The following is a 72,089-nucleotide window of genomic DNA, read 5'->3' on the forward strand; positions in this document are numbered from 1 at the left end:
ATCGTCCACCCTAGCCCCATGTGCTTGCTTGCAATGAGAGGCATGAATCCAACTTTATATTTTGGGTCCATATTTGTTTCTATTCTTATCAATCTCCTATGGTTTATCAATTCGTTCCAAGATACCGCAACCAAAGGTTTTAACCAAAGCTCTACCAAACTATTTCCAATGTGAACAAAAATGCCAGTGAAACAATGATTCGAGGAATTAACTTCAAGGGGTCAATAAATTTATTCTATAACCAGATCTAATTTTCCCATCCAATAGTTTGCCTTGCCACATGTCATATTATAACACCTTAATAAACCTTCGAAAAAATGTTTCCCATCTCAACAAATTTCCTTTTTTACAAATAGCCATGTGTAACTTACGTATTTAACTACAATTTCCTCTCAATTTGTTTGGCCTAACTGGCCGCAAAAGTGGCTGCCAGCATGCAGTACCGTTTTTTATCTACCAAGGAAGTGTTCCACACAAGACCTCTACCAAAATGTTGTTTGTAAAAACAAATCTGGGATTTCTGATTACATGGATGCACACTCTCAGGACATTTTCAGGCTGCTGTTAACAATCCACTACGATGACTTAATTCCTTTACCCACAATCAAATAATTAGTACAAATTGAGGATATTATCCCTATCACATTCTTTTATAGATTCATTATGTTGGATCTAATTTTTCCCAATAATTTTCCACTGCTGTAAGGCGGAACAATAGCTCTCATAAGTCTTAGTAATATCGTACTTAATTTGCCCAGCAGAGAATAATTTATTTACTATCCTTTCTCATCTGTTAACCAGTGACTTTGTTTAAACTCCAGAACTGAAAACCCACAATAGTTCAAACCAGCAAAATTTTCTTTACTCTTTTCCCATATCATCTATGCCTAAAACACATCCATACATACAGCACAATTTATATGCTGATAAAATTCAAGTTTATATATATAAAATCCATGAGCAGAGTATTCTGGGAAGTCAGTGTAAGACCTCTCCCAAATTTGGATGATTTTGTACTTCCTCATTTCCTTTTATGAAGCTCATATCCATAAATAGATGTTATTCTCATATACATTCTATCAAAAATGGAATCCCAAAATTACTCACAATTTTACTATTAATTAATGGCTGCTCATAACCCAGCACATCAAATTTTTATATTCCATTTCCCTTGACAAAAGAGATAATGTTCATAATCAAATTATATTTCTATTTTATTTTACGGATTCTCTGGATATTCAATCCCATCCACATATCCCAATCCCATCCACATATAACTATCCATTTCCAGACAGGCACACTGTCGGTGTCAACAATCTTGTAAGATTGATACACAAAAACACACACACACATGCATTATGCATATTTGTTTGCGTTGGAACCATTATTTACAGATCAGATGGGTGTCAATTTTATTTCAATTTCATAAAATTTGTCAATCAAATTAAAAATGCTTATAGACAAATAAACCAAAAGTCCATTCTTAGAAAGCCCTTATGATGTCACATTGAAATTACCCTTTCTGCCTTCACAATAATCTATCCAAATTTTGACTACACACCCATTTGCATGTCAGTCGACCATTGACCTATCAATCGTGCGGAACAATAGTCCGAAATTCCCACCTGATCATCATGTGACTCTTGTTACTTGGTTTGCCAAAAATTGCAACGCAATTGTTCCAAACTTTGTAAATTTAAAATTGCTGTGCCCAAAATAGAAGATCCAATTTTGGCATTTGATCAATTAATTATTAATTTGTTAACAAGCAAAAAGAAAAAATGAATCATTCTTGCTCTGAAAACTTTTCAGACACAAGAATCATCGACAGTTATTCATGTTTGTCCAGTAATCGAATCTGTTGAGGCCAATCATCATTTGGGATTTGCAGCAATGAAGGCCTAATCATTGTCTGAGGTACCGGTAAGCACTGGTACCCTTGATCTTGGTTTGCCCCATGACCTTGTCTTCCTGTTGACATACGGACATCTTCTTCTCCAATGTCCCATCTTTCCACACTCGAAACACCGGTTTCTGTCGTTGTCTGATCTGTGCACCTGTGCACTTGTATTGCTGGGCTGCATCTCTACATCCCTGAGTTGCCACTGCAATCTCTCGTTATCTCCTGAAACACGAAAAAATTCTCTGTACCGTCCTTTTTGGGGAGACAACTGGAAATCAGATGGGACAACTGTGACTTTCATTCCTAATTTCGAGGGCAGTTGTGCATTTGTCTCCTCCACTGTATCCTGTATCCTTTTTATTTTAAGTTCTAGTTCCGTTATCCGTTCTTGCTGTTCCCGTTGTCTGGATTCACCATCCCAAAGATGGAATGCAAGCCAGTCTACCGTTAGATTCTGTCTCTTCCTGGCTTTCAATCTTTGTTCCAATCTTTCCAATCGACTTCGCTCAAATGTACCATCTCTTGGAAACTCCTCATCATGTCCCTTTGTCCACAAATACCAATTCTCGACCTGCCTTATAGCTTCTGCACCATAACGGTCGTACATATGATGTGTACAAGTACCTTTTTTTGGAATCTCTGGTTGTCCTTGTGTATTCTTGCAGGCTCCATTTCCCATTCTGCCTTTTATCAAAGTAGCGTTGGATGTGTTGTAGCTTGTTCCTCTAAAGCTTCACTCGTACCTCCAGGAAGGGTCTCTCCACCTGTTCGCACGGTGATTTCCAGAGAATCTCCCTCAGCCGTGGCTTTTGCACAATCCAATCTCACAGATCAGTATTTGCAGATGAGCCGGAGGGTCAGTATGAAATGGGTGAATCCTCAGGTGTCCGCTCTGTTGACGGGGAAATCACACAATGGTAACCGCACATATATATCTGTATATAAACTCACCACCTTGCTCAATATTCCCAGGTTGTCTCCACATTGTTAATATCACGCAAAGATATCAAAGCTTCTTTCTTGAGACCGCATTTTCATCAATCAAACAATCAATATATTCAATTCAATTTATTCAGTTCAATTTATGCAATTAAATTCAATCAATTAGATTCAATCAATTAACAATTCAATCAATTATTCAATTTCAATTAATTCATCAATATTCATCAATAAATCAAATTAATCATTTTGAATGACTCCTTGCATAAGCCCTTTCCCCAATGATGTCAGGACAGGTCCATCCATTGACTGAGATCGACTCATCGGTCGTCACCTCTGGTTCGTACCTCATGTCAATTGATGAATCACCGTCCTGTCCTAGGGTCATATCTGACATATTTCCCCATTTTGCCTGGTCTCCACAAATTTTCTTTGCAACCACTAAAGGCAACTCATCCTTCATTCGTGAGACAGCCAAAATGGATGGCAGATATTAAAGTTTATTGGGAAAAATATCTCATCATTTTTCTTTTAATAGTATCCAAAATCTCTTGGCAATATAAATTTCGTAAAACTCCTGAAATAAGACTGTAAAATTTCTTCAATCATGCTAAATTTTGAAACTCCATCGCTTGTAATACCCAATTTATCCCATAGGGCTTGAAAGTTCTTTCCCAAGTTCATGCAGCATTCTGCATTTGAACCCTATGATATCATTCATAATAATCATCATGATTTTATAGTCATGGTCCTATCATAATCATCTATTTAAAACGAACATTTCCTTTATCACCACAGCTATGTGGTATAATCAACAATAGAATAAAACTGTACATAGCAACAGGCTACCTCATGGCCACTTAGTATACCTATTGACAATAAGTCATAACAATATCGAATAATCACTGAACAATTCAAAAATCGCTTCCCCTGCTCCAGCCGCAGCATCCGTGATATTTGTTTGCTCATTCACTATTCCTGATTCGTCATCAAGGATCTCCATCATCACACAGCGTACTTAATTCCGCATTCTAATGAGAATTCAACAGGATTTTACGACTCAAAGGAAAAGAACGAGCAGACCTTTTGCAGGATGATCGTTACAAAAATCGTTACATATATTAAAGTATTTATGATGTCGACAAATCATATCTTAATTCTTACAAGATTTTGGTTCTTTGAATAAATCACAGCACCGGGAGAACCAGCTCCAAAAATGGATCTTTGTGTTTATTCAGCACCCTAGTAATTGGTTCTTTGTGTACTAATTACACAGCACCCAGGCCCCGCTCATATGGATCTTTGTGCAGCGCTACACAGCACCTGAGCAAAAGGGGTTTCATCTACATTTTCCCTATCTGGTGTACCATCCGTGATATTTGTCTGCTCATTCACTATTCCTGATTCGTCATCAAGGATCTCCATCATCACACAGCGTACTTAATTCCGCTTTTTAATGAGAATTCAACAGGAATTTACGACTCAAAGGAAAAGAACGAGCAGACCTTTTGCAGGACGATAACTGGAATTAGTCGTGAAAATATATCCAAATACACAAAAATACACACCCACACAAATAAACAACATTTATTCCGTTTAACAGAACAAACATTTCCTCTATCATGACATGCATGTCTTCAAAATTATATGCCCAAGAGAAAAAGTAAAATTAATTAAAACTGCGGGCAGTGATGATCCGGGGACCATACCGCTCCATCCTGATTGGACGAGTGCGTGCTAGAGTCGTTAACAACGACAGTCCAGATCCGATTGTTCAAAATTTCAACTCAATCGATCGAAAAATGAACGCAGGGATGCATTTTAAAGGTGCAGTGGCACTAACTGAGTTGCCACGAATATGGCCACGAAATTGCCAATATGGCCATCGCAAAATATTTTCCTTAATCAATTGGCTCATAGCATAACCAATCTGCAAGTATTTCATCTGAAGATGTATCTCTGAGGAATTTTAATTAAATAAGTCATTTATAAATCAACGAGTTAATTTATTAAATGATTAATCAATAAATCAATATTTTCCTTGACAGCCACATCACTTGGTCAGTGTCATGTCCAAATATCAGCTTCCTTACTCAAAAGGTGCCTGAGTTAATGTAATGTAATTACTGTAATAAGATTACTGCAATTACTGTAATGATTACTGTAATTACTGTAATTACCGGAACTGTAATTACTGTAATTACCTCAGGTAATTACTGTAATGTAATTACTGTAATGTAATAAGAAATGTAATTAATTAAATAAGTACTTCATTAATCGTTAATAATGAAATAATTCCTGATTTCTCATTCGATTCACTTGACATTCGAATGTCCCCAAAACGTTGGAGCAAAACGTTGCAACAACGAAAGTGAAACGTTGTAGCGACGTTGTGGAAACGTCGGCAAAACACAACATTTGAATGTTCCCAAAACGTTGGAGCAAAACGTTGCAACAACGAAAGTGAAACGTTGTAGCGACGTTGTGGAAACGTTAGCACAACCCAACCTTTGAATGGTCCCAAACGTTTCAACAACAAATGGTCACAAGTCATTATCACATTGCAATGACCTCTAAACATTCCTAAACCAATATCCCATTAAAAAATCCCATTAAAATCCCATATTTTATCACCCTTTGCATTGTTGAAAGCAATTAATTCCATAACTTAATATTACCTCAATTTATATATACTAGGGCGTGCCCGCACGTACGTGCTCGCCCGTACGTGCTTGCAAAAAACATGCGTGCAAACAACAACACAAAACTTTGAAACCACGTGGCAGTAACGACCACAGAACCCCCCCTTCTATTTACATGCAATGGTTTGGTCCATTCGCAAAGCCAAAGCGAACGACCACAGAACCCCCCTTCTATTTACATGCAATGGTTTGGTCCATTCGCAAAGCCAAAGCGAACGACCACAGAACCCCCCTTCTATTTACATGCAATGGTTCGGTCCATCCGCAGAGCCAAAGCGAACGGCTTGCGAGTACGGTGACCATACCTTGGGACCCCCTTGTCCGATTAATTTCAAACCTTGACAAATTTTCCATTCCTTCCCTTCCTGATCTTTCGATGTAGGGCTGGGTTCTTTTTTTAGGATCATGTTGCATCGAGCATTATTTTCCAAAACAGTGTGAACATTAACCCACACCAAAACCTCTGACATCCCACCATTAACACCTATTGTAAGCGTGCCGAATCAGTAAGCATCACCCCTTCTATGAGCCTCGACCAGAGGGTGGTTGTCACCCACAAACACTCGTCGCGAGCTGTTCCATTGTCTGTTGATTCCCATTCTGCTGTTTTTGTCTCATAATCAAGATAAATTTGGAACAGCCCTTAAACTAACACCAAGCAGATCAATTTTTTATATTTAAATATAAAATCATTTCCTCATTAATTCATAATCATAAAATCATTTAATCCGTGTCACCCATGCTATTTATCTAGCAAATTTCGTCAAAAAAAACAACAGCACTGGTTCCGTGTCACCCATGCTATTTATCTAGCAAATTTCGTCAAAAAAAAACAACAGCACTGGTTCCGTGTCACCCATGCTATTTATCTAGCAAATTTCGTCAAAAAAAAACAACAGCACTGGTTCCGTGGAAGCGTCCTGCAAAACGCTTTGCTTCTCGCAAAACGTCCGCCAACGGGAAGTAAAGGGAGGGAAAAAGAGCGGGAGGAAGAGACAGGGTGCCAGAATGGACATGAGGGACAATGAGGGACAGTGAGGGAGTGTTGGTATGCAATTTTTTTCCCAATCGCCATCTTTCACAGTAATTCTGGACCGGCATGAGGTGGGATTGTCTGTCATGAATTTATTTGTTGATCGAACGAGTTTTAGTTATGGCGGGAAAACTGAAAAAAAATTCTCTATTTAAAACGGGTGTACACGATTGTACACGTGTACGGACCTTACCGAACCGGCAAACAAGTCGCTTCATGCACATCAGTGGTGCGTTTCTTCGTGGCGCGTGTCAGAAGAATTACACAGCGCAGGAAAAATACGTATTTACAGAAATCGTAAAAAAAAAAAACTCGGATATCGCTAAAATCGTTGTGGCCGGTGTACCATATTGGAAATATATATATATATATATATAATTCCGTTTCCCGGTTCCCTGTCGCTCGCCGAGCGCCGAGCAAGTCAAGTGCTTCGAACAAGTGCAAAAAAAAAGTAGTACTTTATACGTGTGCGGATGGGTAAACGAGTGTACCGGCCTTACACGTCCTGGAAGCAAGCGGTCGCAAGGTGCACACTTGCTCCGTTTGCTTCCAGGTCACAGTAAGGCCCTTTAATAACCAGCGCAAAAATACGTATTTACAGAAATCATTTAGAAAAAAAACGAATAAATTGCTACAGTCGTTTATCGAAATCCCATTCGTGATGGCTCACGCCACCTATATCGCGGCATCGGTGCGCAAAGAAGCCCCAGACCACCTGCTCCCCCATGTATGTACACATAACTTCCAAGTTCGTAAATCATATTGGACTAAACAAGACACACTCACCTTTTACTTGCTTGTACAATTGATTTCAGCGGTGCCTCCATATTGTGGTGGAATTTGTAGTGGGGGACTCACAGGACTCCAATGACCGGACACAGGTTACAAAAGGTCTAGTTTATTAACTGTATTCACTTCATCCAATTACTAAAATGATACCGCATAATATAATGGATCAGGTTAACTCTTTTCGCTGGTCCTTCTCGTTCATCCGACACTCCCGTTCGGTCAGCGCTTCACGTAGCAAGTCCTCTCGACTCCACGTTTGCTCTAGTTTATATGGACGAACTGGACTTAATCCTCTGTCCGCTGAAACGTTAATCCTTCTTCCGCTGATGCCCCGAGGTCATGTATTGCACCAAGCCCTGGCATCAACTCGCTCCCCTCCTGCTGTGATTTCCATTTACACAGTAGGAGGGTGCTCCAGCCTGGGGCTGTGACCAGGTGGACAAGAGATTACCATGTTCGGGCACATTCCTGACACTCATTTACGAACTCGGCTTTCACAGAGGTTGCAGGTAAAATGTATCTGCTTCGTTACCAGTCTTAATCAATAAGTTACCAGTGCCAATCAATAAGTTACACTGAATTACACTTCCACAATTCCCTCATCTTTTTGTTTTTGTTTATATTAACCATTAATCTAAACATCAATATAAGTAAACAATCAATCACTACAAGTAAACATCATTACAAGTATAAGTAAATAATCAATCACTGCAAGTAAACATCATTACAAGTATAAGTAAATAATCAATCACTGCAAGTAAACATCATTACAAGTATAAGTAAATAATCATAACTTTGGTAATCAAATTCCCTTAGGCATACACCGTCATCCTGCAAGAATCACAAAACATTTCGTTGGTCATTGACTCCTTCCATATTGTTCAATCTATTGCATTTGCATCACAAATATATTTTCAAAACAACACTTCACCATCACCAAGATACAACAATTTCACTTCATTTTCAAGTTTTGTAAAGCATCTGCACCATCTGGCAAAAACGTTTGCCTCTACACAAATGTTGACTTTGTTTGAAAGGAAGGGCTGATCACTTGTGTTTGAATCCAGGTATGAAACATTTTCTCCTAATGTCTTCATAGCTCCTGCACTACTTCGTGTAGGATTTCGCTGTTGTGGTAACATTGCGGAGTCATAGACTGACCCTGCTCTCCTTGTAGCATTCTTGCCACTTTTTGCTGTAAACCATAGTAATTCCTGAACAAGGCCTTCACCCAGTTGTAGTCGACTTGCCTCCTCCCTCATTGTGAGTGGGCAGCAAGTATTGGTGTGACGTTGATTGGCCAGCAAGATGTGGAACAGGGATGCCGGATGCATCCACAATGATGTTGGGACCATGGTGTTCAGGTCATTCATGGTCCTTACCAGGAGCAACCAGCAGAATCGTGCACAGCTGTTGTGACAAGGGCACAGCCGTTTTTTTGCAGCTCCATGCTGGTTCCCCGGACGTTGGTGAAGTAATAACATATGTCCCCGCATTTCACAGAGGTTGCAGGTAAAATGTCGTTGTCCTGCAACTTCTGATGTGGTGAATGTTCGAAGCCTTCGAACAAGAGTAAGTGATCGCCTTTCTTTCATATGTTGCAGTGTGATCCAGGCAAATGGTCACATAAATTTCCTTGGTGAAGGTAAGCATTCATCTCCAAGTTACACGGGAGAATGTCTTCATCATTCTTTGAGAAAGAGGGTGTATGCCACGATTAACTTCATTTTTTAGCCACAAATTTTCTTTCTCGAACTTCTTCCCAATTCCGTTAGCACTCCCTTCAAAATGTGATCTCGTCTTATCCTTATGCTCAGTCACATCTGAATCTGCTTTCCACACACACTGAATCAGATAGGGTGCATCTTACCATGAAATCAGCATAATCATGTATATCTTCCGACAGTTTCACATTCAACAATTTGTTGTTTTTCCTTAACACAAAAAGTTATATTCATTTATATGCGTCACACAAATAATATTCAATCAGGTATGTATTTTATTACTAAACTAAGAATAGCATCCACAATTGCTTTCAGGTTAATATAGTTCAAAAATTAACTCATGCAGGTATTTTAGCACTACTCTAAGAAAATAAATTGTATATGATTACAATCACAAACAGGAATACCTAATTCCCAACAACAATTTTCTCAAACCAACAAATTAAGCATAATGTATTATTACCATAATTCCTCTCCACTTTTTCTTTTCCCTCTTTTTTTTTTTCCTAACAGTGTGTCACTCGTGGTGATATGAGTTCACTGATATTGTAATTGACACAACTCATAACATTGTCGTTATGCCATTATCTTAATTCTACTGTATTCATTTGCAACATCACTAGATTTAATCTTTTAATCTCAGTATTTATGTCGCCATAAAAGTCTTCCTTTTCTGGTTCCACATTTCTTTCCTCATTTGTCACTTCATGCGTTATCATCGTGTTGTTGGTTACCTTATTCAAACACACCGTCACTAAGGCTTTCAAGCAAGCCACCACTAAAACAATTGCCAATATAACTACTAAACCAACAAACAAGTTTGCTACTCCTTGTATATATTCATACCTATGACATAATTATATGTCGATGACATTCAACATTATATACCAAACTAACAAGCTTCCTAAAAGGTAAATAAAGAAAATCCCTTAATATGTAACATAAATCAGATTATTTGTCTTACCCTTATCCCCCTATCTCCCGGGGTTGAACTCAATCCCCTGATCATGAGTGTAGTTGTGATACATTTTTCACTCATGTTGTATTAATATCAGCAGGTAATTGTATGTCATGTAGGCAAATAAATGTCACTATCCCAAGTAGGAATATCACATGTTGAAAATGTAATGTTTATCAATGCAAGGGGTGTTAAAATGTAATTCAAATGACTGTAAATCACGACTATCATTTATCTGCCACTGAATGTTCTGCTGGGCTGCTAGGTGCAGCCTCATTTTCTGTGGGATCGTCCACCCTAGCCCCATGTGCTTGCTTGCAATGAGAGGCATGAATCCAACTTTATATTTTGGGTCCATATTTGTTTCTATTCTTATCAATCTCCTATGGTTTATCAATTCGTTCCAAGATACCGCAACCAAAGGTTTTAACCAAAGCTCTACCAAACTATTTCCAATGTGAACAAAAATGCCAGTGAAACAATGATTCGAGGAATTAACTTCAAGGGGTCAATAAATTTATTCTATAACCAGATCTAATTTTCCCATCCAATAGTTTGCCTTGCCACATGTCATATTATAACACCTTAATAAACCTTCGAAAAAATGTTTCCCATCTCAACAAATTTCCTTTTTTACAAATAGCCATGTGTAACTTACGTATTTAACTACAATTTCCTCTCAATTTGTTTGGCCTAACTGGCCGCAAAAGTGGCTGCCAGCATGCAGTACCGTTTTTTATCTACCAAGGAAGTGTTCCACACAAGACCTCTACCAAAATGTTGTTTGTAAAAACAAATCTGGGATTTCTGATTACATGGATGCACACTCTCAGGACATTTTCAGGCTGCTGTTAACAATCCACTACGATGACTTAATTCCTTTACCCACAATCAAATAATTAGTACAAATTGAGGATATTATCCCTATCACATTCTTTTATAGATTCATTATGTTGGATCTAATTTTTCCCAATAATTTTCCACTGCTGTAAGGCGGAACAATAGCTCTCATAAGTCTTAGTAATATCGTACTTAATTTGCCCAGCAGAGAATAATTTATTTACTATCCTTTCTCATCTGTTAACCAGTGACTGTTTAAACTCCAGAACTGAAAACCCACAATAGTTCAAACCAGCAAAATTTTCTTTACTCTTTTCCCATATCATCTATGCCTAAAACACATCCATACATACAGCACAATTTATATGCTGATAAAATTCAAGTTTATATATATAAAATCCATGAGCAGAGTATTCTGGGAAGTCAGTGTAAGACCTCTCCCAAATTTGGATGATTTTGTACTTCCTCATTTCCTTTTATGAAGCTCATATCCATAAATAGATGTTATTCTCATATACATTCTATCAAAAATGGAATCCCAAAATTACTCACAATTTTACTATTAATTAATGGCTGCTCATAACCCAGCACATCAAATTTTTATATTCCATTTCCCTTGACAAAAGAGATAATGTTCATAAATAATCAAATTATATTTCTATTTTATTTTACGGATTCTCTGGATATTCAATCCCATCCACATATCCCAATCCCATCCACATATAACTATCCATTTCCAGACAGGCACACTGTCGGTGTCAACAATCTTGTAAGATTGATACACAAAAACACACACGCACATGCATTATGCATATTTGTTTGCGTTGGAACCATTATTTACAGATCAGATGGGTGTCAATTTTATTTCAATTTCATAAAATTTGTCAATCAAATTAAAAATGCTTATAGACAAATAAACCAAAAGTCCATTCTTAGAAAGCCCTTATGATGTCACATTGAAATTACCCTTTCTGCCTTCACAATAATCTATCCAAATTTTGACTACACACCCATTTGCATGTCAGTCGACCATTGACCTATCAATCGTGCGGAACAATAGTCCGAAATTCCCACCTGATCATCATGTGACTCTTGTTACTTGGTTTGCCAAAAATTGCAACGCAATTGTTCCAAACTTTGTAAATTTAAAATTGCTGTGCCCAAAATAGAAGATCCAATTTTGGCATTTGATCAATTAATTATTAATTTGTTAACAAGCAAAAAGAAAAAATGAATCATTCTTGCTCTGAAAACTTTTCAGACACAAGAATCATCGACAGTTATTCATGTTTGTCCAGTAATCGAATCTGTTGAGGCCAATCATCATTTGGGATTTGCAGCAATGAAGGCCTAATCATTGTCTGAGGTACCGGTAAGCACTGGTACCCTTGATCTTGGTTTGCCCCATGACCTTGTCTTCCTGTTGACATACGGACATCTTCTTCTCCAATGTCCCATCTTTCCACACTCGAAACACCGGTTTCTGTCGTTGTCTGATCTGTGCACCTGTGCACTTGTATTGCTGGGCTGCATCTCTACATCCCTGAGTTGCCACTGCAATCTCTCGTTATCTCCTGAAACACGAAAAAATTCTCTGTACCGTCCTTTTTGGGGAGACAACTGGAAATCAGATGGGACAACTGTGACTTTCATTCCTAATTTCGAGGGCAGTTGTGCATTTGTCTCCTCCACTGTATCCTGTATCCTTTTTATTTTAAGTTCTAGTTCCGTTATCCGTTCTTGCTGTTCCCGTTGTCTGGATTCACCATCCCAAAGATGGAATGCAAGCCAGTCTACCGTTAGATTCTGTCTCTTCCTGGCTTTCAATCTTTGTTCCAATCTTTCCAATCGACTTCGCTCAAATGTACCATCTCTTGGAAACTCCTCATCATGTCCCTTTGTCCACAAATACCAATTCTCGACCTGCCTTATAGCTTCTGCACCATAACGGTCGTACATATGATGTGTACAAGTACCTTTTTTTGGAATCTCTGGTTGTCCTTGTGTATTCTTGCAGGCTCCATTTCCCATTCTGCCTTTTATCAAAGTAGCGTTGGATGTGTTGTAGCTTGTTCCTCTAAAGCTTCACTCGTACCTCCAGGAAGGGTCTCTCCACCTGTTCGCACGGTGATTTCCAGAGAATCTCCCTCAGCCGTGGCTTTTGCACAATCCAATCTCACAGATCAGTATTTGCAGATGAGCCGGAGGGTCAGTATGAAATGGGTGAATCCTCAGGTGTCCGCTCTGTTGACGGGGAAATCACACAATGGTAACCGCACATATATATCTGTATATAAACTCACCACCTTGCTCAATATTCCCAGGTTGTCTCCACATTGTTAATATCACGCAAAGATATCAAAGCTTCTTTCTTGAGACCGCATTTTCATCAATCAAACAATCAATATATTCAATTCAATTTATTCAGTTCAATTTATGCAATTAAATTCAATCAATTAGATTCAATCAATTAACAATTCAATCAATTATTCAATTTCAATTAATTCATCAATATTCATCAATAAATCAAATTAATCATTTTGAATGACTCCTTGCATAAGCCCTTTCCCCAATGATGTCAGGACAGGTCCATCCATTGACTGAGATCGACTCATCGGTCGTCACCTCTGGTTCGTACCTCATGTCAATTGATGAATCACCGTCCTGTCCTAGGGTCATATCTGACATATTTCCCCATTTTGCCTGGTCTCCACAAATTTTCTTTGCAACCACTAAAGGCAACTCATCCTTCATTCGTGAGACAGCCAAAATGGATGGCAGATATTAAAGTTCATTGGGAAAAATATCTCATCATTTTTCTTTTAATAGTATCCAAAATCTCTTGGCAATATAAATTTCGTAAAACTCCTGAAATAAGACTGTAAAATTTCTTCAATCATGCTAAATTTTGAAACTCCATCGCTTGTAATACCCAATTTATCCCATAGGGCTTGAAAGTTCTTTCCCAAGTTCATGCAGCATTCTGCATTTGAACCCTATGATATCATTCATAATAATCATCATGATTTTATAGTCATGGTCCTATCATAATCATCTATTTAAAACGAACATTTCCTTTATCACCACAGCTATGTGGTATAATCAACAATAGAATAAAACTGTACATAGCAACAGGCTACCTCATGGCCACTTAGTATACCTATTGACAATAAGTCATAACAATATCGAATAATCACTGAACAATTCAAAAATCGCTTCCCCTGCTCCAGCCGCAGCATCCGTGATATTTGTTTGCTCATTCACTATTCCTGATTCGTCATCAAGGATCTCCATCATCACACAGCGTACTTAATTCCGCATTCTAATGAGAATTCAACAGGATTTTACGACTCAAAGGAAAAGAACGAGCAGACCTTTTGCAGGATGATCATTACAAAAATCGTTACATATATTAAAGTATTTATGATGTCGACAAATCATATCTTAATTCTTACAAGATTTTGGTTCTTTGAATAAATCACAGCACCGGGAGAACCAGCTCCAAAAATGGATCTTTGTGTTTATTCAGCACCCTAGTAATTGGTTCTTTGTGTACTAATTACACAGCACCCAGGCCCCGCTCATATGGATCTTTGTGCAGCGCTACACAGCACCTGAGCAAAAGGGGTTTCATCTACATTTTCCCTATCTGGTGTACCATCCGTGATATTTGTCTGCTCATTCACTATTCCTGATTCGTCATCAAGGATCTCCATCATCACACAGCGTACTTAATTCCGCTTTTTAATGAGAATTCAACAGGAATTTACGACTCAAAGGAAAAGAACGAGCAGACCTTTTGCAGGACGATAACTGGAATTAGTCGTGAAAATATATCCAAATACACAAAAATACACACCCACACAAATAAACAACATTTATTCCGTTTAACAGAACAAACATTTCCTCTATCATGACATGCATGTCTTCAAAATTATATGCCCAAGAGAAAAAGTAAAATTAATTAAAACTGCGGGCAGTGATGATCCGGGGACCATACCGCTCCATCCTGATTGGACGAGTGCGTGCTAGAGTCGTTAACAACGACAGTCCAGATCCGATTGTTCAAAATTTCAACTCAATCGATCGAAAAATGAACGCAGGGATGCATTTTAAAGGTGCAGTGGCACTAACTGAGTTGCCACGAATATGGCCACGAAATTGCCAATATGGCCATCGCAAAATATTTTCCTTAATCAATTGGCTCATAGCATAACCAATCTGCAAGTATTTCATCCGAAGATGTATCTCTGAGGAATTTTAATTAAATAAGTCATTTATAAATCAACGAGTTAATTTATTAAATGATTAATCAATAAATCAATATTTTCCTTGACAGCCACATCACTTGGTCAGTGTCATGTCCAAATATCAGCTTCCTTACTCAAAAGGTGCCTGAGTTAATGTAATGTAATTACTGTAATAAGATTACTGCAATTACTGTAATGATTACTGTAATTACTGTAATTACCGGAACTGTAATTACTGTAATTACCTCAGGTAATTACTGTAATGTAATTACTGTAATGTAATAAGAAATGTAATTAATTAAATAAGTACTTCATTAATCGTTAATAATGAAATAATTCCTGATTTCTCATTCGATTCACTTGACATTCGAATGTCCCCAAAACGTTGGAGCAAAACGTTGCAACAACGAAAGTGAAACGTTGTAGCGACGTTGTGGAAACGTCGGCAAAACACAACATTTGAATGTTCCCAAAACGTTGGAGCAAAACGTTGCAACAACGAAAGTGAAACGTTGTAGCGACGTTGTGGAAACGTTAGCACAACCCAACCTTTGAATGGTCCCAAACGTTTCAACAACAAATGGTCACAAGTCATTATCACATTGCAATGACCTCTAAACATTCCTAAACCAATATCCCATTAAAAAATCCCATTAAAATCCCATATTTTATCACCCTTTGCATTGTTGAAAGCAATTAATTCCATAACTTAATATTACCTCAATTTATATATACTAGGGCGTGCCCGCACGTACGTGCTCGCCCGTACGTGCTTGCAAAAAACATGCGTGCAAACAACAACAACAAAACTTTGAAACCACGTGGCAGTAACGACCACAGAACCCCCCCTTCTATTTACATGCAATGGTTTGGTCCATTCGCAAAGCCAAAGCGAACGACCACAGAACCCCCCTTCTATTTACATGCAATGGTTTGGTCCATTCGCAAAGCCAAAGCGAACGACCACAGAACCCCCCTTCTATTTACATGCAATGGTTCGGTCCATCCGCAGAGCCAAAGCGAACGGCTTGCGAGTACGGTGACCATACCTTGGGACCCCCTTGTCCGATTAATTTCAAACCTTGACAAATTTTCCATTCCTTCCCTTCCTGATCTTTCGATGTAGGGCTGGGTTCTTTTTTTAGGATCATGTTGCATCGAGCATTATTTTCCAAAACAGTGTGAACATTAACCCACACCAAAACCTCTGACATCCCACCATTAACACCTATTGTAAGCGTGCCGAATCAGTAAGCATCACCCCTTCTATGAGCCTCGACCAGAGGGTGGTTGTCACCCACAAACACTCGTCGCGAGCTGTTCCATTGTCTGTTGATTCCCATTCTGCTGTTTTTGTCTCATAATCAAGATAAATTTGGAACAGCCCTTAAACTAACACCAAGCAGATCAATTTTTTATATTTAAATATAAAATCATTTCCTCATTAATTCATAATCATAAAATCATTTAATCCGTGTCACCCATGCTATTTATCTAGCAAATTTCGTCAAAAAAAACAACAGCACTGGTTCCGTGTCACCCATGCTATTTATCTAGCAAATTTCGTCAAAAAAAAACAACAGCACTGGTTCCGTGTCACCCATGCTATTTATCTAGCAAATTTCGTCAAAAAAAAAAACAGCACTGGTTCCGTGGAAGCGTCCTGCAAAACGCTTTGCTTCTCGCAAAACGTCCGCCAACGGGAAGTAAAGGGAGGGAAAAAGAGCGGGAGGAAGAGACAGGGTGCCGGAATGGACATGAGGGACAATGAGGGACAGTGAGGGAGTGTTGGTATGCAATTTATTTTCCCAATCGCCATCTTTCACAGTAATTCTGGACCGGCATGAGGTGGGATTGTCTGTCATGAATTTATTTGTTGATCGAACGAGTTTTAGTTATGGCGGGAAAACTGAAAAAAAATTCTCTATTTAAAACGGGTGTACACGATTGTACACGTGTACGGACCTTACCGAACCGGCAAACAAGTCGCTTCATGCACATCAGTGGTGCGTTTCTTCATGGCGCGTGTCAGAAGAATTACACAGCGCAGGAAAAATACGTATTTACAGAAATCGTTAAAAAAAAAAACTCGGATAATCGCTAAAATCGTTGTGGCCGGTGTACCATATTGGAAATATATATATATATATAAATATAATTCCGTTTCCCGGTTCCCTGTCGCTCGCCGAGCGCCGAGCAAGTCAAGTGCTTCGAACAAGTGCAAAAAGAAAGTAGTACTTTATACGTGTGCGGATGGGTAAACGAGTGTACCGGCCTTACACGTCCTGGAAGCAAGCGGTCGCAAGGTGCACACTTGCTCCGTTTGCTTCCAGGTCACAGTAAGGCCCTTTAATAACCAGCGCAAAAATACGTATTTACAGAAATCATTTAGAAAAAAAACGAATAAATTGCTACAGTCGTTTATCGAAATCCCATTCGTGATGGCTCACGCCACCTATATCGCGGCATCGGTGCGCAAAGAAGCCCCAGACCACCTGCTCCCCCATGTATGTACACATAACTTCCAAGTTCGTAAATCATATTGGACTAAACAAGACACACTCACCTTTTACTTGCTTGTACAATTGATTTCAGCGGTGCCTCCATATTGTGGTGGAATTTGTAGTGGGGGACTCACAGGACTCCAATGACCGGACACAGGTTACAAAAGGTCTAGTTTATTAACTGTATTCACTTCATCCAATTACTAAAATGATACCGCATAATATAATGGATCAGGTTAACTCTTTTCGCTGGTCCTTCTCGTTCATCCGACACTCCCGTTCGGTCAGCGCTTCACGTAGCAAGTCCTCTCGACTCCACGTTTGCTCTAGTTTATATGGACGAACTGGACTTAATCCTCTGTCCGCTGAAACGTTAATCCTTCTTCCGCTGATGCCCCGAGGTCATGTATTGCACCAAGCCCTGGCATCAACTCGCTCCCCTCCTGCTGTGATTTCCATTTACACAGTAGGAGGGTGCTCCAGCCTGGGGCTGTGACCAGGTGGACAAGAGATTACCATGTTCGGGCACATTCCTGACACTCATTTACGAACTCGGCTTTCACAGAGGTTGCAGGTAAAATGTATCTGCTTCGTTACCAGTCTTAATCAATAAGTTACCAGTGCCAATCAATAAGTTACACTGAATTACACTTCCACAATTCCCTCATCTTTTTGTTTTTGTTTATATTAACCATTAATCTAAACATCAATATAAGTAAACAATCAATCACTACAAGTAAACATCATTACAAGTATAAGTAAATAATCAATCACTGCAAGTAAACATCATTACAAGTATAAGTAAATAATCAATCACTGCAAGTAAACATCATTACAAGTATAAGTAAATAATCATAACTTTGGTAATCAAATTCCCTTAGGCATACACCGTCATCCTGCAAGAATCACAAAACATTTCGTTGGTCATTGACTCCTTCCATATTGTTCAATCTATTGCATTTGCATCACAAATATATTTTCAAAACAACACTTCACCATCACCAAGATACAACAATTTCACTTCATTTTCAAGTTTTGTAAAGCATCTGCACCATCTGGCAAAAACGTTTGCCTCTACACAAATGTTGACTTTGTTTGAAAGGAAGGGCTGATCACTTGTGTTTGAATCCAGGTATGAAACATTTTCTCCTAATGTCTTCATAGCTCCTGCACTACTTCGTGTAGGATTTCGCTGTTGTGGTAACATTGCGGAGTCATAGACTGACCCTGCTCTCCTTGTAGCATTCTTGCCACTTTTTGCTGTAAACCATAGTAATTCCTGAACAAGGCCTTCACCCAGTTGTAGTCGACTTGCCTCCTCCCTCATTGTGAGTGGGCAGCAAGTATTGGTGTGACGTTGATTGGCCAGCAAGATGTGGAACAGGGATGCCGGATGCATCCACAATGATGTTGGGACCATGGTGTTCAGGTCATTCATGGTCCTTACCAGGAGCAACCAGCAGAATCGTGCACAGCTGTTGTGACAAGGGCACAGCCGTTTTTTTGCAGCTCCATGCTGGTTCCCCGGACGTTGGTGAAGTAATAACATATGTCCCCGCATTTCACAGAGGTTGCAGGTAAAATGTCGTTGTCCTGCAACTTCTGATGTGGTGAATGTTCGAAGCCTTCGAACAAGAGTAAGTGATCGCCTTTCTTTCATATGTTGCAGTGTGATCCAGGCAAATGGTCACATAAATTTCCTTGGTGAAGGTAAGCATTCATCTCCAAGTTACACGGGAGAATGTCTTCATCATTCTTTGAGAAAGAGGGTGTATGCCACGATTAACTTCATTTTTTAGCCACAAATTTTCTTTCTCGAACTTCTTCCCAATTCCGTTAGCACTCCCTTCAAAATGTGATCTCGTCTTATCCTTATGCTCAGTCACATCTGAATCTGCTTTCCACACACACTGAATCAGATAGGGTGCATCTTACCATGAAATCAGCATAATCATGTATATCTTCCGACAGTTTCACATTCAACAATTTGTTGTTTTTCCTTAACACAAAAAGTTATATTCATTTATATGCGTCACACAAATAATATTCAATCAGGTATGTATTTTATTACTAAACTAAGAATAGCATCCACAATTGCTTTCAGGTTAATATAGTTCAAAAATTAACTCATGCAGGTATTTTAGCACTACTCTAAGAAAATAAATTGTATATGATTACAATCACAAACAGGAATACCTAATTCCCAACAACAATTTTCTCAAACCAACAAATTAAGCATAATGTATTATTACCATAATTCCTCTCCACTTTTTCTTTTCCCTCTTTTTTTTTTTCCTAACAGTGTGTCACTCGTGGTGATATGAGTTCACTGATATTGTAATTGACACAACTCATAACATTGTCGTTATGCCATTATCTTAATTCTACTGTATTCATTTGCAACATCACTAGATTTAATCTTTTAATCTCAGTATTTATGTCGCCATAAAAGTCTTCCTTTTCTGGTTCCACATTTCTTTCCTCATTTGTCACTTCATGCGTTATCATCGTGTTGTTGGTTACCTTATTCAAACACACCGTCACTAAGGCTTTCAAGCAAGCCACCACTAAAACAATTGCCAATATAACTACTAAACCAACAAACAAGTTTGCTACTCCTTGTATATATTCATACCTATGACATAATTATATGTCGATGACATTCAACATTATATACCAAACTAACAAGCTTCCTAAAAGGTAAATAAAGAAAATCCCTTAATATGTAACATAAATCAGATTATTTGTCTTACCCTTATCCCCCTATCTCCCGGGGTTGAACTCAATCCCCTGATCATGAGTGTAGTTGTGATACATTTTTCACTCATGTTGTATTAATATCAGCAGGTAATTGTATGTCATGTAGGCAAATAAATGTCACTATCCCAAGTAGGAATATCACATGTTGAAAATGTAATGTTTATCAATGCAAGGGGTGTTAAAATGTAATTCAAATGACTGTAAATCACGACTATCATTTATCTGCCACTGAATGTTCTGCTGGGCTGCTAGGTGCAGCCTCATTTTCTGTGGGATCGTCCACCCTAGCCCCATGTGCTTGCTTGCAATGAGAGGCATGAATCCAACTTTATATTTTGGGTCCATATTTGTTTCTATTCTTATCAATCTCCTATGGTTTATCAATTCGTTCCAAGATACCGCAACCAAAGGTTTTAACCAAAGCTCTACCAAACTATTTCCAATGTGAACAAAAATGCCAGTGAAACAATGATTCGAGGAATTAACTTCAAGGGGTCAATAAATTTATTCTATAACCAGATCTAATTTTCCCATCCAATAGTTTGCCTTGCCACATGTCATATTATAACACCTTAATAAACCTTCGAAAAAATGTTTCCCATCTCAACAAATTTCCTTTTTTACAAATAGCCATGTGTAACTTACGTATTTAACTACAATTTCCTCTCAATTTGTTTGGCCTAACTGGCCGCAAAAGTGGCTGCCAGCATGCAGTACCGTTTTTTATCTACCAAGGAAGTGTTCCACACAAGACCTCTACCAAAATGTTGTTTGTAAAAACAAATCTGGGATTTCTGATTACATGGATGCACACTCTCAGGACATTTTCAGGCTGCTGTTAACAATCCACTACGATGACTTAATTCCTTTACCCACAATCAAATAATTAGTACAAATTGAGGATATTATCCCTATCACATTCTTTTATAGATTCATTATGTTGGATCTAATTTTTCCCAATAATTTTCCACTGCTGTAAGGCGGAACAATAGCTCTCATAAGTCTTAGTAATATCGTACTTAATTTGCCCAGCAGAGAATAATTTATTTACTATCCTTTCTCATCTGTTAACCAGTGACTTTGTTTAAACTCCAGAACTGAAAACCCACAATAGTTCAAACCAGCAAAATTTTCTTTACTCTTTTCCCATATCATCTATGCCTAAAACACATCCATACATACAGCACAATTTATATGCTGATAAAATTCAAGTTTATATATATAAAATCCATGAGCAGAGTATTCTGGGAAGTCAGTGTAAGACCTCTCCCAAATTTGGATGATTTTGTACTTCCTCATTTCCTTTTATGAAGCTCATATCCATAAATAGATGTTATTCTCATATACATTCTATCAAAAATGGAATCCCAAAATTACTCACAATTTTACTATTAATTAATGGCTGCTCATAACCCAGCACATCAAATTTTTATATTCCATTTCCCTTGACAAAAGAGATAATGTTCATAATCAAATTATATTTCTATTTTATTTTACGGATTCTCTGGATATTCAATCCCATCCACATATCCCAATCCCATCCACATATAACTATCCATTTCCAGACAGGCACACTGTCGGTGTCAACAATCTTGTAAGATTGATACACAAAAACACACACACACATGCATTATGCATATTTGTTTGCGTTGGAACCATTATTTACAGATCAGATGGGTGTCAATTTTATTTCAATTTCATAAAATTTGTCAATCAAATTAAAAATGCTTATAGACAAATAAACCAAAAGTCCATTCTTAGAAAGCCCTTATGATGTCACATTGAAATTACCCTTTCTGCCTTCACAATAATCTATCCAAATTTTGACTACACACCCATTTGCATGTCAGTCGACCATTGACCTATCAATCGTGCGGAACAATAGTCCGAAATTCCCACCTGATCATCATGTGACTCTTGTTACTTGGTTTGCCAAAAATTGCAACGCAATTGTTCCAAACTTTGTAAATTTAAAATTGCTGTGCCCAAAATAGAAGATCCAATTTTGGCATTTGATCAATTAATTATTAATTTGTTAACAAGCAAAAAGAAAAAATGAATCATTCTTGCTCTGAAAACTTTTCAGACACAAGAATCATCGACAGTTATTCATGTTTGTCCAGTAATCGAATCTGTTGAGGCCAATCATCATTTGGGATTTGCAGCAATGAAGGCCTAATCATTGTCTGAGGTACCGGTAAGCACTGGTACCCTTGATCTTGGTTTGCCCCATGACCTTGTCTTCCTGTTGACATACGGACATCTTCTTCTCCAATGTCCCATCTTTCCACACTCGAAACACCGGTTTCTGTCGTTGTCTGATCTGTGCACCTGTGCACTTGTATTGCTGGGCTGCATCTCTACATCCCTGAGTTGCCACTGCAATCTCTCGTTATCTCCTGAAACACGAAAAAATTCTCTGTACCGTCCTTTTTGGGGAGACAACTGGAAATCAGATGGGACAACTGTGACTTTCATTCCTAATTTCGAGGGCAGTTGTGCATTTGTCTCCTCCACTGTATCCTGTATCCTTTTTATTTTAAGTTCTAGTTCCGTTATCCGTTCTTGCTGTTCCCGTTGTCTGGATTCACCATCCCAAAGATGGAATGCAAGCCAGTCTACCGTTAGATTCTGTCTCTTCCTGGCTTTCAATCTTTGTTCCAATCTTTCCAATCGACTTCGCTCAAATGTACCATCTCTTGGAAACTCCTCATCATGTCCCTTTGTCCACAAATACCAATTCTCGACCTGCCTTATAGCTTCTGCACCATAACGGTCGTACATATGATGTGTACAAGTACCTTTTTTTGGAATCTCTGGTTGTCCTTGTGTATTCTTGCAGGCTCCATTTCCCATTCTGCCTTTTATCAAAGTAGCGTTGGATGTGTTGTAGCTTGTTCCTCTAAAGCTTCACTCGTACCTCCAGGAAGGGTCTCTCCACCTGTTCGCACGGTGATTTCCAGAGAATCTCCCTCAGCCGTGGCTTTTGCACAATCCAATCTCACAGATCAGTATTTGCAGATGAGCCGGAGGGTCAGTATGAAATGGGTGAATCCTCAGGTGTCCGCTCTGTTGACGGGGAAATCACACAATGGTAACCGCACATATATATCTGTATATAAACTCACCACCTTGCTCAATATTCCCAGGTTGTCTCCACATTGTTAATATCACGCAAAGATATCAAAGCTTCTTTCTTGAGACCGCATTTTCATCAATCAAACAATCAATATATTCAATTCAATTTATTCAGTTCAATTTATGCAATTAAATTCAATCAATTAGATTCAATCAATTAACAATTCAATCAATTATTCAATTTCAATTAATTCATCAATATTCATCAATAAATCAAATTAATCATTTTGAATGACTCCTTGCATAAGCCCTTTCCCCAATGATGTCAGGACAGGTCCATCCATTGACTGAGATCGACTCATCGGTCGTCACCTCTGGTTCGTACCTCATGTCAATTGATGAATCACCGTCCTGTCCTAGGGTCATATCTGACATATTTCCCCATTTTGCCTGGTCTCCACAAATTTTCTTTGCAACCACTAAAGGCAACTCATCCTTCATTTGTGAGACAGCCAAAATGGATGGCAGATATTAAAGTTCATTGGGAAAAATATCTCATCATTTTTCTTTTAATAGTGTTACAGACACGACTTTGATGTTAAGGTGGGCCGAGCGGAATGGCCGTCGTGTCCGCACAAATTACCCGATTGTACTCGAACGTTGACGAAGCCGCGCCACGCTGGCTCAATAAGGAAAAAGAAGACACACGGCTGAATTATAATGACAGACACCAGGGATACGGTTCTCAAGACCTCCGGAGGAGATTATATTCGTGCGGAAGGTCAGATTACAGGGACGAGAGGTACAACATAGAAAGACAAGCACTTAGACACAATCTTATATTATTCCCCAACAGACGACAGGCAAACGGGACAAGGCTGACTCACACGGGGGTTGATGGCAGGAAAGCGGTTGTCGATGGCTCCAGGTTCTCCTGGGCTCAGGGCAGGATCGACCCGGTCCGGTCCAGAGATGCGGAAGGTTGCACAGCGCTCGAAGTGGCGTCTTTTCGTCTCAAGCTGGGGGCGCATCTGACGTCACATCCGGCGCGTGGCCGCGTATATCCGGCGGGGAGTGACACGCCCTCGGCTCGTTAGCTCCGCCTCGTGGAATCGGCACGTTGCTTCTCATTGGGTGCGTGCGGGGGGTTTACCAGGCTCCGCCCTTGACGAGGAGCTGACAAGGAGCCCCTTCGTGGTAACCCCGTGGAGCGCATGGTCTGGAGCGCATCGTCTGGAGCGCATTGTCGATGGCGGCGAACCGAGCCGGTGGGAGGACGCACACTCCCCCCCGCGCAGCGCCGTGCCCCTCTGTTGTTGTAGACGGGGAAGAAGATGGGAGGAGGTATGGGAAAGGTCCTAAACTCACTACTGGTGCCATATAATCACATTCTGGTGCAACGAAGAGTCATAATTAATGGAAACGAGGCCTTAACTGACATAGACTAAGAATAACTAGCAAGATGTCCGAAAGTTGTCTACGTGTGGTGCGGTGGACCTGGGCACGACATTTAATGGGGGAATAAGGGGAAGGTCGGCTCTACTGATTGTTGTTTACAGACAATGGGACTAGGGAATGGGGGATTGGGGATAGTTGGGGAGTATTGGGGAAAATAGGGGAATATTTACAAGCGGATATGGAGGCCAAATTCCATATTCGCAACATTGCACCCTTCTCTACCCTCGGGGCGTCCCGACCCGATAAATTTTTACCTACTTTAGTGTGGCACGCAATGTAGTTCCCTCTACTATTAACTCTACCCTGAGTGCGACAGTTTTACAGATATTCACAAATGAGTAAATATGTCCCCCTGCGACGTTGCACCCTTCTCCTCACAGAAACACACCCACAGGATAACCGAATCCGGAAAGAATTCTCAAACTACACATACAGCCGGTAGGGAGCATTATTTACAAGACTACGCTGCTATTTACACTACGATCCAGGACCTGTTTTTTTGGAGGAACACATGCAGATGTTATGCATAGAGAGAGCACGCTTGCCAGCATCGATACACCAACCCACGAGTGCTCTGTGGCCGACGGCCTTTAATAACGTGCAGAGCACCCTTCCCGAGCATCAAAAGCACCACCCCACCACCAATCGGTGCAGTCACCATTGTTCATTGGAATAAAAATAAATTCGACAACCCCTAACCCTGCAGGTGTCTCTTGCTCTTCTTGTGGTGCACTTGGTGTTAACTAAAAGTGGTTCACCTGTATGGCATAGGTGCCACGTTGACCCATAGGTCCATCCCCGGGTGGTGCTTGGCCGCAAACGAACTGCGGTCCATAGTGGGTGGCCACAAACATTGCGGTCCATATGGTGTATCGATCCCGGCAGCAAACAGCGAAAGTGCAGGCCCACAACTGCGCAGCCAGCACCTCTCTCTCCTCTCTCTCTACCCCAAAGCCAGATCCTCGGAGGTGGGAGACAAAAGAAGCAGACAAGTGAGTAAGGTGGTAAGGGCGCAAAAGTGCACGCAATGTAAGGTGATGCACACTGGGGGCACATGGGAACCAGGTGAGACAGGTACGTTCCTATCGTACGCCCCCCCCCCACCAGGTAACCTACATGGCCCCTCCCTTACCCCTTACTGCATCCACAAAACACAACACTACCCATAAACATCTACTTTACAAATCAACAAACATCCCTACTGTCTTCCCCGTTCCTCCCATATACCAAATTCGTCTTCTCTCCCTCCTAACCAATCAAATTTGCCATTCTCAACTCTCATCAAAATTTGCCATCTCCAACTGAACATCAAAATTTGCCATTACCAATTCATCATCAGTCCCTCCTAGGGAGGGAGAGATGGAATCACCCCAATGTCTCATCCACGTCGTGATGCGTCTCACCAATCCACACCGCAATTCTCATTTCCTGCACAAAACAAAGAAAACACAGGTGTGGAGTCATCATCATCACCACAGGTAAGTGGCTGCGTATGGTGCGACAGGTTCATTAATCCTAACTATTTCCTAAATGACTTTAACAACTTTACACTACCCGGGGTCTTTCTCCGGCCAAACCATTGGCCCTCTTACACTATGGGTTCTAAAAACCAATTCCCATTGGCCAAACTGTGGTGCGCTTCAATTTGGGGTCTCACTCCCCCGATTCATCTCCCGGTGCCCTCGCACAATTCCTGGGCTGCGGCGTGTACCTCTCCCAGTGGGTCTACCCACCTGCACACCTCCACCACTGCAGTTGCCTCCGAGCTTACCTGCTCCTTGCCCTAACCTAACTACCTGGGGAAGGCCCTCTGGCACTCTCCCCACTCGGTGCCCTCTCTGGCACTGGGCTACCCGGGTCCGTCCTCCGGATCCTCGGGCCCCATCCACAACTCTACCGGCTCCCAGAGCCCACCTGCGGCCTCACCTGGCCGACATCCTCACAGTGGTGGAGTGCCCAACCAACTACACGCACTAACAGGCTACACGCCCAGCCATTTTCACAACACTAATGCACCCATTCACAACACCATTCTGCAACCGCACCACAAGTGCCAATATCCAACCACAATTTACCTGTACCCTCTACCTAACACTTACACTACCCGCCCCGGGTACTCGTGAAAGGGGGTCCACTCTTCCCCCATCCACACCTTCGCACCATGCACACCACTCCGTACCACTTACTCCAACTCTCTTCACACACCTGTACCTGCACACCTGTGCTCTCACACCTGGTGCCACCTGCACCCTTCTCTCCCCAAGCGCATTCGCGCTGATCCACACACTCACTACTCATACACTGCTCCACACACCTGTCCAGTTGCACACTTGTGCAATCACACCTGTTCCATCCTCACACACACGGCATCATCTCAGCTAACTACTCCCTTCTGAAACTTGCGCTTCCCAGTCGTCCCTTTAAACTATTGCGCTCCCACGTCATTATCATCCATACTAATCTACCTGCGTCCCCACTACAGGTATCAGTCACTAACTAAACTTAACGTTACCTAATGTCATCTTCTAGATCCCTACACACAATATCCTAACCCACCCGGGCTAGTTTTCACCGCCATACACCCCATAAGCTATTGCTCCTTTGCCCCCCCCATGGGAAGGGTGGCAGATTTGCCATCCCACCCCATCGGGGGTCTCTCACTACCAATTTTGCACATCAAATTGCAACAAATTAAAAATTTGCCAATCACTACCCATCATCTGCCAATCACTACTGCCAATCCCTTGCCAATCATCAAATTTTGTTTTTCTCTAATTTTGGGTCCAATACACTAACCTCATCACCCAGTCGACTCACTAATACCTCTCGGTGCGCCAATCCCTGTCCAAAGCCCGGCTTCGTAAAGCCAAGCAATGGATGCTGGTTGTTTTGTGCCAGCGGCTGAATGCGTCCGGCACTCGGTGCAGGGACGGGGGCTTACCCGGGCCGAGATCCCACGCATCACCTCGGCGTGGAGCCATCCAATGTCCCGATCTCGACCTGCCGGCACGTCTCAACAAAACGTGGTCGCCATAACGACCCTTCCTATCGGGCTGCCCGCTCCGCCTAGTGGAGCACGGACGCGGCCGTTCAAAGCGAGGCCCAGCACGCACCGAGGGCCCGATTCGGCTATAAGTCGTTCTAAACTCTATCCCGTCTAACGTCGATGCTTCACCTGCATGCTTACATCCCGCAGCCCGTTCCTTGCTCACACATCCAGCCGTTTCCATGCCCCTCGTACCTTTCCTTACACACCTCGGTACACCCATTCCACTCACAGCCTTGGTCACACACCTGACCACCGAACACTTTGGCACACATTCGTTGCTCGCACACCTCACCAATACACCTCTTCGAGCCCCCTCCTCGGTCACCTCCTCTGTGACAATCACAGGTGTGCTCTCATTCGCACACCCAACCACGTGCCTCACCACCAACTCCAGCGTGCATTCCCACTCACGCTCTACCATTCCAGGTGTGCATCCTTCCATCCCAGGTGTACATCCTCTCTCACCTGTCACAACTAACTCACGCTCCATGTCACTCTCACTACTTTCACCTCCACTCGTGACAACGCACTCACCCTTACTCTTGACAGCACACTCTTTCCCCATGCACCTGTCCGTCACACACCTTTCTCGCGCACACTCTCCCGTTACACCCTCTGTAACACTCACCACAGGTGGACACTCTTCCTTACTTCTGACAGCGCACTCTTTCCTCATGCACCTGTCCGTCACACACCTTTCTCGCGCACACTCTCCCGTTACACCCTCTGTAACACTCACCACAGGTGGACACTCTTCCTTACTTCTGACAGCGCACTCTTTCCTCATGCACCTGTCCGTCACACACCTTTCTCGCGCACACTCTTGCGCACACTCTCCCGTCACACCCTCTGTAACACTCACCACCCCGCGCTTCCACGTGCTCCCTCGCACACGCGCTACGACCGACTCACTCTCGCCAGCACACTCACTCCTTGGCACGCACTTTTTCCTCACACACCCCAGAGTCGGACTTTCTTGCACACCTCCATTTTCGCACACCAGACCTGTCGCACACTTCACCAACGGCCTCTCACGAACACCCGGGTCTATCTCGACCCCCAAGCCTCTTAAATCACCTGGCGCATCATACGCACGACCATATTGATCACCACTTACACCGGGTCCTCTTCCTCTTCGCTTCTCCTCCATCACCTGCGAATCCCTCATCCGGTTAACGAGCTCATCACGATCCAAACACAGACTTTGGACCAATTCTTTTATCTCCTCTTTTATCTCTTTGTTATCCCCTCTCCGTCGCTTCTTAATTTCGCTCACCCCTTCTTCCACTTCTTCTAATTTGTGCCTCACCTCTTTTATTCCCCGGTACGTCTCCTCAAGCTCGTCCTCCAAGGCTACCTTGACCGTTTCCATGTGCGTCCTCACCTGCCGGTCCTTCGTCTCCATTACCTCTATCACCTCGTCCAACCTCATTGTCAGTCCCTCACGTACTATCTGACATTCCCTCTTTGTCGCTATTAAGTCGTTTTTTATGTCGTTTTGTGTCGCTTTTAAACCTCCTAATACTGCAGTGTTCCTTTGAACCTGCTCCGTTAGTCCTTTTTGTCCCTCCGTCAGCTGTTCCACCTCCTGCGTCAGGTCCTCTATGCCCCCTTGTAACTTTACAGTCCCCTTTCTCACCTCCTTTTCCATGTGCTCCTCACAGTGCCTCACCTCCTCGCGCACTCCTCCGACCTCCTCACTCACTCCTCTTCTGATCTCCTCTCCCATCACTTGCATCTCCTGCCCAGATGCCACCCTCATCTGCTCCATTTCCTCCCTGTGAGCATCCAATTTGGTTTCTACCCCCATTCTGACCCCCTCTATCTGCTGCTCCATTTGTTTAACTTCCCTTTCCGCTTGGTCCCTCATGTCCCTCAATTTGCCTTCCATACTGTTTTCTAACCCCTCTAACCCATTTTTCACTCCCTCTATCTGATTCTCCTGGGCAGCCATTCTATTTTCTACCCCCGTTAACCCATGTTTCACCTCTTTTATCCCGTTGTCTAACCCCTCACCGGTACCCCTCGCTTCGTCCCTCATTACCCCCATTTGGCCCTCCATCCTATCCATTTTTGCATTCAGTTGGGTCAAGAATAATCTGAGGTCAAACCCGGTTTGCCCAGCGTCCCCAGCCGCCACCGCAGGCTCGCCCTCCGCGGCGCCGCTATTTTGGGACCCTTCAACCACGTGAGCGAGCGCGCCATTTTGCGCGCCCGCTACTTCGTGCGTGACGGCGCTATTTTGCGAACCTGCCGCCCTCACTGCTTCGCTCTCCTCTTGTCCCTCAATTTGGTCCTGGATCGACCCTACCTCACTCTCCTTTACCGGACCCCAGCTGTCTTGATCCGCCATAGCGCGACTTGCAAAATTCGAGTTTCGTAAAACAAATCCAAATTTTTTTTTTTTCGTTATAATTTCGGCGAGCGCAGTAACCGCGGGACCGCGCTCCGGATCGATTTGGTCGAGCGCCGTACGCGCTCCGGCTCGATTTTCCCTCCCAAAATTTGGGCCTAACTAATTTAGTCCCGGGTCCGAATCTCACTCCTCGACACCAATTGTTACAGACACGACTTTGATGTTAAGGTGGGCCGAGCGGAATGGCCGTCGTGTCCGCACAAATTACCCGATTGTACTCGAACGTTGACGAAGCCGCGCCACGCTGGCTCAATAAGGAAAAAGAAGACACACGGCTGAATTATAATGACAGACACCAGGGATACGGTTCTCAAGACCTCCGGAGGAGATTATATTCGTGCGGAAGGTCAGATTACAGGGACGAGAGGTACAACATAGAAAGACAAGCACTTAGACACAATCTTATATTATTCCCCAACAGACGACAGGCAAACGGGACAAGGCTGACTCACACGGGGGTTGATGGCAGGAAAGCGGTTGTCGATGGCTCCAGGTTCTCCTGGGCTCAGGGCAGGATCGACCCGGTCCGGTCCAGAGATGCGGAAGGTTGCACAGCGCTCGAAGTGGCGTCTTTTCGTCTCAAGCTGGGGGCGCATCTGACGTCACATCCGGCGCGTGGCCGCGTATATCCGGCGGGGAGTGACACGCCCTCGGCTCGTTAGCTCCGCCTCGTAGAATCGGCACGTTGCTTCTCATTGGGTGCGTGCGGGGGGTTTACCAGGCTCCGCCCTTGACGAGGAGCTGACAAGGAGCCCCTTCGTGGTAACCCCGTGGAGCGCATGGTCTGGAGCGCATCGTCTGGAGCGCATTGTCGATGGCGGCGAACCGAGCCGGTGGGAGGACGCACACTCCCCCCCGCGCAGCGCCGTGCCCCTCTGTTGTTGTAGACGGGGAAGAAGATGGGAGGAGGTATGGGAAAGGTCCTAAACTCACTACTGGTGCCATATAATCACATTCTGGTGCAACGAAGAGTCATAATTAATGGAAACGAGGCCTTAACTGACATAGACTAAGAATAACTAGCAAGATGTCCGAAAGTTGTCTACGTGTGGTGCGGTGGACCTGGGCACGACATTTAATGGGGGAATAAGGGGAAGGTCGGCTCTACTGATTGTTGTTTACAGACAATGGGACTAGGGAATGGGGGATTGGGGATAGTTGGGGAGTATTGGGGAAAATAGGGGAATATTTACAAGCGGATATGGAGGCCAAATTCCATATTCGCAACAATAGTATCCAAAATCTCTTGGCAATATAAATTTCGTAAAACTCCTGAAATAAGACTGTAAAATTTCTTCAATCATGCTAAATTTTGAAACTCCATCGCTTGTAATACCCAATTTATCCCATAGGGCTTGAAAGTTCTTTCCCAAGTTCATGCAGCATTCTGCATTTGAACCCTATGATATCATTCATAATAATCATCATGATTTTATAGTCATGGTCCTATCATAATCATCTATTTAAAACGAACATTTCCTTTATCACCACAGCTATGTGGTATAATCAACAATAGAATAAAACTGTACATAGCAACAGGCTACCTCATGGCCACTTAGTATACCTATTGACAATAAGTCATAACAATATCGAATAATCACTGAACAATTCAAAAATCGCTTCCCCTGCTCCAGCCGCAGCATCCGTGATATTTGTTTGCTCATTCACTATTCCTGATTCGTCATCAAGGATCTCCATCATCACACAGCGTACTTAATTCCGCATTCTAATGAGAATTCAACAGGATTTTACGACTCAAAGGAAAAGAACGAGCAGACCTTTTGCAGGATGATCGTTACAAAAATCGTTACATATATTAAAGTATTTATGATGTCGACAAATCATATCTTAATTCTTACAAGATTTTGGTTCTTTGAATAAATCACAGCACCGGGAGAACCAGCTCCAAAAATGGATCTTTGTGTTTATTCAGCACCCTAGTAATTGGTTCTTTGTGTACTAATTACACAGCACCCAGGCCCCGCTCATATGGATCTTTGTGCAGCGCTACACAGCACCTGAGCAAAAGGGGTTTCATCTACATTTTCCCTATCTGGTGTACCATCCGTGATATTTGTCTGCTCATTCACTATTCCTGATTCGTCATCAAGGATCTCCATCATCACACAGCGTACTTAATTCCGCTTTTTAATGAGAATTCAACAGGAATTTACGACTCAAAGGAAAAGAACGAGCAGACCTTTTGCAGGACGATAACTGGAATTAGTCGTGAAAATATATCCAAATACACAAAAATACACACCCACACAAATAAACAACAAACCCAAACAAACCCAAGGTCGACCATTTTACACAATAAATTACATCATTTCAGCATCGTATTGATTGCTGAAATATTCCAGGGTTTATACACACCTCAAAAGAGGTATGCGTGGTGTTGCCCCCTCCCACGTTTATTCCAGGGTTTATACACACCTTAAAAGAGGTATGCGTGGTGTTGCCCCCTCCCACTTTTAATTCCTCATTAAATCGTTTCCATTTAAAAACATCGCCTTTACTGCTCCAGTCGCAGCATTTGTCACTTTGTTTGCTCATCCGCATGACCAAAACGAAATAAAGGGAGCTCAACCATTACACAGCGCTTTTAATGGCGCATGCCATAGAAACTCAACGCAATTTCGACTCGGCCAGCAAACGAGCAAATTGTGCAGGATGTTAACTGGAATTAGTCGTGAAAAATATATCCAAATACACAAAAATACACACCCACACAAATAAACAACATTTATTCCGTTTAACAGAACAAACATTTCCTCTATCATGACATGCATGTCTTCAAAATTATATGCCCAAGAGAAAAAGTAAAATTAATTAAAACTGCGGGCAGTGATGATCCGGGGACCATACCGCTCCATCCTGATTGGACGAGTGCGTGCTAGAGTCGTTAACAACGACAGTCCAGATCCGATTGTTCAAAATTTCAACTCAATCGATCGAAAAATGAACGCAGGGATGCATTTTAAAGGTGCAGTGGCACTAACTGAGTTGCCACGAATATGGCCATGAAATTGCCAATATGGCCATCACAAAATATTTTCCTTAATCAATTGGCTCATAGCATAACCAATCTGCAAGTATTTCATCCGAAGATGTGTCTCTGAGGACTTTTAATTAAATAAGTCATTTATAAATCAACGAGTTAATTTATTAAATGATTAATCAATAAATCAAATTTTTCCTTGACAGCCATATCACTCGGTCAGTGTCATGTCCAAATATCAGCTTCCTTACTCAAAAGGTGCCTGAGTTAATGTAATGTAATTACTGTAATAAGATTACTGCAATTACTGTAATGATTACTGTAATTACTGTAATTACCGGAACTGTAATTACTGTAATTACCTCAGGTAATTACTGTAATGTAATTACTGTAATGTAATAAGAAATGTAATTAATTAAATAAGTACTTCATTAATCGTTAATAATGAAATAATTCCTGAATTCTCATTCGATTCACTTGACATTCGAATGTCCCCAAAACGTTGGAGCAAAACGTTGCAACAACGAAAGTGAAACGTTGTAGCGACGTTGTGGAAACGTCAGCAAAACCCAACATTTAAATGTTCACAAAACGTTGGAGCAAAACGTTGCAACAACGAAAGTGAAACGTTGTGGCGACGTTGTGGAAACGTTAGCAAAACCCAACATTTGAATGTTCCCAAAACGTTGGAGCAAAACGTTGCAACAACGAAAGTGAAACGTTGTGGCGACGTTGTGGAAACGTTAGCAAAACCCAACATTTGAATGTTCCCAAAACATTCCAACAAAAAGTTCCAACAACAAGTTCCAACAGCAAGTTCCAACAACAAGTTCCAACAACAAGTTCCAACAACAAGTTCCAACAAGTTCCAACAACAAGTTCCAACAGCAAGTTCCAACAACAAGTTCCAACAACAAGTTCCAACAACAAGTTCCAACAAGTTCCAACAGCAAGTTCCAACAGCAAGTTCCAACAACAAGTTCCAACAAGTTCCAACAACAAGTTCCAACAGCAAGTTCCAACAACAAGTTCCAACAACAAGTTCCAACAGCAAGTTCCAACAGCAAGTTCCAACAACAAGTTCCAACAGCAAGTTCCAACAACAAGTTCCAACAGCAAGTTCCAACAACAAGTTCCAACAACAAGTTCCAACAACAAGTTCCAACAGCAAGTTCCAACAACAAGTTCCAACAACAAGTTCCAACAACAAGTTCCAACAACAAGTTCCAACAGCAAGTTCCAACAACAAGTTCCAACAACAAGTTCCAACAACAAGTTCCAACAAGTTCCAACAACAAGTTCCAACAGCAAGTTCCAACAACAAGTTCCAACAACAAGTTCCAACAACAAGTTCCAACAACAAGTTCCAACAGCAAGTTCCAACAACAAGTTCCAACAGCAAGTTCCAACAACAAGTTCCAACAAGTTCCAACAGCAAGTTCCAACAGCAAGTTCCAACAACAAGTTCCAACAAGTTCCAACAACAAGTTCCAACAGCAAGTTCCAACAACAAGTTCCAACAACAAGTTCCAACAGCAAGTTCCAACAGCAAGTTCCAACAACAAGTTCCAACAGCAAGTTCCAACAACAAGTTCCAACAGCAAGTTCCAACAACAAGTTCCAACAACAAGTTCCAACAACAAGTTCCAACAGCAAGTTCCAACAACAAGTTCCAACAACAAGTTCCAACAACAAGTTCCAACAAGTTCCAACAACAAGTTCCAACAGCAAGTTCCAACAACAAGTTCCAACAAGTTCCAACAGCAAGTTCCAACAGCAAGTTCCAACAACAAGTTCCAACAAGTTCCAACAACAAGTTCCAACAGCAAGTTCCAACAACAAGTTCCAACAACAAGTTCCAACAGCAAGTTCCAACAGCAAGTTCCAACAACAAGTTCCAACAGCAAGTTCCAACAACAAGTTCCAACAGCAAGTTCCAACAACAAGTTCCAACAACAAGTTCCAACAACAAGTTCCAACAACAAGTTCCAACAGCAAGTTCCAACAACAAGTTCCAACAACAAGTTCCAACAAGTTCCAACAACAAGTTCCAACAGCAAGTTCCAACAACAAGTTCCAACAACAAGTTCCAACAACAAGTTCCAACAAGTTCCAACAGCAAGTTCCAACAGCAAGTTCCAACAACAAGTTCCAACAAGTTCCAACAGCAAGTTCCAACAGCAAGTTCCAACAACAAGTTCCAACAGCAAGTTCCAACAACAAGTTCCAACAGCAAGTTCCAACAACAAGTTCCAACAACAAGTTCCAACAGCAAGTTCCAACAGCAAGTTCCAACAACAAGTTCCAACAGCAAGTTCCAACAACAAGTTCCAACAGCAAATGGTCACAAGTCATTATCACATTGCAATGACCTTTAAACATTCCTAAACCAATATCCCATTTAAAAAATCCCATTAAAATCCCATATTTTGTCACCCTTTGCATTGTTGAAAGCAATTAATTCCATAACTTAATATTACCTCAATTTATATATACTAGCGCGTGCCCGCACGTACGTGCTCGCCCGTACGTGCTTGCAAAAAAAACATGCGTGCAAACAACAACAACAAAACTTTGAAACCACGTGGCAGTAACGACCACAGAACCCCCCCTTCTATTTACATGCAATGGTTTGGTCCATTCGCAAAGCCAAAGCGAACGACCACAGAACCCCCCTTCTATTTACATGCAATGGTTCGGTCCATCCGCAGAGCCAAAGCGAACGGCCCGCGAGCACGGCGACCACACCCTGGGACCCACCCGTCCGATTAATTTCAAACCTTGAAAAGGCACATCCTCGGGTCCCCACCAATATACCTGGCAAGTTTCAAGTATATCGGACCGGTAGTTGTTGAGAAACAGCGGTCGCATACAGACAGACCGACACACACACCGAGATTACTGGAATTATAGATAGATAAAAATCCGATCTCATTAAAACCTTCAGACAAACCACTAGCATATATTATTCCTAGGACTAAAATCACCAGGACCATTATCAAACATTTATCAAAATATTAGGACCATCATCAAACCAATGAATGACTCAATCCTTTAATGACTCCATCCAAACCCAGACATTTTGAGTTCCGTAACTTTAATACTTCAAATTTTCCATTCCTTCCCTTCCTTATCCTTCGATGTAGGGATGGGTTCTTTTTAGGATCATGTTGCATCGAGCATTATTTTTCAAACAGTGTGACTATTAAGCCCACGCCAAAACCTCTGACATCCCACCATTAACACCTATTTTAAGCGTGCCGAATCAGTAAGCATCACCCCTTCTATGAGCCTCGACCAGAGGGTGGTTGTCACCCACAAACACTCGTCGCGAGCTGTTCCATTGTCTGTTGATTCCCATTCTGCTGTTTTTGTCTCATAATCAAGATAAATTTGGAACAGCCCTTAAACTAACACCAAGCAGATCAATTTTTATATTTAAATATAAAATCATTTTCTCATTAATTCATAATCATAAAATCATTTAATCCGTGTCACCCATGCTATTTATCTAGCAAATTTCGTCAAAAAAAATCGAACGAGTTTTAGTTATGGCGGGAAAACTGAAAAAAAATTCTCTATTTAAAACGGGTGTACACGATTGTACACGTGTACGGACCTTACCGAACCTTACCGACCCGGCAAACAAATCGCCTCATGGTGCACTTCATGAGCCGACTTGCCCGCAGACCAGAGTAAGGCTCTTAACACCCAGCGTATACCGTACGCATATGCAAGCACACGAATAATAGAATCATTTAAACCGTTCCATCCGTGACTTTTACCTTGGACGGTCGTGACAAAAATACTTTTAAACTCCTTGGATTACCTACGGAATGCAAGTCCCACACACCAAATCCTCCATCTTCAGAATTCATATTTCATAATGGACAGATCCCCAAGACGTCATGCTTACATGCTCACCTTGGCGACGTCCACTCGAAATTTCAGCGGTGCCTCCATATTGTGGTAGAATTTCGTGTATGACTCACAGGACTCCAATGACCGGACTCAGGTTTACAAAAGGTCTAGTTTATTATTCACTTCATTCCATTTACCAAATAATACCGCATTATTCAATGGCTGAGATTAACTCTTTTCCATGGTCCTTTTCGTTCGGCTGATATTCTTCCGCAGCGCCGTACTCGTTCATTCCATCGTTCCGTCGGGCAGGGCTTCTGAGGACAAGTCTACTTTACTCAACGTTTGCTCTCGTTATATCGCCAAACTGGACTTAATCTCCTCTCCGCTAATGTCCCGAGGTCATGCATCGCACCGAGTCCTGGCATCAGCTCGCTCCCCTCCTGCTGTGATTTCCATTTACACAGCAGGGGGGGTGCTCTAGCCTGGGGCCTTGACCAGGTGTTTCCAAAGGATTATCATGTTCATGCACATTCTGCTTCGTTACCAGATTTAATCAATGAGTTTTAACCTGCTCTCCTTGTAGCATTCTTGCCACTTTTTTTGCTGTAAACCATAGTAATTCCTGAACACGGCCTTCACCCAGTTGTAGTCGACTTGCCTCCTCCCTCATTGTGAGTGGGCAGCAAGTATTGGTGTGACGTTGATTGGCCAGCAAGATGTGGAACAGGGATGCCGGATGCATCCACAATGATGTTGGGACCATGGTGTTCAGGTCATTCATGGTCCTTACCAGGAGCAACCAGCAGAATCGTGCACAGCTGTTGTGACAAGGGCACAGCCGTTTTTTGCAGCTCCATGCTGGTTCCCCGGACGTTGGTGAAGTAATAACATATGTCCCCGCATTTCACAGAGGTTGCAGGTAAAATGTCGTTGTCCTGCAACTTCTGGTGTGGTGAATGTTCGAAGCCTTCGAACAAGAGTAAGTGATCGCCTTTCTTTCATATGTTGCAGTGTGATCCAGGCAAATGGTCACATAAATTTCCTTGGTGAAGGTAAGCATTCATCTCCAAGTTACACGGGAGAATGTCTTCATCATTCTTTGAGAAAGAGGGTGTATGCCACGATTAACTTCATTTTTTTAGCCACAAATTTTCTTTCTCGACCTTCTTCCCAATTCCGTTAGCAATCCCTCCAAACTGTGATCTCGTCTTATCCTTATGCTCAGTCACATCTGAATCTGCTTTCCGCACACACTGGATCAGATAGGGTACATCTTACCATGAAATCAGCATAATCATGTATATCTTCCGACAGTTTCACATTCAACAATTTGTTGTTTTTTCCTTAACACAAACGTTATATTCATTTATATGCGTCACACAAATAATATTCAATCAGGTATGTATTTTATTACTAATCTAAGAATAGCATTGTATATGATTACAATCACAAACGGGAATATCTAATTCCCAACAACAATTTTCCCAAACCAACAAATTAAGCATAATGTATTATTACCATAATTCCTCTCCACTTTTTTCTTTTCCCTCTGTTTTTCTAACAGTGTGTCACTCGTGGTGATATGAGTTCACTGATATTGTAATTGACACAACTCATAACATTGTCGTTATGCCATTATCTTAATTCTACTGTTTATGTCGCCATAAAAGTCTTCCTTTTCTGGTTTCACATTTCTTTCCTCATTTGTCACTTCATGCGTTATCATCGTGTTGTTGGTTACCTTATTCAAACACACCGTCACTAAGGCTTTCAAGCAAGCCACCACTAAAACAATTGCCAATATAACTACTAAACCAACAAACAAGTCTGCTACTCCTTGTATATATTCATACCTATGACATAGTTATATGTCGATGACATTTAACATTATATATCAAACTAACAAGCTTCCTAAAAGGTAAATAAAGAAAATCCCTTAATATGTAACATAATCAGATTATTTGTCTTGCCCTGATCCCCCTATCTCCCGGGGTTGAACTCAATCCCCTGATCATGAGTGTAGTTGTGATACATTTTTCACTCATGTTGTATTAATATCAGCAGGTAATTGTATGTCATGTAGGCAAATAAATGTCACTATCCCAAGTAGGAATATCACATGTTGAAAATGTAATGTTTATCAATGCAAGGGGTGTTAAAATGTAATTCAAATGACTGTAAATCACGACTATCATTTTTCTACCACTGAATGTTCTGCTGGGCTGCTAGGTGCAGCCTCATTTTCTGTGGGATCGTCCACCTTAGCCCCATGTGTTTGCTTGCAATGAGAGGCATGAATCCAACTTTCTATTTTGGGTCCATATTTGTTTCTATTCTTATCAATCTCCTATGGTTTATCAATTCGTTCCAAGATACCGCAACCAAAGGTTTTAACCAAAGCTCTACCAAACTATTTCCAATTTGAACAAAAATGCCAGTGAAACAATGATTCGAAGGATTAACTTCAAGGGGTCAATAAATTTATTCTATAGCCAGATCTAATTTTCCCATCCAATAGTTTGCCTTGCCACATGTCATATTATAACACCTTAATAAACCTTCGAAAAATGTTTCCCATCTCAACAAATTTCCTTTTTTACAAATAGCCATGTGTAACTTACGTATTTAACTACAATTTCCTCTCAATTTGTTTGGCCTAACTGGCCGCAAAAGTGGCTGCCAGCATGCAGTACCGTTTTTTATCTACCAAGGAAGTGTTCCACACAAGACCTCTACCAAAATGTTGTTTGTAAAAAACACATCTGGGATTTCTGATTACATGGATGCACACTCTCAGGACATTTTCAGGCTGCTGTTAACAATCCACTACGATGACTTAATTCCTTTACCCACAATCAAATAATTAGTACAAATTGAGGATATTATCCTTATCACATTCTTTTATAGATTCATTATGTTGGATCTAATTTTTTCCAATAATTTTCCACTGCTGTAAGGCGGAACAATAGCTCTCATAAGTCTTAGTAATATCGTACTTAATTTGCCCAGCAGAGAATAATTTATTTACTATCCTTTCTCATCTGTTAACCAGTGACTTTGTTTAAACTCCAGAACTGAAAACCCACAATAGTTCAAACCAGCAAAATTTTCTTTACTCTTTTCCCATATCATCTATGCCTAAAACACATCCATACATACAGCACAATTTATTTGCTGATAAAATTCAAGTTTATATATATATATATAAATCCATGAGCAGAGTATTCTGGGAAGTCAGTGTAAGACCTCTCCCAAATTTGGATAATTTTGTACTCCCTCATTTCCTTTTATGAAGCTCATATCCATAAATAGCTGTTATTCTCATATAAATTCTATCAAAATGGAATCCCCAAATTACTCACAATTTTACTATGAATGAATAGCTGCTCATAACCCAGCACATCAAATCTTTATATTCCATCTCCCTTGACAAAAGAGATAATGTTCATAATCAAATTTTATTTCTATTTTATTTTACGGATTCTCTGCATATTCAATCCCATCCACATAAAACTATCCATTTCCAGACAGGCACACTGTCGGTGTCAACAATCTTGTAAGATTGATACACAAAACAATAAAAACACTAACATTGACACACAAAAATACACACACACCTGCATTATGCGTATTTGTTTGCGTTGGAACTATTATTTACAGATCAAGATGGGTGTCAATTTTATTTCAATTTCATAAAATTTGTCCTTCAATTTTAGAAATGCTAATACACAAATGGACCAAAAGCTTATTCTTAGAAAACCCCTATGATGTCACATTGAAATTACCCTTTCAGTTCCCACAATAATTTATCCAAATTTGACTACACACCCATTTGCATGTCAGTCGACCACTGACCTATCAATCATGCGGAACACTAGTCCGAAATTCCCACCTGATCATCATGTGACTCTTGTCACTTAGTTTCAAAAATTTGCAAAGCAATTGTTCCAACTTTGTAAATTTAAAATTGTGTGCCCACCATAAAAGATCCAATTTCGGCATGTGATCAATTAATTACTAATTTGCTTACAAGCAAAAGAAAAAATGAATAATTCTTGCTCCGAAAACTTTTCAGACCCAAGAATCATTGACAGTTATTCATGTTTGTCCAGTAATCGAATCTGTTGAGGCCAATCATCATTTGGGATTTGCAGCAATGAAGGCCTAATCATTGTCTGAGGTACCGGTACGTACTGGTACCCTTGATCTTGGTTTGCCCCATGACCTTGTCCTCCTGTTGACATACGGACATCTTCTTCTCCAATGTCCCATCTTTCCACACTCGAAACACCGGTTTCTGTCGTTTCCTGGTCTGTGCACCTGTGCATTTGTATTGCTGGGCTGCATCTCTACATTCCTGAGTTGCCACTGCAATCTCTCGTTGTCTCCTGAAACACGAAAAAATTCTCTGTACCGTCCTTTTTTGGGGAGACAACTGGAAATCAGATGGGACAACCGTCACTTTCATTCCTAATTTCGAGGGCAGTTGTGCATTTGTCTCCTGCACTGTATCCTGTATCCTTTTTATTTTAAGTTCTAGATCCGTTATCCATTCTTGCTGTTCCCGTTGTCTGGATTCACCATCCCAAAGATGGAATGCAAGCCAGTCTACCGTTAGATTCTGTCTCTTCCTGGCTTTCAATATTTGTTCCAATCTTTCCAATCGACTTCGCTCAAATGTACCATCTCTTGGAAACTCCTTATCATGTCCCTTTGTCCACAAATACCAATTCTCGACCTGCCTTATAGCTTCTGCACCATAACGGTCGTACATATGATGTGTACAAGTACCTTTTGGTGGACTCTCTGGTTGTCCTTGTGTATTCTTGCAGGCTCCATTTCCCATTCTGCCTTTTATCAAAGTAGCGTTGGATGTGTTGTAGTTTGTTCCTCTAAAGCTTCACTCGTACCTCCAGGAAGGGTCTCTCCACCTGTTCACACGGTGATTTCCAGAGAATCTCCCTCAGCCGTGGCTTTTGCACATTCCAATCTCACAGATCAGTATTTGCAGATGAGCCGGAGGGTCAGTATGAAATGGGTGAATCCTCAGGTGTCCGCTCTGTTGACGGGGAAATCACACAATGGTAACCGCACATATATATCTGTATATAAACTCACCACCTTGCTCAATTTTCCCAGGTTGTCTCCACATTGATAATATCTCGCAAAGATATCAAAGCTTCTTTCTTGAGACCGCATTTTCATCAATCAAACAATCAATATATTCAATTCAATTTATTCAGTTCAATTTATTCAGTTAAATTTATTCACTTAAATTCAATCAATTAGATTCAATCAATCGACAATTCAATCAATTATTCAATTTCAATTAATTCATCAATATTCATCAATAAATCAAATTAATCACTTTGGATGTCTCTTTGCATAGGCCCTTTCCCCAATGATGTCAGGACAGGTCCATCCATTGACTGAGATCGAATTTCATCGGTCGTCACCTCGGGTTCGTACCTCATGTCAATTGATGAATCACCGTCCTGTCCTAGGGTCATATCTGACATATTTTCCCATTTTGCCTGGTCTCCACAAATTTTCTTTGCAACCACTAAAGGCAACTCATCCTTCATTCGTGAGACAGCCAAAATGGATGGCAGATATTAAAGTTCATTGGGAAAAATATCTCATCATTTTTTTTCTTTTAATAGTATCCAAAATCTCTTGGCAATATAAATTTTGTAAAACTCCTGAAATAAGACTGTAAAATTCCTTTAATCATGCTAAATTTTGAAACTCCATCGCTTGTACCACCCAATTTATCCCATAGGGCTTGAAAGTTCTTTCCCAAGTTCATGCAATCATTCTGCATTTGAACCCTATGATATCATTCGTAATAATCATCATGATTTTATCGTCATGGTCCTATCATAATAATCATCTATTTAAAACGAACATTTCCTTTATCACCACAGCTATGTGGTATAATCAACAATAGAATAAAACTGTACATAGCAACAGGCTACCTCATGGCCACTTAGTATACCTATTGACAATAAGTCATAACAATATCGAATAATCATTGAACAATTCAACAATCGCTTCCACTGCTCCAGCCGCAGCATTCGTCATTTTGTCTGCTCGTCCGCATGACCAAAACGAAATAAAGGGAGCTCAACCATTACACAGCGCTTTTAGTGGCGCATGCCATAGAAACTCAACGCAATTTCGACTCGGCCAGAAAACGAGCAAATTTTGCAGGATGTTAACTGGAATTAGTCGTGAAAATATATCCAAAATACTCAAAAAAAATACCCACCCACAAAAATAAACAACAAAACCCAAACAAACCCAAGGTCGACCATATTACACAATTAAATTACACATTCAATTACTCATTAAATTACTCATTAAATTACTCATTAAATTACTCATTAAATTACTCATTTCAGCATCGTATTGATTGCTGAACTGTTCATGGGTTTATACACACCTTAAAAGAGGTATGCTTTGTGGTGTTGCCCACCTACCACGTTTAATTAAATTACACCATTTCAGCATCGTATTGATTGCTGAACTGTTCATGGGTTTATACACACCTTAAAAGAGGTATGCTTTGTGGTGTTGCCCACCTACCACGTTTAATTAAATTACACCATTTCAGCATCGTATTGATTGCTGAACTGTTCATGGGTTTATACACACCTTAAAAGAGGTATGCTTTGTGGTGTTGCCCACCTACCACGTTTAATTAAATTAATTGATTGCTGAACTGTTCATGGGTTTATACACACCTTAAAAGAGGTATGCTTTGTGGTGTTGCCCACCTACCACGTTGAATTAAATTACATCATTTCAATTAAAACATCGCTTCTACTGCTCCAGCCGCAGCATACGTCACTTTGTCTGCTCATCCGCATGACCAAAACGAAATAAAGGGAGCTCAACCATTACACAGCGCTTTTAATGGCGCATGCCATAGGAACTCAACGCAATTTCGACTCGGCCAGAAAACGAGCAAATTTTGCAGGATGTTAACTGGAATTAGCCGTGAAAATATATCCAAAATACACAAAAATACACACCCACACAAATAAACAACATTTATTCCGTTTAACAGAACAAACATTTCCTCTATCATGACATGCATGTCTTCAAAATTATATGCCCAAGAGAAAAAGTAAAATTAATTAAAACTGCGGGCAGTGATGATCCGGGGACCATACCGCTCCATCCTGATTGGACGAGTGCGTGCTAGAGTCGTTAACAACGACAGTCCAGATCCGATTGTTCAAAATTTCAACTCAATCGATCGAAAAATGAACGCAGGGATGCATTTTAAAGGTGCAGTGGCACTAACTGAGTTGCCACGAATATGGCCATGAAATTGCCAATATGGCCATCACAAAATATTTTCCTTAATCAATTGGCTCATAGCATAACCAATCTGCAAGTATTTCATCCGAAGATGTGTCTCTCAGGAATTTTAATTAAATAAGTCATTTATAAATCAACGAGTTAATTTATTAAATGATTAATCAATAAATCAATATTTTCCTTGACAGCCACATCACTTGGTCAGTGTCATGTCCAAATATCAGCTTCCTTACTCAAAAGGTGCCTGAGTTAATGTAATGTAATTACTGTAATAAGATTACTGCAATTACTGTAATGATTACTGTAATTACTGTAATTACCGGAACTGTAATTACTGTAATTACCTCAGGTAATTACTGTAATGTAATTACTGTAATGTAATAAGAAATGTAATTAATTAAATAAGTACTTCATTAATCGTTAATAATGAAATAATTCCTGAATTCTCATTCGATTCACTTGACATTCGAATGTCCCCAAAACATTCCAACAACAAGTTCCAACAACAAGTTCCAACAGCAAGTTCCAACAACAAGTTCCAACAACAAGTTCCAACAACAAGTTCCAACAAGTTCCAACAACAAGTTCCAACAGCAAGTTCCAACAGCAAGTTCCAACAACAAGTTCCAACAACAAGTTCCAACAACAAGTTCCAACAGCAAGTTCCAACAACAAGTTCCAACAACAAGTTCCAACAGCAAGTTCCAACAACAAGTTCCAACAGCAAGTTCCAACAACAAGTTCCAACAACAAGTTCCAACAACAAGTTCCAACAACAAGTTCCAACAGCAAGTTCCAACAGCAAGTTCCAACAACAAGTTCCAACAGCAAGTTCCAACAACAAGTTCCAACAAGTTCCAACAACAAGTTCCAACAGCAAGTTCCAACAGCAAGTTCCAACAACAAGTTCCAACAGCAAGTTCCAACAACAAGTTCCAACAACAAGTTCCAACAGCAAGTTCCAACAACAAGTTCCAACAACAAGTTCCAACAACAAGTTCCAACAACAAGTTCCAACAGCAAGTTCCAACAACAAGTTCCAACAACAAGTTCCAACAACAAGTTCCAACAAGTTCCAACAACAAGTTCCAACAGCAAGTTCCAACAACAAGTTCCAACAACAAGTTCCAACAACAAGTTCCAACAACAAGTTCCAACAACAAGTTCCAACAAGTTCCAACAACAAGTTCCAACAGCAAGTTCCAACAACAAGTTCCAACAACAAGTTCCAACAACAAGTTCCAACAGCAAGTTCCAACAACAAGTTCCAACAACAAGTTCCAACAACAAGTTCCAACAACAAGTTCCAACAAGTTCCAACAGCAAGTTCCAACAGCAAGTTCCAACAACAAGTTCCAACAACAAGTTCCAACAACAAGTTCCAACAGCAAGTTCCAACAACAAGTTCCAACAACAAGTTCCAACAGCAAGTTCCAACAACAAGTTCCAACAGCAAGTTCCAACAACAAGTTCCAACAACAAGTTCCAACAACAAGTTCCAACAACAAGTTCCAACAGCAAGTTCCAACAGCAAGTTCCAACAACAAGTTCCAACAGCAAGTTCCAACAACAAGTTCCAACAACAAGTTCCAACAACAAGTTCCAACAGCAAGTTCCAACAGCAAGTTCCAACAACAAGTTCCAACAGCAAGTTCCAACAACAAGTTCCAACAACAAGTTCCAACAACAAGTTCCAACAGCAAGTTCCAACAACAAGTTCCAACAACAAGTTCCAACAACAAGTTCCAACAAGTTCCAACAGCAAGTTCCAACAGCAAGTTCCAACAACAAGTTCCAACAACAAGTTCCAACAACAAGTTCCAACAGCAAGTTCCAACAACAAGTTCCAACAACAAGTTCCAACAGCAAGTTCCAACAACAAGTTCCAACAACAAGTTCCAACAACAAGTTCCAACAACAAGTTCCAACAGCAAGTTCCAACAACAAGTTCCAACAACAAGTTCCAACAGCAAATGGTCACAAGTCATTATCACATTGCAATGACCTCTAAACATTCCTAAACCAATATCCCATTTAAAAATCCCATTAAAATCCCATATTTTGTCACCCTTTGCATTGTTGAAAGCAATTAATTCCATAACTTAATATTACCTCTGGTTTATATATACTAGGGCGTGCCCGCACGTACGTGCTCGCCCGTACGTGCTTGCAAAAAACATGCGTGCAAACAACAACAACAAAACTTTGAAACCACGTGGCAGTAACGACCACAGAACCACCCTCCTATTTGCATGGAATGGTTTGGTCCATTCGCAAAGCCAAAACGAACGACCACAGAACCCCCCTTCTATTTACATGCAATGGTTCGGTCCATCCGCAGAGCCAAAGCGAACGACCACAGAACCCCCCTTCTATTTACATGCAATGGTTCGGTCCATCCGCAGAGCCAAAGCGAACGACCACAGAACCCCCCTTCTATTTACATGCAATGGTTCGGTCCATCCGCAGAGCCAAAGCGAACGGCCCGCGAGCACGGCGACTACACCCTGGGACCCACCCGTCCGATTAATTTCAAACCTTGAAAAGGCACATCCTCGGGTCCCCACCAATATACCTGGCAAGTTTCAAGTATATCGGACCGGTAGTTGTTGAGAAACAGCGGTCGCATACAGACAGACCGACACACACACCGAGATTACTGGAATTATAGATAGATAAAAATCCGATCTCATTAAAACCTTCAGACAAACCACTAGCATATATTATTCCTAGGACTAAAATCACCAGGACCATTATCAAACATTTATCAAAATATTAGGACCATCATCAAACCAATGAATGACTCAATCCTTTAATGACTCCATCCAAACCCAGACATTTTGAGTTCCGTAACTTTAATACTTCAAATTTTCCATTCCTTCCCTTCCTGATCCTGGTGTAGGGATGGGTTCTTTTTAGGATCATGTTGCATCGAGCATTATTTTTTCAAACAGTGTGACTATTAAGCCCACGCCAAAACCTCTGACATCCCACCATTAACACCTATTTTAAGCGTGCCGAATCAGTAAGCATCACCCCTTCTATGAGCCTCGACCAGAGGGTGGTTGTCACCCACAAACACTCGTCGCGAGCTGTTCCATTGTCTGTTGATTCCCATTCTGCTGTTTTTGTCTCATAATCAAGATAAATTTGGAACAGCCCTTAAACTAACACCAAGCAGATCAATTTTTTATATTTAAATATAAATCATTTTCTCATTAATAAATAATCATAAAATCATTTAATCCGTGTCACCCATGCTATTTATCTAGCAAATTTCGTCAAAAAAAAACACAACAGCACTGGTTCCGTGTCACCCATGCTATTTATCTAGCAAATTTCGTCAAAAAAAAATCGAACGAGTTTTAGTTATGGCGGGAAAACTGAAAAAAATTCTCTATTTAAAACGGGTGTACACGATTGTACACGTGTACGGACCTTACCGAACCTTACCGACCCGGCAAACAAATCGCCTCATGGTGCACTTCATGAGCCGACTTGCCCGCAGACCAGAGTAAGGCTCTTAACACCCAGCGTATACCGTACGCATATGCAAGCACACGAATAATAGAATCATTTAAACCGTTCCATCCGTGACTTTTACCTTGGACGGTCGTGACAAAAATACTTTTACACTCCTTGGATTACCTACGGAATGCAAGTCCCACACACCAAATCCTCCATCTTCAGAATTCATATTTCATAATGGACAGATCCCCAAGACGTCATGCTTACATGCTCACCTTGGCGACGTCCACTCGAAATTTCAGCGGTGCCTCCATATTGTGGAAGAATTTCGTGTATGACTCACAGGACTCCAATGACCGGACTCAGGTTTACAAAAGGTCTAGTTTATTATTCACTTCATTCCATTTACCAAATAATACCGCATTATTCAATGGCTGAGATTAACTCTTTTCCATGGTCCTTTTCGTTCGGCCGATGTTCCTCCGCCATGGTCCCGTTCGTCAGAGCTCCTCGCAGCAAGTCTTCTCGACTCCAGCCGCAGCTCCCGCTTATATGGACCAACTCGACTTAATCCTCTGTCCGCTGAACTCGTAATCTCTTCTCCGCTGACGTTCCTGGTCGCCTTCCTGGCGCCAGCTAGCCCCCCCTGTTGTGAGTTCCATTTATCAAACAATAGGGGGGTGCTCCAGCCTGGGGCTGTGACCAGGTGTTTCAAGAGATTATCATGTTCGTGCACATTCCTAACTCATTTACAAACTCGTCCTTCACAGAGTTTGCATGTAAAATGTATTTGCTTTGTTACCAGGTTAATTAATAAGTTACCAGTGCCAATTAATAAGTTACGCTGAGTTACTCTTCCACAATTCCCTCATCTTTTTGTTTTTTTTGTTTATATTAACCATTAATCTAAACATCAATATAAGTAAACAATCAATCACTACAAGTAAACATCATTACAAGTATAAGTAAATAATCATAACTTTGGTAATCAAATTCTCTTAGGCATACACCGTCATCCTGCAAGAATCACAAAACATTTCGTTGGTCATTGACTCCTTCCATATTGTTCAATCTATTGCATTTGCATCACAAATATATTTTCAAAACAACACTTCACCATCACCAAGATACAACAATTTCACTTCATTTTCAAGTTTTGTAAAGCATCTGCACCATCTGGCAAAAACGTTTGCCTCCACACAAATGTTGACTTTGTTTGAAAGGAAGGGCTGATCACTTGTGTTTGAATCCAGGTATGAAACATTTTCTCCTAATGTCTTCATAGCTCCTGCACTACTTCGTGTAGGATTTCGCTGTTGTGGTAACATTGCGGAGTCATAGACTGACCCTGCTCTCCTTGTAGCATTCTTGCCACTTTTTGCTGTAAACCATAGTAATTCCTGAACAAGGCCTTCACCCAGTTGTAGTCGACTTGCCTCCTCCCTCATTGTGAGTGGGTAGCAAGTATTGGTGTGACGTTGATTGGCCAGCAAGATGTGGAACAGGGATGCCGGATGCATCCACACTGATGTTGGGACCATGGTGTTCAGGTCATTCATGGTCCTTACCAGGAGCAACCAGCAGAATCGTGCACAGCTGTTGTGACAAGGGCACAGCCGTTTTTGCAGCTCCATGCTGGTTCCCCGGACGTTGGTGAAGTAATAACATATGTCCCCGCATTTCACAGAGGTTGCAGGTAAAATGTCGTTGTCCTGCAACTTCTGATGTGGTGAATGTTCGAAGTCTTCGAACAAGAGTAAGTGATCGCCTTTCTTTCATATGTTGCAGTGTGATCCAGGCAAATGGTCACATAAATTTCCTTGGTGAAGGTAAGCATTCATCTCCAAGTTACACGGGAGAATGTCTTCATCATTCTTTGAGAAAGAGGGTGTATGCCATGATTAACTTCATTTTTTTTTAGCCACAAATTTTCTTTCTCGAACTTCTTCCCAATTCCGTTAGCACTCCCTTCAAAATGTGATCTCGTCTTATCCTTATGCTCAGTCACATCTGAATCTGCTTTCCACACACACTGAATCAGATAGGGTGCATCTTACCATGAAATCAGCATAATCATGTATATCTTCCGACAGTTTCACATTCAACAATTTGTTGTTTTTCCTTAACACAAAAAGTTATATTCATTTATATGCGTCACACAAATAATATTCAATCAGGTATGTATTTTATTACTAAACTAAGAATAGCATTGTATATGATTACAATCACAAACGGGAATACCTAATTCCCAACAACAATTTTCCCAAACCAACAAATTAAGCATAATGTATTATTACCATAATTCCTCTCCACTTTTTCTTTTCCCTCTTTTTTTTTTTTTTTCTAACAGTGTGTCACTCGTGGTGATATGAGTTCATTGATATTGTAATTGACACAACTCATAACATTGTCGTTATGCCATTATCTTAATTCTACTGTATTCATTTGCAACATCACTCGATTTAGTCTTTTAATCTCAGTATTTATGTCGCCATAAAAGTCTTCCTTTTCTGGTTCCACATTTCTTTCCTCATTTGTCACTTCATGCGTTATCATCGTGTTGTTGGTTACCTTATTCAAACACACCGTCACTAAGGCTTTCAAGCAAGCCACCACTAAAACAATTGCCAATATAACTACTAAACCAACAAACAAATATTGGAGTATCTTAGCTACCACCCCTCCAAATGTGTTTCCCAACCATGCAAAGGCACCCCCTTTTATATAATCGTGGTATCTTGCTCCCTCTTGTCTGATTGTATCGGCTATGTTATAAATTTCTTCTGACTCATCAGGTATGTACGTACAGCAATCTGTACCGATGACTGCACATGTACCTCCTTTTTCTGCTAACAGCATATCTAATGCCATACGATTTTGTAATGCCATCGTTCTTGTTGCTGCCAGCTCTCTTGTAAGTTTTTCCAATCCACTAGCTGTTTTATTTGCCAACTTCTCCATAGCCAATGCCATGTGCCTGAGTTCTCGCCCTGCCTTCCAGGTTCCATAAAATGGAAATATTACCATTCCAATCCATTCCCCCATGCTAATAGTTCTTCTCTGCCTAGAATGCAGGATATGCGTTGGTGACTTTGTTAACAGGCGCATGTGTGGAAGCACAAACCCCAGAAAACATGTTCCGAACCATCCCGAGGGAAGATACGGATATGCCTTGTGTCCACATATAAAATACGTATTATTATATGTCCATGTGTTGTCCATTCCCCACATACCTTCCCAATATAAAGCTAAACCCTTCGTGCCATTTGGTCCTAGTGGGACAGGTGTTCTCATCCAGCCTTCTTCGTGACCATAATTGTGGCATTTAGAGGTTCCCATAGACCTGTTATGCGTAGGCGTTTGGGGTCTGGTGATACACATTAATCCTGTTATTTGCTGCTGGACGGTCATGTAAGAGGGCATTTTGTTCTTATCATATGTAGGTCTATAACTGTCCTCAAATTGGTTACAATTATATCCCCCTTTCTTCCATCCCTCTTCCCCGGACAGTTGGCCGTTAAAATCTGATGCTATCAGGGTGTGAGGGAAGCGGCTACATAATTCCGCCCAACCAAAAGGAACTGCCTCCAATGGTACTCCGATCTCACTAGAATGCGGCATTTGTGTACATATCCAACAATTACTTTCATTTGCTATAGCAGCCCTTGTATGGGCTAAATGTAAAAAAGTATTAATCCCGTGTAATCCATCGGATTCTAAAGGTGTGTCTTTATCCTTCATCAAACTTCTCTTCTGCTTTTGTCGTTCCGCATGATCATATATCTGTGTATCATTTGCTGGTGTTGCGTTTTGTTCCCTCATTACCCCCAAAATAATCCATACAACACAGAGTCCCCACTACCAGAGAACCCATTCCTAGGATAAATATCACCATTTTCAAGGAGTATCTGAAGTAGAAGTCTCTGGTTTCCCTTGATTGGTCGGCTTGTCTTGATACGGTGTTTCCCTTTGTCCCACCTGTATCCATCTGTAAAACATGTGAGCTACCCCTTGTATATGTCCGTACCTATAACATAATTACATGGCAATAAAATTCAACATCGTAACTAACAAACTTCCTAACAGGTTAATGAAAGAAAATCCCTAAAAATTCCTTATTATTTAACATAAGTCTGATTATTTGCCTTTCCCTGATTCCCTTATATCCCGGGGTCCACCTAACTCCCTTGATCATGAGTGTAATTGTGCTACATTATCACTGATGCTGTACTAATATCAGTAGGTAATTGTATGTCATGTAGGCAAATAAATGTCACTAACTCAAGTAGGACTACTATATGATGAAATAATCAATCACTACAAGGGGCGTTAAAATGTAATTCAAATGAATGTAAATCACGAGTATCATTTATCCGCCACTGAATGTTCTGCTGGGCTGCTAGGTGCAGCCTCGTTTTCTGTGGGGCCATCCACTTTAGCACCATGTGCTCGCTTGCAATGAGAGGCATGAATCCAACTTGGTCTGCCTTGGCATTTTACTGCAGTATGCGTTGTCAACAGCACCTGATGTGGTCCTGACCATCGTGGTGTCAACGCAGTTTTTCGTTTGAAAATTTTGATGTACACATAATCTCCAGGTTGAAAAGAATGACACTCATTCTCTGCAGGTTCTGGTAAAGCTTCCTTCACCTGGGAATGAAACATCTTCACGATTTTGGTCAATTCAATACAGAAAGAGTACATCAAATCATCCATCTGGTGAATATCCATCTCCTTGATCATCAGGGGAGGTGAATGAGGTACCCGCATTGGTCTCCCCATCAAGATTTCATGCGGGGATAATCCCGTTCTCCTATTGGGAGTAGCCCTCATTGCGAGGAGTGCAAGTGGAATGGCATCTGGCCATTTCAAGTTAGTGTCCGCACAGATTTTGGCCAGCTTGTTCTTTATTACTCCGTTGTGTCGTTCCACTGCTCCCGCCGATTGGGGGTGATAAGGACAGTGAAGATGAAGGTTTATCTGCATTGTCTTACCCAATTCCTTAATAACATCTGCTGTGAAATGCGTACCCTGATCAGAAGAAATCCTGCAAGGAACTCCAAAGCGACATATGAAGTCCTTCAACAGAATCTTCACCACTGTTTTGGCATCTGCATGTCGACAAGGGTAAGCTTCTACCCATTTTGTAAACATGTCTACAATCACTAAGACAAACTGAAATCCAGCGCACTTTTCCATTTGGATAAAATCCATCTGTAAATGTACAAACGGACCTGTCGGTGCGGGATGAGCTCCTGGTGTAGTCTTTTCACCTTTGCCTGGATTATACGTCTGACACACCTGACATGTAGCACAACATTGCTCTGCCACACGTGTAAACCCAGGTGCATACCATTGTTTTAACACTGATGCACACATTCCTCCTTTACCTGTATGACTCACTCCATGAGCCAGACGAGCAATCCATGGCAACAATTGGCGAGGGGCGACAACACGTCCATCAGGAGTAGTCCATAATTTAGATTCTTTGTCAAATGTGCATCCAGTCTGTACCCACACCTCTTTTTCCCGGTCTTCCACCACTTCTTGCATAGCGCTGATGTCTTGCAGCGTCAGGGTATTTTCAGGAACCCTTACAGGTCCCTGTATGATCACCGGGTCTTGTTCCAAATGTGCCGCAAGCTTCGCTGCTTCATCCGCCCTTGCATTTCCCTGTGAGACCTCATCTCTTCCTTGTGTATGGGCCTCACATTTTACCACTGCAATGGCCGATGGTAGAAGGATTGCTTCCAAGAGGCTAGCAATCAACCTCCCGTTTTTTATTTGGCTTCCCGAAGATGTCAAAAATCCTCTCTGTTTCCAGAGAGCACCATAATCATGAACGACCCCATGCGCGTACCTGGAGTCTGTATAAATGGTTACTCTCTGGCTTTCTGCTAAATGACAGGCTCTAGTTAATGCATACAGTTCTGCCTGTTGAGCCGAGTAAGTGTTTGGTAATTTCCCACTCTCCCATGTCTCAGCATCTGTGCATACTGCATATCCTGTCAGTAGTGTACCGTCCAATGCTCTTGATGATGATCCGTCAACATACAGTACCAGATCTGCGTCTGGGATGGGAATGTCCTTCAAGTCAATGCGAGGCACTAGTGCATGTGCCAATACCTCTGCACAATCATGGGGCTCACCATCTTCCTCTGTTGGCAACATAGATGCTGGGTTCAGCGTTGGGCAACGCTGAATGGTGAGGTTTGACGGTGCCAACAATCCTAGTTCATACGTTGTAGCCTTTGATGCTGAAAGGTGCTGTGTTCCTGCCTTCAGCAAAACCGTCGCCAAGGCATGCTCAACAAGGAGAATTAAGGGGCACCCCAGGACTATTGTAGCTGTGGCTTCTACTGCATACGATGCTGCTGCCACTGCTCGCAAGCACTGTGGAAACCCTCGTGCTACTGGATCCAATCGAGTGCTGTGATACGCTATAGGGCGCAGTTTTCCCCCATGTTTTTGCGCCAACACCGATTGGGCAAATCCTCCTTTCTCATGTGAGTAGAGAAAGAAATTTTTCTCATAATCCGGCAGTCCTAAAGCAGGAGCTGATGCTAAGGTATCTTTCAATGTCGTAAAAGCTCGTTCAGCCTCCGGGGTCCATTTCAAAGGAATTGGACTGTTTGGTAAGCTGATGTCCAGCAGAGGGCGAGTCAGTGATGCATAATCAGCAATCCACTGATGGCAAAACCCTGTTGTCCCCAGGAAAGATTTCATCTGCTTGACAGTTGTAGGTTTTGGGAGTGCCCTGATCGCCTTTACACGTTCAGGGCAAAGTCGTCTCGTATCTCCTTTCAGAATATGTCCTAAGTATTTCACCTCTTCCTTACAGAATTGCAACTTATCTCTTGAGGCCTTGTGGCCTTTGTCTGCTAATGCTGTCAGTAGCACAACAGTGTCCTGTTTACATGCTTCCTTTGAAGTCGAGCATATGAGAAGGTCGTCAACATATTGTACCATCACTGAGCCTCCAAGAAACTCAATGTCGCTGAGGTCTTCATGTAGAGCACGTGAAAACAAAGTTGGGCTCTCTGTGTACCCTTGTGGTAGAACAGTCCAAGTGAATTGTGAGCCTTCGTACGTGAACGCGAACAAATAACGCGAATCCTCATGAATGGGTACACTAAAGAACGCCGAACATAAGTCCACCACGGAGTAGAACTTTGTATTGCTTGGAATACTTGACAGTACAGTGATGGGATTAGGGACCACCGGATAGGCTGGGATGACACAATCATTAATTGCTCGAAGATCCTGTACAAATCTCCAGGTAGTCTTGCCTGGCTTATTCACAGGTAAAATAGGAGTGTTGCACATGCTCACGGTGCGAACTATAACTCCCTGATCCGCCAATGATCGAATCACTGGTGCAATACCAGCTTTTGCCTCTGGTCTCAATGGATATTGGAGCTTTCTAGGCAGTGGCTTAGAATCATCTACTGTGATCCTTACCGGTGCCACACTCTTGATTCGTCCCACATCATTCGGATGCGTTGTCCACAAGCATGTTGGTATTTGATCGAGTGGGTCCGGATCCCCATTGGTGTCGGAGCTGAGTAGGTATAGCCCAACATTTTTAGTGTTAATTGGTTCATCAATCATGATGAAGGTTGAAGAAAGCGCCTGCTCTACAAGCTGCCAGCAAAATCCTTCTCCATCTAAGTCATAAAGTGGGGCTTGTTGAATTTCTCCCATGTATCTCATGTTTTTGCAATCTTTCAAAGTTGCAATCATTGTTCCAACATCTTTTGCTTCATATCCTTGTGCCACCGCTAAGGTGACGTGTGGGGTTGTTGTTTCTGGTTGATTCCACAGGAGTTGTTGATCTGGCGTCAAAGACACTGACATGCCAATTCCCTGTTCTCCTACCCACAGTGATGTTATATGTACATCATACCTTGTGTCCAGGTATCTAGAAACGTTCTCTGCATAGGACACCTCCTTCCCTATAGGGTCATGACATGTCGTACAGTGAAGATCAGTCTGCCATTTCAGAGAATCCATCAAGTGGCTGTCTACCCACTCCTGTACTTTGGGCATTGCAACCTTCAATGTCATAAAACTATGGTACAAAAGTTCTGCCTTTTGTGTATCATTGATTTCCCATCGATGTGTTCTTGGTTCTATTGCGCTTTGTAGCATATCAATGACGAAGTCGTGGGAATGTTCTGGCATTTCTAGATACACTCCGTTTTTCTTACATATGACAGTACAGTTCAATTTGCACAATAAATCTCTTCCCATCAAATTTACTGGAACGCCCGATGCCACAAGAAAGGCATGTTGTGCAGTCAATGGGCCAAGTTGGACACGCAATTCCTTTGTGACAGGCGTATGTATGGGAACCCCTGATACTCCTACCACCGTCGTATAGTGTTTTGACAATGGTATATTGGGAAAATCTGCTCGACGCAACGTGGAACGAGTGGCTCCCGTATCAACTAGGAAAGGAGCCTTGCGTCCGCCTATTGTCAAACTAACATTTGGTTCCTGTGCAGCCGACCTTGAAATTAACGGAAGTGCTGCCACTTGGTCATTCTGGTCTAGTCAGAAGGGCGTTTCAGACCATCTATTCTGCTGAGGTCCTCCCTTAATTGGGGCGTTCTTCAATGGAGCCCTATATGTTGGCTGAGGTGGTGGTAGTTGGTAGTGTCCCTGTCCTTGGTTTCTTTGTCCTTGGTTTCTTTATCCTTGGTTTCTTTGTCCTTGGTTTCCCTGTCGAAATTGTCTTCTGCTCAGATATGGGCATCTCCTTATCCAGTGTCCCATCTCTCCACAGTTGAAGCACCGGCTTCTGTCGTTACCTGCTCTGTCCACTTGTTGACTTGTCTCTCTGGGCTGCATGTCTGGGTCTTTGGGTTGCCATTCTGACCTCTGGTTATCTCCTGATTCATAGTTGTTGTCTGTTGCATTGTTACGTTGTTGCATAGAAAACCTATTGCGTTGGTTCGTAATCATCAGGGCTTGTGTCTGTAGTTGCATCAATTTTTCGGCATTTATAGCACTGTTCCTGGCCTGAATTCGCTGATGATGCAAAGCATAATTCAATATTTCTTGCATCGGCTTGCCTTCCCAAGCAATACACTGTCTTTCCACTTCACTCTTCAATTTCGGCAACAGACCATTAATAAAAAGGGGTTTTAGGGCATTGTCGATTTGTGCCCGGTCTATTCCCGAATATAGTCGAAAAACATCTCGCAATCTGTCTAAATAATCACTAGCATCCTCTCCTGTTTTCTGTTTGCACGTAACCACTTTATTCCAATCAGTCACGGGCGGCAATTTTTGTATGGCCTCTATTAATTTATTTATCTGTGTCATTTTAGCCTCCGTGGGTATGTCTAATTCTCCATTTACTGCATGTACCCAGTTTGCCTCACTCATTAATGTCTTCAAAGTGGTGGTATTTGGAATTACCCACTTTAAGAGTATTTCCATGTCTCTTATAGTCGGCAATTGCGTTTCCACAATCAATCGTAGCTCTTCTGCGAATTGAAGTGGATCTGTTTTGATTGATGGCATATCGCTCTGTAATGCCTTCAATTGGTGTATTTGCCAAGGTCTATACATCAAATCTGGGCGTTCCTCATTTGCCCCTGGAAATTGCCGTTGCGGGAAATTCATAACGCCACATTGTTCAAAACCTTCCTGTGGGAGAGTCAAGTTTTGAATGTTCATTGGCAAATCATATTGATCGTTGGATAGATTGGCATTCATCACAGGGCCCTTACTCCTTGTATGGTGCAATGGGGAGTATGTTGAAGTTGTTGCAGCTGGTTGTATCGCTTGCCCACTTTGAGTCGGTTCCTGTCCTCCAGTTGCACCCTCTGGGGTAGTCACCTCAACTGGGGCACTGCTTTCACCTGTCTTCTGTCGGCTAGAGCCAATCGTTTCACTCTGTACTGGCCCTTCGGCAGGTAGAGGTACGGGTGCCTGTACTTCCTGTGGCTGATATACAATATGTCGCCGATAGGGTGGAGGAGTTTCCTCTTCTAGTTCATTTATCTCATATGACCTTGCGTCTGGGTACAATCTGGACTGGGATCGCTTTCCATTGCTAACTTCAAGAGGCATTTGAGTGGATACCTTTTCCAACCTATGTTGTATCTGCTTCATTTCTTTCTTCACACCCCCCATTTTCGTTTTGGTCTCCCTGTCTCTAGACTCGATGTCCCAGTAATAAAATGGTTTCCAATCCACCTTCAACTTCTGTCTGTCTCTTGCTTCTAATTCTTCTCTGAGTGTTTCCAATGTGTTCCTGTCAAACGTGCCATCCTTGGGGAATTCCTTCTTTCTCCCTTTTGTCCATTCATGCCAAGATTCCAAATCTTTAAGTGAATGTGGACCATATTGCTGATACATGTGGTTGACGCAAGCGCCTCTTTGGGACAAGTCTAGCTGACCTTGTTTACCCTTGCAGACTCCATTTCCCATTTTGCCTGTATGTGAATAACACTCAATATTCCCTCAATGTACCAGGTAGATTACTAGGATCTGCGCTTTGGAATGCACCTGTACACACCTATACTATATGTCCTATAAATAAATCTACTGGAGTTTGTTCCACCTTTTATCAAAGTAGCGTTGGATGCGTTGGAGCTTGTTCCAGGTTCCTCTAAAGCTTCACTCGTACCTCCAGGAAGGATCTCTCCACCTGTTCACACGGTGATTTCCAGAGAATCTCCCTCAGCTGTGGCTTTTGCACAATCCAATCTCACAGATCAGTATTTGCAGATGAGCCGGAGGGTCAGTATGAAGTGGGTGAATCCTCAGGTGTCCGCTCTGTTTGACGGGGAAATCACACAATGGTAACCGCACATATATATCTGTATATAAACTCACCACCTTGCTCAATTTTCCCAGGTTGTCTCCACATTGATAATATCTCGCAAAGATATCAAAGCTTCTTTCTTGAGACCGCATTTTCATCAATCAAACAATCAATATATTCAATTCAATTTATTCAGTTCAATTTATGCAATTAAATTCAATCAATTAGATTCAATCAATTAACAATTCAATCAATTATTCAATTTCAATTAATTCATCAATATTCATCAATAAATCAAATTAATCATTTTGAATGACTCCTTGCATAAGCCCTTTCCCCAATGATGTCAGGACAGGTCCATCCATTGACTGAGATCGACTCATCGGTCGTCACCTCTGGTTCGTACCTCATGTCAATTGATGAATCACCGTCCTGTCCTAGGGTCATATCTGACATATTTCCCCATTTTGCCTGGTCTCCACAAATTTTCTTTGCAACCACTAAAGGCAACTCATCCTTCATTCGTGAGACAGCCAAAATGGATGGCAGATATTAAAGTTCATTGGGAAAAATATCTCATCATTTTTCTTTTAATAGTATCCAAAATCTCTTGGCAATATAAATTTCGTAAAACTCCTGAAATAAGACTGTAAAATTTCTTCAATCATGCTAAATTTTGAAACTCCATCGCTTGTAATACCCAATTTATCCCATAGGGCTTGAAAGTTCTTTCCCAAGTTCATGCAGCATTCTGCATTTGAACCCTATGATATCATTCATAATAATCATCATGATTTTATAGTCATGGTCCTATCATAATCATCTATTTAAAACGAACATTTCCTTTATCACCACAGCTATGTGGTATAATCAACAATAGAATAAAACTGTACATAGCAACAGGCTACCTCATGGCCACTTAGTATACCTATTGACAATAAGTCATAACAATATCGAATAATCACTGAACAATTCAAAAATCGCTTCCCCTGCTCCAGCCGCAGCATCCGTGATATTTGTTTGCTCATTCACTATTCCCGATTCGTCATCAAGGATCTCCATCATCACACAGCGTACTTAATTCCGCATTCTAATGAGAATTCAACAGGATTTTACGACTCAAAGGAAAAGAACGAGCAGACCTTTTGCAGGATGATCGTTACAAAAATCGTTACATATATTAAAGTATTTATGATGTCGACAAATCATATCTTAATTCTTACAAGATTTTGGTTCTTTGAATAAATCACAGCACCGGGAGAACCAGCTCCAAAAATGGATCTTTGTGTTTATTCAGCACCCTAGTAATTGGTTCTTTGTGTACTAATTACACAGCACCCAGGCCCCGCTCATATGGATCTTTGTGCAGCGCTACACAGCACCTGAGCAAAAGGGGTTTCATCTACATTTTCCCTATCTGGTGTACCATCCGTGATATTTGTCTGCTCATTCACTATTCCTGATTCGTCATCAAGGATCTCCATCATCACACAGCGTACTTAATTCCGCTTTTTAATGAGAATTCAACAGGAATTTACGACTCAAAGGAAAAGAACGAGCAGACCTTTTGCAGGACGATAACTGGAATTAGTCGTGAAAATATATCCAAATACACAAAAATACACACCCACACAAATAAACAACATTTATTCCGTTTAACAGAACAAACATTTCCTCTATCATGACATGCATGTCTTCAAAATTATATGCCCAAGAGAAAAAGTAAAATTAATTAAAACTGCGGGCAGTGATGATCCGGGGACCATACCGCTCCATCCTGATTGGACGAGTGCGTGCTAGAGTCGTTAACAACGACAGTCCAGATCCGATTGTTCAAAATTTCAACTCAATCGATCGAAAAATGAACGCAGGGATGCATTTTAAAGGTGCAGTGGCACTAACTGAGTTGCCACGAATATGGCCACGAAATTGCCAATATGGCCATCACAAAATATTTTCCTTAATCAATTGGCTCATAGCATAACCAATCTGCAAGTATCTCATCCGAAGATGTATCTCTGAGGAATTTTAATTAAATAAGTCATTTATAAATCAACGAGTTAATTTATTAAATGATTAATCAATAAATCAATATTTCCTTGACAGCCACATCACTTGGTCAGTGTCATGTCCAAATATCAGCTTCCTTACTCAAAAGGTGCCTGAGTTAATGTAATGTAATTACTGTAATAAGATTACTGCAATTACTGTAATGATTACTGTAATTACCGGAACTGTAATTACTGTAATTACCTCAGGTAATTACTGTAATGTAATTACTGTAATGTAATAAGAAATGTAATTAATTAAATAAGTACTTCATTAATCGTTAATAATGAAATAATTCCTGAATTCTCATTCGATTCACTTGACATTCGAATGTCCCCAAAACGTTGGAGCAAAACGTTGCAACAACGAAAGTGAAACGTTGTAGCGACGTTGTGGAAACGTTAGCAAAACCCAACATTTGAATGTTCCCATTCATTCCAACAACAAGTTCCAACAACAAGTTCCAACAACAAGTTCCAACAACAAGTTCCAACAACAAGTTCCAACAACAAGTTCCAACAGCAAGTTCCAACAACAAGTTCCAACAACAAGTTCCAACAACAAGTTCCAACAAGTTCCAACAGCAAGTTCCAACAGCAAGTTGCAACAACAAGTTCCAACAAGTTCCAACAACAAGTTCCAACAGCAAGTTCCAACAACAAGTTCCAACAACAAGTTCCAACAGCAAGTTCCAACAGCAAGTTCCAACAACAAGTTCCAACAGCAAGTTCCAACAACAAGTTCCAACAGCAAGTTCCAACAACAAGTTCCAACAACAAGTTCCAACAACAAGTTCCAACAGCAAGTTCCAACAACAAGTTCCAACAAGTTCCAACAACAAGTTCCAACAGCAAGTTCCAACAACAAGTTCCAACAACAAGTTCCAACAACAAGTTCCAACAAGTTCCAACAGCAAGTTCCAACAGCAAGTTCCAACAACAAGTTCCAACAAGTTCCAACAACAAGTTCCAACAGCAAGTTCCAACAACAAGTTCCAACAACAAGTTGCAACAACAAGTTCCAACAAGTTCCAACAACAAGTTCCAACAGCAAGTTCCAACAAGTTCCAACAACAAGTTCCAACAGCAAGTTCCAACAACAAGTTCCAACAACAAGTTCCAACAACAAGTTCCAACAAGGTCCAACAGCAAGTTCCAACAACAAGTTCCAACAGCAAGTTCCAACAACAAGTTCCAACAACAAGTTCCAACAACAAGTTCCAACAAGTTCCAACAACAAGTTCCAACAGCAAGTTCCAACAACAAGTTCCAACAACAAGTTCCAACAACAAGTTCCAACAGCAAGTTATTATCACATTGCAATGACCTCTAAACATTCCGAAACCAATATCCCATTAAAAAATCCCATTAAAATCCCATATTTTATCACCCTTTGCATTGTTGAAAGCAATTAATTCCATAACTTAATATTACCTCAATTTATATATACTAGGGCGTGCCCGCACGTACGTGCTCGCCCGTACGTGCTTGCAAAAACATGCGTGCAAACAACAACAACAAAACTTTGAAACCACGTGGCAGTAACGACCACAGAACCACCCTCCTATTTGCATGGAATGGTTTGGTCCATTCGCAAAGCCAAAACGAACGACCACAGAACCACCCTCCTATTTACATGGAATGGTTTGGTCCATTCGCAAAGCCAAAACGAACGGCTTGCGAGTACGGTGACCATACCTTGGGACCCCCTTGTCCGATTAATTTCAAACCTTGACAAATTTTCCATTCCTTCCCTTCCTGGTCTTTCGATGTAGGGCTGGGTTCTTTTTTTAGGATCATGTTGCATCGAGCATTATTTTCCAAAACAGTGTGAACATTAACCCACACCAAAACCTCTGACATCCCACCATTAACACCTATTGTAAGCGTGCCGACTCAGTAAGCATCACCCCTTCTATGAGCCTCGACCAGAGGGTGGTTGTCACCCACAAACACTCGTCGCGAGCTGTTCCATTGTCTGTTGATTCCCATTCTGCTGTTTTTGTCTCATAATCAAGATAAATTTGGAACAGCCCTTAAACTAACACCAAGCAGATCAATTTTTTAAAAGAGCGGGAGGAAGAGACAGGGTGCCGGAATGGACATGAGGGACAATGAGGGACAGTGAGGGAGTGTTGGTATGCAATTTTTTTTTTTTTTTTTTTTCCAATCGCCATCTTTCACAGTAATTCTGGACCGGCATGAGGTGGGATTGTCTGTCATGAATTTATTTGTTGATCGTACGAGTTTTAGTTATGGCGGGAAAACTGAAAAAAATTCTCTATTTAAAACGGGTGTACACGATTGTACACGTGTACGGACCTTACCGAACCGGCAAACAAGTCGCTTCATGCACATCAGTGGTGCGTTTCTTCGTGGCGCGTGTCAGAAGAATTACACAGCGCAGGAAAAATACGTATTTACAGAAATCGTTAAAAAAACTCGGATAATCGCTAAAATCGTTGTGGCCGGTGTACCATATTGGAAATATATATATATATAAATATAATTCCGTTTCCCGGTTCCCTGTCGCTCGCCGAGCGCCGAGCAAGTCAAGTGCTTCGAACAAGTGCAAAAAAAAAAAAGTAGTACTTTATCCGTGTGCGGGTGGGTAAACGAGTGTACCGGCCTTACACGTCCTGGAAGCAAGCGGTCGCAAGGTGCACACTTGCTCCGCCCGCTTCCAGGTCACAGTAAGGCCCTTTAATAACCAGCGCAAAAATACGTATTTACAGAAATCATTTAGAAAAAAAACGAATAAATTGCTACAGTCGTTTATCGAAATCCCATTCGTGATGGCTCACGCCACCTATATCGCGGCATCGGTGCGCAAAGAAGCCCCAGTCCACCTGCTCCCCCATGTATGTACCCATAACTTCCAAGTTCGTAAATCATATTGGACCAAACAAGACACACTCACCTTTTAAAGACTTGTTTGTGTCCAGTTGATGTCAGCGGTGCCTCCAAGATTGTCAGGGAATTTGTACTGGGGGACTCACAGGACTCCAACGACCGGACACAGGTTACAAAAGGTCTAGTTTATTAAACTGTATTCACTTCATCCAATTACCAAAATGATACCGCATAATATAATGGATCAGGTTAACTCTTTTCGCTGGTCCTTCTCGTTCATCCGACACTCCCGTTCGGTCAACGCTTCACGTAGCAAGTCCTCTCCACTCCAGCCGCAGCTCCCGCTTATATGGACCAACTCGACTTAATCCTCTGTCCGCTGAACTCGTAATCTCTTCTCCGCTGACGTTCCTGGTCGCCTTCCTGGCGCCAGCTAGCCCCCCCTGTTGTGAGTTCCATTTATCAAACAATAGGGGGGTGCTCCAGCCTGGGGCTGTGACCAGGTGTTTCAAGAGATTATCATGTTCGTGCACATTCCTAACTCATTTACAAACTCGTCCTTCACAGAGTTTGCATGTAAAATGTATTTGCTTTGTTACCAGGTTAATTAATAAGTTACCAGTGCCAATTAATAAGTTACGCTGAGTTACTCTTCCACAGGGACCACGAGGGAAAGACAGCACTGGGGGACCGTGAGGGAAAGACAGCACAGGGGGACCACGAGGGAAAGACAGCACAGGGGGACCCCGAGAGAAAGACAGCACAGGGGGACCACGATGGAAAGACAGCACAGGGGGACCGTGAGGGAAAGACAGCACAGGGGGACCACGAGGGAAAGACAGCACAGGGGGACCATGAGGGAAAGACAGCACAGGGGGACCACGATGGAAAGACAGCACAGGGGGACCGCGAGGGAAAGACAGCACAGGGGGACCACGAGGGAAAGACAGTACAGGGGGACTGCGAGGGAAAGACAGCACAGGGGGACCGCGAGGGAAAGACAGTACAGGGGGACCGTGAGGGAAAGACAGTACAGGGGGACCGTGAGGGAAAGACAGCACAGGGGGACCGCGAGGGAAAGACAGCACAGGGGGACCGCGGGGGAAAGACAGTACAGGGGGACCGTGAGGGAAAGACAGCACAGGGGGACCACGAGGGAAAGACAGCACAGGGGGACCACGAGGGAAAGACAGCACAGGGGGACCACGAGGGAAAGACAGCACAGGGGGACCACGAGGGAAAGACAGCACAGGGGGACCACGAGGAAAAGACAGCACAGGGGGACCGCGAGGGAAAGACAGCACAGGGGGACCACGAGGGAAAGACAGCAGAGGGGGACCATGATGGAAAGACAGCAGAGGGGGACCACGATGGAAAGACAGCACAGGGGGACCGCGAGGGAAAGACAGCACAGGGGGGCCGCGAGGGAAAGACAGCACAGGGGGACCACGAGGGAAAGACAGTACAGGGGGACCGCGAGGGAAAGACAGCACAGGGGGACCACGAGGGAAAGAGAGTACAGGGGGACCACAAGGGAAAGACAGCACAGGGGGACCGCGATGGAAAGACAGCACAGGGGGACCGCGAGGGAAAGACAGCACAGGGGGACCGCGAGGGAAAGACAGCACAGGGGGACCACGAGGGAAAGACAGTACAGGGGGACTGCGAGGGAAAGACAGCACAGGGGGACCACGAGGGAAAAAGAGTACAGGGGGACCACGAGGGAAAGACAGCACAGGGGGACCGCGAGGGAAAGACAGTACAGGGGGACCACGAGGGAAAGACAGCACAGGGGGACCATGAGGAAAAGACAGTACAGGGGGACCACGAGGGAAAGACAGCACAGGGGGACCACGAGGGAAAGACAGCACAGGGGGACCGTGAGGGAAAGACAGCACAGGGGGACCGTGAGGGAAAGACAGTACAGGGGGACCACGAGGGAAAGACAGGACAGGGGGACCGCGAGGGAAAGACAGCACAGGGGGACCACGAGGGAAAGACAGCACAGGGGGACCATGAGGGAAAGACAGTACAGGGGGACCGGGAGGGAAAGACAGCACAGGGGGACCACGAGGGAAAGACAGCACAGGGGGACCATGAGGGAAAGACAGCACAGGGGGACCACGAGGGAAAGACAGTACAGGGGGACCACGAGGGAAAGACATCACAGGGGGACCACGAGGGAAAGACAGCACAGGGGGACCGTGAGGGAAAGACAGCACAGGGGGACCGCGAGGGAAAGACAGTACAGGGGGACCGCGAGGGAAAGACAGCACAGGGGGACCACGAGGGAAAGACAGCACAGGGGGACCATGAGGGAAAGACAGCACAGGGGGACCATGAGGGAAAGACAGCACAGGGGGACCATGACAGAAAGACAGCACAGGGGGACAACGAGGGAAAGACAGCACAGGGGGACCGCGAGGGAAAGACAGCACAGGGGACCACGAGGGAAAGACAGTACAGGGTGACCACGAGGGAAAGACAGCACTGGGGGACTGTGAGGGAAAGACAGCACAGGGGGACCGTGAGGGAAAGACAGCACAGGGGGACCACGAGGGAAAGACAGCACAGGGGGACCCCGAGGGAAAGACAGCACAGGGGGACCACGATGGAAAGACAGCACAGGGGGACCGTGAGGGAAAGACAGCACAGGGGGACCACGAGGGAAAGAAATCACAGGGGGACCACGAGGGAAAGACAGCACAGGGGGACCGCGAGGGAAAGACAGCACAGGGGGACCACGAGGGAAAGACAGCACAGGGGGACCATGAGGGAAAGACAGCACAGGGGGACCATGAGGGAAAGACAGCACAGGGGGACCATGACAGAAAGACAGCACAGGGGGACAACGAGGGAAAGACAGCACAGGGGGACCGTGAGGGAAAGACAGCACAGGGGGACCACGAGGGAAAGACAGCACAGGGGGACCCCGAGAGAAAGACAGCACAGGGGGACCACGATGGAAAGACAGCACAGGGGGACCGTGAGGGAAAGACAGCACAGGGGGACCACGAGGGAAAGACAGCACAGGGGGACCATGAGGGAAAGACAGCACAGGGGGACCACGATGGAAAGACAGCACAGGGGGACCGCGAGGGAAAGACAGCACAGGGGGACCACGAGGGAAAGACAGTACAGGGGGACCACGAGGGAAAGACAGTACAGGGGGACTGCGAGGGAAAGACAGCACAGGGGGACCGCGAGGGAAAGACAGTACAGGGGGACCGTGAGGGAAAGACAGTACAGGGGGACCGTGAGGGAAAGACAGCACAGGGGGACCGCGAGGGAAAGACAGCACAGGGGGACCGTGGGGGAAAGACAGTACAGGGGGACCGTGAGGGAAAGACAGCACAGGGGGACCGCGAGGGAAAGACAGCACAGGGGGACCACGAGGGAAAGACAGCACAGGGGGACCACGAGGGAAAGACAGCACAGGGGGACCACGAGGAAAAGACAGCACAGGGGGACCGCGAGGGAAAGACAGCACAGGGGGACCACGAGGGAAAGACAGCAGAGGGGGACCACGATGGAAAGACAGCAGAGGGGGACCACGATGGAAAGACAGCACAGGGGGACCGCGAGGGAAAGACAGCACAGGGGGGCCGCGAGGGAAAGACAGCACAGGGGGACCGTGAGGGAAAGACAGCACAGGGGGACCACGAGGGAAAGAGAGTACAGGGGGACCACAAGGGAAAGACAGCACAGGGGGACCGCGATGGAAAGACAGCACAGGGGGACCGCGAGGGAAAGACAGCACAGGGGGACCGCGAGGGAAAGACAGCACAGGGGGACCACGAGGGAAAGACAGTACAGGGGGACTGCGAGGGAAAGACAGCACAGGGGGACCACGAGGGAAAAAGAGTACAGGGGGACCACGAGGGAAAGACAGCACAGGGGGACCGCGAGGGAAAGACAGTACAGGGGGACCACGAGGGAAAGACAGCACAGGGGGACCATGAGGAAAAGACAGTACAGGGGGACCACGAGGGAAAGACAGCACAGGGGGACCACGAGGGAAAGACAGCACAGGGGGACCGTGAGGGAAAGACAGCACAGGGGGACCGTGAGGGAAAGACAGTACAGGGGGACCACGAGGGAAAGACAGGACAGGGGGACCGCGAGGGAAAGACAGCACAGGGGGACCACGAGGGAAAGACAGCACAGGGGGACCATGAGGGAAAGACAGTACAGGGGGACCGGGAGGGAAAGACAGCACAGGGGGACCACGAGGGAAAGACAGCACAGGGGGACCATGAGGGAAAGACAGCACAGGGGGACCACGAGGGAAAGACAGTACAGGGGGACCACGAGGGAAAGACATCACAGGGGGACCACGAGGGAAAGACAGCACAGGGGGACCGTGAGGGAAAGACAGCACAGGGGGACCGCGAGGGAAAGACAGTACAGGGGGACCGCGAGGGAAAGACAGCACAGGGGGACCACGAGGGAAAGACAGCACAGGGGGACCATGAGGGAAAGACAGCACAGGGGGACCATGAGGGAAAGACAGCACAGGGGGACCATGACAGAAAGACAGCACAGGGGGACAACGAGGGAAAGACAGCACAGGGGGACCGCGAGGGAAAGACAGCACAGGGGACCACGAGGGAAAGACAGTACAGGGTGACCACGAGGGAAAGACAGTACAGGGTGACCACGAGGGAAAGACAGCACTGGGGGACTGTGAGGGAAAGACAGCACAGGGGGACCGTGAGGGAAAGACAGCACAGGGGGACCACGAGGGAAAGACAGCACAGGGGGACCCCGAGGGAAAGACAGCACAGGGGGACCACGATGGAAAGACAGCACAGGGGGACCGTGAGGGAAAGACAGCACAGGGGGACCACGAGGGAAAGAAAGCACAGGGGGACCACGAGGGAAAGACAGCACAGGGGGACCGCGAGGGAAAGACAGCACAGGGGGACCACGAGGGAAAGACAGCACAGGGGGACCATGAGGGAAAGACAGCACAGGGGGACCATGAGGGAAAGACAGCACAGGGGGACCATGACAGAAAGACAGCACAGGGGGACAACGAGGGAAAGACAGCACAGGGGGACCGTGAGGGAAAGACAGCACAGGGGGGCCACGAGGGAAAGACAGCACAGGGGGACCCCGAGAGAAAGACAGCACAGGGGGACCACGATGGAAAGACAGCACAGGGGGACCGTGAGGGAAAGACAGCACAGGGGGACCACGAGGGAAAGACAGCACAGGGGGACCATGAGGGAAAGACAGCACAGGGGGACCACGATGGAAAGACAGCACAGGGGGACCGCGAGGGAAAGACAGCACAGGGGGACCACGAGGGAAAGACAGTACAGGGGGACCACGAGGGAAAGACAGTACAGGGGGACTGCGAGGGAAAGACAGCACAGGGGGACCGCGAGGGAAAGACAGTACAGGGGGACCGTGAGGGAAAGACAGCACAGGGGGACCATGAGGGAAAGACAGCACAGGGGGACCATGACAGAAAGACAGCACAGGGGGACAACGAGGGAAAGACAGCACAGGGGGACCGTGAGGGAAAGACAGCACAGGGGGACCACGAGGGAAAGACAGCACAGGGGGACCCCGAGAGAAAGACAGCACAGGGGGACCACGATGGAAAGACAGCACAGGGGGACCGCGAGGGAAAGACAGCACAGGGGGACCACGAGGGAAAGACAGTACAGGGGGACCACGAGGGAAAGACAGTACAGGGGGACTGCGAGGGAAAGACAGCACAGGGGGACCGCGAGGGAAAGACAGTACAGGGGGACCGTGAGGGAAAGACAGTACAGGGGGACCGTGAGGGAAAGACAGCACAGGGGGACCGCGAGGGAAAGACAGCACAGGGGGACCGTGGGGGAAAGACAGTACAGGGGGACCGTGAGGGAAAGACAGCACAGGGGGACCGCGAGGGAAAGACAGCACAGGGGGACCACGAGGGAAAGACAGCACAGGGGGACCACGAGGGAAAGACAGCACAGGGGGACCACGAGGAAAAGACAGCACAGGGGGACCGCGAGGGAAAGACAGCACAGGGGGACCACGAGGGAAAGACAGCAGAGGGGGACCACGATGGAAAGACAGCAGAGGGGGACCACGATGGAAAGACAGCACAGGGGGACCGCGAGGGAAAGACAGCACAGGGGGGCCGCGAGGGAAAGACAGCACAGGGGGACCGTGAGGGAAAGACAGCACAGGGGGACCACGAGGGAAAGAGAGTACAGGGGGACCACAAGGGAAAGACAGCACAGGGGGACCGCGATGGAAAGACAGCACAGGGGGACCGCGAGGGAAAGACAGCACAGGGGGACCGCGAGGGAAAGACAGCACAGGGGGACCACGAGGGAAAGACAGTACAGGGGGACTGCGAGGGAAAGACAGCACAGGGGGACCACGAGGGAAAAAGAGTACAGGGGGACCACGAGGGAAAGACAGCACAGGGGGACCGCGAGGGAAAGACAGTACAGGGGGACCACGAGGGAAAGACAGCACAGGGGGACCATGAGGAAAAGACAGTACAGGGGGACCACGAGGGAAAGACAGCACAGGGGGACCACGAGGGAAAGACAGCACAGGGGGACCGTGAGGGAAAGACAGCACAGGGGGACCGTGAGGGAAAGACAGTACAGGGGGACCACGAGGGAAAGACAGGACAGGGGGACCGCGAGGGAAAGACAGCACAGGGGGACCACGAGGGAAAGACAGCACAGGGGGACCATGAGGGAAAGACAGTACAGGGGGACCGGGAGGGAAAGACAGCACAGGGGGACCACGAGGGAAAGACAGCACAGGGGGACCATGAGGGAAAGACAGCACAGGGGGACCACGAGGGAAAGACAGTACAGGGGGACCACGAGGGAAAGACATCACAGGGGGACCACGAGGGAAAGACAGCACAGGGGGACCGTGAGGGAAAGACAGCACAGGGGGACCGCGAGGGAAAGACAGTACAGGGGGACCGCGAGGGAAAGACAGCACAGGGGGACCACGAGGGAAAGACAGCACAGGGGGACCATGAGGGAAAGACAGCACAGGGGGACCATGAGGGAAAGACAGCACAGGGGGACCATGACAGAAAGACAGCACAGGGGGACAACGAGGGAAAGACAGCACAGGGGGACCGCGAGGGAAAGACAGCACAGGGGACCACGAGGGAAAGACAGTACAGGGTGACCACGAGGGAAAGACAGTACAGGGTGACCACGAGGGAAAGACAGCACTGGGGGACTGTGAGGGAAAGACAGCACAGGGGGACCGTGAGGGAAAGACAGCACAGGGGGACCACGAGGGAAAGACAGCACAGGGGGACCCCGAGGGAAAGACAGCACAGGGGGACCACGATGGAAAGACAGCACAGGGGGACCGTGAGGGAAAGACAGCACAGGGGGACCACGAGGGAAAGAAAGCACAGGGGGACCACGAGGGAAAGACAGCACAGGGGGACCGCGAGGGAAAGACAGCACAGGGGGACCACGAGGGAAAGACAGCACAGGGGGACCATGAGGGAAAGACAGCACAGGGGGACCATGAGGGAAAGACAGCACAGGGGGACCATGACAGAAAGACAGCACAGGGGGACAACGAGGGAAAGACAGCACAGGGGGACCGTGAGGGAAAGACAGCACAGGGGGGCCACGAGGGAAAGACAGCACAGGGGGACCCCGAGAGAAAGACAGCACAGGGGGACCACGATGGAAAGACAGCACAGGGGGACCGTGAGGGAAAGACAGCACAGGGGGACCACGAGGGAAAGACAGCACAGGGGGACCATGAGGGAAAGACAGCACAGGGGGACCACGATGGAAAGACAGCACAGGGGGACCGCGAGGGAAAGACAGCACAGGGGGACCACGAGGGAAAGACAGTACAGGGGGACCACGAGGGAAAGACAGTACAGGGGGACTGCGAGGGAAAGACAGCACAGGGGGACCGCGAGGGAAAGACAGTACAGGGGGACCGTGAGGGAAAGACAGTACAGGGGGACCGTGAGGGAAAGACAGCACAGGGGGACCGCGAGGGAAAGACAGCACAGGGGGACCGTGGGGGAAAGACAGTACAGGGGGACCGTGAGGGAAAGACTGCACAGGGGGACCACGAGGGAAAGACAGCACAGGGGGACCACGAGGGAAAGACAGCACAGGGGGACCACGAGGGAAAGACAGCACAGGGGGACCACGAGGAAAAGACAGCACAGGGGGACCGCGAGGGAAAGACAGCACAGGGGGACCACGAGGGAAAGACAGCAGAGGGGGACCACGATGGAAAGACAGCAGAGGGGGACCACGATGGAAAGACAGCACAGGGGGACCGCGAGGGAAAGACAGCACAGGGGGGCCGCGAGGGAAAGAC

At 43.6% G+C, this 72,089-nt stretch overlaps 1 long non-coding RNA gene across 1 annotated transcript; it reads right to left on the reverse strand.

Moving 5' to 3' along the window:
* Window positions 1-24,217: 24,217 nt before the first annotated feature.
* Window positions 24,218-31,185, reverse strand: LOC144892529 (uncharacterized). Its single transcript, XR_013623731.1, has 2 exons — window positions 30,856-31,185; window positions 24,218-24,790 (listed from the first exon to the last, which is right to left on the reverse strand). It is a non-coding gene; the product is annotated as an uncharacterized LOC144892529 (long non-coding RNA).
* Window positions 31,186-72,089: the final 40,904 nt, after the last annotated feature.

Source organism: Myxine glutinosa, chromosome 6 (genome assembly GCF_964187855.1).
Source record: "Myxine glutinosa chromosome 6, kmMyxGlut1.1, whole genome shotgun sequence".
Lineage (NCBI taxonomy): Eukaryota > Metazoa > Chordata > Myxini > Myxiniformes > Myxinidae > Myxine > Myxine glutinosa.